We start from the raw sequence: 72,089 nt of genomic DNA on the forward strand, positions 1-72,089 counted from the left end.
TTCATTTTTACCATTTTTTTGTTGATTTTATTGTTCATCAGAGAGCATTTGAGCTCACGAGCCAAAAGTCTTTGCGCGTTGTTTGCAGGCGTCTGAACGTCCGCCACGACGCCCAGCTGAGTGATCTAACCCACCACCCTTGCCGCACGTTCCGCTCTAGAAGCCACACCACGTATTGAGTGCCGCTCAGGGGACGTGACCTGACAGACGGCGACTTGTATTCCTGCCGACCGATGTTACCGGACAGCTGACCCGGAGATGCTTCAATGCAGACACCGCGACCGTGAACCCTACTTCGACCGTTGTGGCCACATTAAAGCGGCATCAGTCTGCTTGCCCTGGTTATTTAAGCAGAAAGGCTGCACCTCCAAACCCTATTCCATCTCCTTCGCACACTGCCACTTCGCCTCTCCTATCCTCTCTATTGCACACTACCGAGATGGCCAAGTCCATGCCGACAGGAGGATCGGCGGGAAGTTCTAGCTCGTGGAGCCACCACCCACAGTCCTCGGGTCCACCACTCTGACGGGCCAGACGAAGTTGGTGCTCTCCTCGGAAGATGAGGAGCAGAAACAACCACCAAATGCCACCAAGGTTCTGCGGACATACAATGAGCATGCGTGGTAGTTCGAGCCGCTGCTTGATTGGAAGCTCTTTGACCACGGTCCGACACCACCTTCTGTTGGAGTTGTGTTGAATATAGTGTACGAGGTAGGTTACAGTTGGACTTGTAGTTGTACTATGTTTAGATAGGATATGGAGTCGTGTTCTAATAGGACACTTGTATCCTAGGCCTCTCATATATAGCGGGGCTAGACACACGATGTAACCTATGCCAACATAATAGCACAGGCGCGCAAGTGGGAGCCGGCGGCGTGTGCCGGCGCCCGGATGGCCGGTGTGCGGTATTGTGACGGTGTCACGGGGAGGAGCGCCCGTAGTCAGGCCCCGGGGATGTAGCCATATCGGTGAACCTCGTTAACAAATCTTGGTGTCGTGCTTGTGTGATTGCTTGGTCCTCGGATGATCGACGGTATGCCTCGGATTTATTCTAACACCTTCGCCGCCCAACCACGGCATACAAATTACCGCATTAAGGAGGAGTCGGTGTCGCACCACAACGTTGTGTTAATGCGGAATCGGCGTCCCCATCGCGTAGCCAGTACGGGCACATTGTCTAGTCGGTGTCCTCACCACACCGTTTGTTCCGGCGCAGTAGGGAGCAGGTGCCGCCATCCCCCGCCCCCCCCCCCCCATCAGCGTCTGGTCGCCGTGAAGATGAACGAGGAGGTGTCCGGCCCAGCGATAGCCAATGCGTGCAGACACCTCATCTAGTACGTCCGACGTGGCGGTTACGCCTCCTCACGTGCCATGATGGCGGCTGAGTAGGCACGCTAGGATCGGCACAACATGACGCACCAGGCGGCGTTCTCTACGTTCGACGTGGCGTCAGTCTGGGTGCACACCGACCTGGACCTCGCGTTGCCTGGGCCGAGGATCGGTCCACGACCACAACGCAGACATTCACCCGCCGCGGGTGTCAAGTCATCGACCAACTTCTGAAAGTTGGTCTGAGTAGTTTGAGTGCACCAACATCGCCCTTGCCCTCGCCATCAAGGGCAAGGATAAGGAAGAGGTCGTGGCCGCAAGGCTAAGGCAGCCGGGCAGCGGCCAATCAGGGTTGCCGCGACCCTAGGAGGCCTCCAGTCACTGGAATGACGAGATAACAAGGATGACAGCGGCGACAACGATGAAGGTGCCGGCGGCCTCGAATGCCATGCCTATGATGTCACCGTCCGGTACCTCGTTTAGTTTAGATTTAGGTTTAGTTTAAATTTCTTTCAGTCTAGTTAAACTTTGTTCAATTTCATCCTTTTGTTGTAAATGTATCAAAATTTTACTAATATAATCTGGTTTACATGAATTTCATCTGTTTTTTTTCTAAATGATGTCTACGAACACATTCGGACGTGGCAGTAGGTGTTTGATGTGTCCATTTAGATGCACATTGCCTTCACGTGCACCCAAAAAGAAGTACGAACCTGGAACCAGCAGTGTCGGCGAATGCGCATATATCCCTATTTTTAATTGTTTGGATTGTTTACCACTTGTGTCACAAGGTAAGATGCGCCTATTTTTTAGTTAGGCTTGCACATGCAAAAGGTACCGAAAAGGCGAGTAGGACAAGGATACAACAGCGACGGGCTCAACCACTAATCAGGTACTCTAGTCTAGCTACTTATATATACTGTATCTAATCTATGGTGTCAAAAAAGAACTATCTCTAATCTAAGCACGATTTTGTTAGTCTGCTCGTACGGAACGCGCGCGCAAGCTCCGATTCATGACCGACAGTCTATCATATATGATAGGCATCCGTCTCCACTGATTCCACGGCTTCACGATGTTTCCATTGTTACCCAAAAATTATTTCACCCTGCTTTCTAAATAAAGCAACTATGCAAGCACACAAAATCCAAACACAAAAGTCAAAATATGAAAAATATGTTTTGCTGAGGACATAACTTAACAAGCCAAAAAAAAAGGGCCAACAAAGACGCAAGCAGGGATACAACCCCCTAGTCTGGCTCGGCGGAGGCGGAGGGAGGGTTAGCGCCAGGAAAAAGGCCAATGAACGGAGGCTGGAGATGAGGTCATCAATGGCGCCATGCTCCTGGGACGGCTAAACGGCTTCCACGGCTGCAGAAACCACACCATTTAGAGATCGCATCAGTAGGTCGGCACATTGAAAACCGCCCGATCACAAGTCTATTAAGAATAGTCCAAAGCGTTCACACAACGACCCAATGCCGAGTCGCCTATTGTCGCGGGACCGAGCCGAGCAGGCTGCTTGGAATTCCTCATAGAGGTCCGGGAAGGTTTCCACCACTTCACTCGTTGAACTTCATATAAATATTACTCCCTCTGATCCATATTACTCCCTCTGTTCATTTTTATAAGACGCTGTAGCCATTTCAGACAGCAGTCAAAATAGTTCAATGTGTGTTGTCTGAAACGTCTTATAAAAATGAAGGGAGAGAGTACTTGTCGTTTAAACGGATATATCTCGAAGATAAGTAATATAGACGGGAGGGAGTATAAAGAACTTTTTGTGGGTCTTATAAAGATGTTTCGAGCCTTCGTTAAATTTAGTTGCCTATCGTTGTGCCAGAAAGCAGCTCACGATTTGTCCTTCGTCGAAGATGTTCCGATTAATGCGCGTCCTTTTCAGGTACGAACGTTTTTGGTGTGGTCCGGCAGCCCGCTGATGTTCGCTGCCTTGCTCACTTGTTGTTTTCTGAGAGTGTAGCACGGCGAAGAGCGGAGCGGCCGGAAGGGCAGGAAGCCCGTCACGCCCCCTCTCCGCTTCCTCTGACTCACGGAGGTTGGCCGGGAAGGTGGCCGTGATCACCGGCGCGGCGAGCGGCATCGGGAAGGTGACCGCCGCCGAGTTCGTCCGGAACGGCGCCAAGGTCGTGCTCGCCGACGTCCAGGACAGCCTGGGCCGCGCCGTGGCCGCCGAGCTCGGCGACCCGGACACGGCCTGTTACACCCGCTGCGACGTCACGGACGAGGGGCAGGTGGCGGCCGCCGTGGACCTCGCCGTGGCGCGGCACGGCCGGCTCGACGTCATGTTCAACAACGCCGGGATCACGGGCGGCAACTACGCGGGCTCCCCCATCGAGTCCCTGGACATGGCCGACTTCGACCGCGTCATGGCCGTCAACCTCCGCGGCGTGGCCGCCGGCATCAAGCACGCGGCGCGCGCCATGGTCCCGCGCGGCGCGGGGTGCATCCTCTGCACGTCCAGCACGGCGGGCGCGCTGGGCGGGTCGGGCCCCCACGCGTACAGCGTCTCCAAGATGGCCGTCGTCGGCATGGTGCGGTCCGCGGCGGCGGAGCTGGCGGCGCGCGGCGTGAGGGTGAACGCCATCTCGCCGTACGCCATCGCGACGCCCATGGGGGCGCGCTCCGCGAGGGAGATGCTAGGCCTCCCGCCGGGGGGCGCCGGCGACGAGGAGTTGATCAGGCGGCTGTTCGACGAGGACATCAACGAGATGGGCGGCGGCGTGGTGCTGCGCGCGGAGGACGTTGCGAGGGCGGCGGTGTTCCTGACGTCTGAGGATGCCAGGTACATCACCGGGCATAATCTCATGGTCGACGGCGGGTTCTCCGTCGTGAAGCCGCTCAACGTCCCGGCCTGTTGAGGACGGCGAGAATCGTGCCGGGTTACAGGAAATTAAACACAAAATAAATCTGAAGAAAAAGAAACGGAAAATAATCCTATATGACCGGATCGTATGGACGTAAACTGGAGACCCTTCCTGTGTGACAACTGGCAAACCGAATCTCAAAGCATCCCATCCGACATGTCCAGCCGCATGACATCTGAACAGTGTATTTGGGTCTCAGTTTTCAGAGCTCCGTGTACATTGGTTCATTTTTCAAGTAAAACGGAATTGAGCTGCTCTGAAAGGTTGGGATTATTTGACTGAAGATGTACCTTTCTATTTGGTGTTTGGTTGAGGAGGAACATGATAGAGTAAAATCTATTTTAAGAAAAAGTGTTTCGATCAAGATGTTTTGGTTACTTATCATCCCAACCAAATGGCATAGTCGACCTTAGATTATTGAATTATCATGTTCTACTAAATTTGGAATATTCCTCCTAACTTTGTTTCATCATCCCAACCAAATGGCATAGTCGACCTTAGATTATTGAATGATCATGTTTTACTGAACTTTATTCAAATTTAAGCACTTGGAATCTCATGGTTCTGGAACACATAGTTTACATGTCGTTAAACTGATGGAGGCGATCCACCATTAAGCATCTGAATTGTCAACTTTGAATTGGGTTGTTATTTCTTAACACGCACTTACCACTATATCTTAAGGACAATTGTAGAGCACATATGTGTCGTGACTGATTGTCAAACTTCAAAAAAACATAAAAGGTATATCGATGAAAAAAAGAGAGTAGATAAGAAATTACTTTTCTTATACTATGCAGAATTCTCCATTCTGCAACATCTGAGTTAGAAAATCATACTCGATAAACACTGACATAATATCCTACTCTAGAAATCTCTATGGTATTTGTTAAACTCCATATATTATAACACCCGGCCAAGTTAAATAAAATCACTAAAGAAGACACACAGACATGTAATCACACTGTATTGCATATGTGGTATAAGCAATAAATTGAGAAAGGTGAGATCGAAGCTGACCTGCTCCCTCCCACCTGCTCCTTCACGCCGGCGGCCACTCTCGCCCCGGCGTCCACTTTCCTCGGCGTCGGTCGCTCCGGCCGCGCCACCCAGCCCGCGGCCTCGGCCATGGCCTCGTCTCCCCCACCCTCCGCCGCCGTCGGGCGCTCCCGTGAGGACAGATGGCTCGAGTCAAGCCCTTCATCCGCCGGGTCGCCGCCCACCTACCGCCAGGTTCTCTGTCGTCCGTCATCGCCATCCCGGGCGCCCGCTCCCTCCCGTTCTCCATTCCCTGCGCCGTCGCCGACGGGCCGGGCTCCGCCGTCTGCCCCGCGCCCACCTCTCCGCTCCGAGATCTGCCGGATGCCCTTGGAGGAGGTGGACGCGCGCGTGCCTTGGCAGGTGATGGCGAATCGAAAGCGGCCCCGTCCGCGCGCGCAGGACAGCCGCCGATGTGGCCCGGGCGTGCGGCCCCGCCCTAACCCTCTCCGGTGTCTATATAAACCGGAGGGTTTTAGTCCGTAGGACAACATAGACAACAACAATCATACCATAGGCTAGCTTCTAGGGTTTAGCCTCTCTGATCTCGTGGTAGATCTACTCTTGTACTACCCATATCATCAATATTAATCAAGCAGGACATAGGGTTTTACCTCCATCGAGAGGGCCCGAACCTGGGTAAAACTTCATGTCCCTTGCCTCCTGTTACCATCTGGCCTAGACGCACAGTTCGGGACCCCCTACCCGAGATCCGCCGGTTTTTACACCGACATTGGTGCTTTCATTGAGAGTTCCTCTGTGTCGTCACCGTCAGGCTTGATGGCTCCTACGATCATCAATGGCGAGGCAGTCCAGGGTGAGACCTTCCTCCCCGGACAGATCTTCGTCTTCGGCGGCTTCGCACTGCGGGCCAATTCACTTGGCCATCTGGAGCAGATCGAAAGCTACGCCCCTGTCCGTCAGGTCAGATTTGGAAGTTTAAACTACATGGCTGACATCCGCGGGGACTTGATCTTCGACGGATTCGAGCCACTGCCGAGCGCGACGCACTGTCCTGACGAGCATGATCTAGCTCTGCCGCTGAACAGTGCCCTGGAGGCCACACCCGCATCGGCTTCGACCCTTAATTCGGAGCCAACTGCGCCGATCGAGGATGGGCGGTTGGACGCCACCTCGGGGGCTGCGATCCCAACGGCGATCGAGCCAAACACCAGCCCCGCACTCCACGAGACTCGTGACTCCGAGGAGCCGGACTCCTCTCCGGACTCCGAACCCCCCACGCCCCTGCCAATCGAATCCGATTGGGCGCCGATCATGGAGTTTACTACCGCGGACATCTTTCAGCACTCGCCTTTCGGCACTACGGTCAGCAAGGTTGGGATTCGGACGATGGAGAAATTCAAAGCCCACCCACCACCCACTTGGTAGCCACTGTCGACAATTTAACCGACATGCTTGACTTCGACTCCGACGACATTGACGGTATGGACGCCGGTGAAGGAGACGATAAAGAACCAGCACCTATTGAGCCTGGAGCGCCACCTCGTCATACGACGTATACATGGTGGACGCACCAAAAGATGACGACGAGGAACGGAGGGACACACTGAAGGATTGTTCCCTCGAAAAGCAGTCAAAGCGGCGACGCAAGCGCCGCCCCAAAACCTTCCTTGATAGAAATAGCGATCACACAGACCCAGCGCTGGAGCAGGGCGAACCGCTGCCGGACAACGGCAATCCGGATAATCAAACTGAACAAACAAATCCTATCAAGGATAATGGTCCGGACGACATAACGCCGGACAGGCACCCGGAGCAGCAGAATGCCCGTAAAAGGCTTGTTGCCACCGCGAGGAGTCTTAAAAAGCAGAAGCGAAGGCTCAAGGCCACGCAAAACACACTCCAATTCAGATGGAGCAAAATACTCAACACTGCAGCAAGGTACAGCGACAATCGCCCCTCCAAGAGCTACCCAAAGCGGAAGCTGCTACCCGAATTCGATGAGGAGGCCTCAGACCCCCCACAACCAAATATCAAAGTAGCCACCTGGTCGGATAGACGACCCCTCTACCAACACAGAACGACATTCAACGCCGCTCACTATACAACACGCGACCCATGCGAGGGCTCGCACCCAAAGGACGGTGCAACAAGATCCATCTATGGACCACGCAAGCGCGCCCCAGCATACAATGCAACACAACAAACATCCGAACAACGCGGCACACCCAGCTACAGGGGTGCCGCACACCCCCTATGTTTCACCGTTGAGGTGCTGGACCATGAATTTCCATAGGGATTCAGGCCCGTAAACATAGAGGCATACGACGGAACAACAGACCCTGGGGTCTGGATTGAGGACTACATCCTTCATATCCATATGGCTCGAGGAGATGATCTCCACGCCATCAAGTACTTACCCCTCAAGCTCAAAGGGCCAGCTCGTCACTGGCTCAAAGGCCTCCCCGAAAGCTCCATTGGAAGTTGGGAAGAGCTCGAAGATGCCTTTCGGGCAAATTTTCAAGGGACTTATGTCCGACCTCCGGATGCGGATGATCTGAGTCATATAACTCAACAGCCCGGAGAGTCAGCCCGAAAGCTTTGGAATAGGTTTCTTACTAAAAAGAACCATATTGTCGACTTTACGGACACCGAAGCCTTAGCGGCTTTCAAGCATAGCGTCCGTGACGAATAGCTCGCCAGACACCTCGGCCAAAATAAACCGAGAACGATGGCCGCATTAACAAACCTCATGACCCGCTTTTGCACGGGTGAGGACAGCTGGCTAGCCAGATGCAACACCAGCGACCCCAGTACATCTGAAGTTAGAGATGGAAACGGAAATCACGGCGCAACAGCAATAACAAACGCCGGAATAAAGAAGACAGCACGAAGGGCACGGCAGTAATTGCCAGATTCAAAGTCTCTCGGCCAGGTCAAAAGCCGCCCCCAAAGGCACCAGGGATGAACTATCCAGCCTCAACAAAATTCTGGACCAAGTATGTCAGATCCATAGTACCCCTGGCAAACCTGCTAATCATACCCACAGAGAATGTTGGGTCTTCAAGCAGTCCGGCAAGCTCAACACCGTACACAAGGGGGAGGATACACCAAGTGAAGACGAGGACAAACCTCCTCAGCTTGGTTTTCTCTAGGAACGCGTTGAAGTTGAGGGCAACATTAGCGTGGGCCATTTGATCTACAAGACATAGTGTAAAGATTTTAGACTAAGTTCATGATAATTAAGTTCATCTAATCAAATTATTCAATGAACTCCCACTCAGATAGACATCCCTCTAGTCATCTAAGTGAAACATGATCCGAGTCAACTAGGCCGTGTCCGATCATCACGTGAGACGGACTAGTCAACATCGGTGAACATCTTCATGTTGATCGTATCTTCTATACGACTCATGCTCGACCTTTCGGTCTTCCATGTTCCGAGGCCATGTCTGTACATGCTAGGCTCGTCAAGTCAACCTAAGTGTATTGCGTGTGTAAATCTGGCTTACACCCGTTGTATTCGAACGTTAGAATCTATCACACCCGATCATCACGTGGTGCTTCGAAACAACGAACCTTCGCAACGGTGCACAGTTAGGGGGAACACTTTCTTGAAATTATTACGAGGGATCATCTTATTTAAGCTACCGTCGTTCTAAGCAAATAAGATGCAAAACATGATAAACATCACATGCAATCAAATAGTGACATGATATGGCCAATATCATTTGCTCCTTTTGATCTCCATCTTCGGGCTCCATGATCATAGTTGTCACCGGCATGACACCATGATCTCCATCATCATGATCTCCATCATCGTGTCTTCTTGAAGTTGTCTCGTCATCTATTACTTCTACTACTAGGCTAACGCTTTAGCAATAAAGTAAAGTAATTACATGACGTTTATCTTGACACGCAGGTCATAAATAAATTAAGACAACTCCTATCGCTCCTGCCGGTTGTCATACTCATCGACATGCAAGTCGTGATTCCTATTATAAGAACATGATCAATCTCATACATCACATATATCATTCATCACATCCTTTTGGTCATATCACATCACACGGCACATGCTGCAAAAACAAGTTAGACGTCCTCTAATTGTTGTTGCAGGTTTTTACGTGGCTGCTATAGGTTTCTAGCAAGAACGTTTCTTACCTACGCCAAAACTGCAACGTGATATGCCAATTTCTATTTACCCTTCATAAGGACCCTTTTCATCGAATCCGATCCGACTAAAGTGGGAGAGACAGACACCTGCTAGCCACCTTATGCAACTAGTGCATGTCAGTCGGTGGAACCAGTCTCACGTAAGCGTACGTGTAAGGTCGGTCCGGGCCGCTTCATCCCACGATGCCGCCGAATCAAGATAAGACTAGTAACGGCAAGTAAATTGACAATATCGACGCCCACAACTGCTATGTGTTCTACTCGTGCATAGAAACTACGCATAGACCTAGCTAATGATGCCACTGTTGGGGAACGTAGCATAATTTTCAAATTTTCTACGCATCACCAAGATCAATCTATGGAGTCATCTAGGAACGAGGGAGAGGGGAGTGCATCTACATACCCTTGTAGATCACGAGCGGAAGCGTTCAAGAGAACGGGGTTGATGGAGTCGTACTCGTCGTGATCCAAATCACCGATGACCTAGCGCCGAACGGACGGCACCTCCGTGTTCAACACACGTACGGTTGGGAAGACGTCTCCTCCAACTTGATCCAGCAAGGGGGAAGGAGAGGTTGATGGAGATCCAGCAGCACGACGGCGTGGTGCTGGAAGCAACGGTGATCTCGGCAGGGCTTCGCCAAGCTCAGGGAGAGGGAGAAGTGTCACGGGAGGGAGAGGGAGGCGCCAGGGGCTAGGGTGCGGCTGCCCTCCCTTCCCCCCCACTATATATAGGACCCCTAGGGGGGCGCCGGCCCTAGGAAATGCAATCTCCAAGGGGGGGCGGCGGCCAAGGGGGTGGAGTGCCCCCCAAGGCAAGTGGGGCGCCCCCACCCCTAGGGTTTCCAACCCTAGGTGCAGGGGGAGGCCCATGGGGGGCGAACCAGCCCACTAGGGGCTGGTTCCCCTCCCACTTCAGCCCATGGGGCCCTCCGGGATAGGTGGCCCCACCCGGTGGACCCCCGGAACCCTTCCGGTGGTCCCGGTACAATACTGATTACCCCCAAAACTTTCCCGATGGCCGAAACTTGACTTCCTATATATAAATCTTCATCTCCGGACCATTCCGGAACTCCTCATGACGTCCGGGATCTCATCCGGGACTCCGAACAACTTTTTGGTTACCGTATACTAATATCTCAACAACCCTAGCATCACCGAACCTTAAGTGTGTAGACCCTATGGGTTCGGGAGACACACAGACATGACCGAGACGACTCTCTGATCAATAACCAACAGCGGGATCTGGATACCCATGTTGGCTCCCACATGCTCCTCGATTATCTCATCGGATGAACCACGATGTCGAGGATTCAATCAATCCCGTATACAATTCCCTTTGTCAATCGGTACGTTACTTGCCCGAGACTCGATCGTTGGTATCCCAATACCTCGTTCAATCTCGTTACCGGCAAGTCACTTTACTCGTACCGTAATGCATGATCCCGTGATCAACCACTTGGTCACATTGAGCTCATTATGATGATGCATTACCGAGTGGGCCCAGAGATACCTCTCCGTCATACGGAGTGACAAATCCCAGTCTTGATTCGTGCCAACCCAACAGACACTTTCGGAGATACCCGTAGTGTACCTTTATAGTCACCCAGTTACGTTGTGACGTTTGGCACACCCAAAGCAGTCCTACGGTATCCGGGAGTTGCACAATCTCATGGTCTAAGGAAATGATACTTGACATTCGGAAAAGCTATAGCAAACGAACTACACGATCTTTAAGCTATGCTTAGGATTGGGTCTTGTCCATCACATCATTCTCCTAATGATGTGATCCCGTTATCAATGACATCCAATGTCCATAGTTAGGAAACCATGACTATCTTTTGATCAACGAGCTAGTCAACTAGAGGCTCACTAGGGACGTGTTGTGGTCTATGTATTCACACATGTATTACGATTTCCGGATAACACAACTATAGCATGAACAATAGACAATTATCATGAACAAAGAAATATAATAATAACTACTTTATTATTGCCTCTAGGGCATATTTCCAACAAATGTGTTACTCTATTCTTCATGAACTTAGTACTCTAGATGCAGGCAGGAGTCGGTCAATGTGTCGAGTAATAGTAGTAGATGCAGAATCGTTTCGGTCTACTTGCCACGGACGTGATGCATATATTTCATAATCATTGCCTTAGATACCGTCATAACTTTGTGTTTTTCTATCAATTGCTCGACAGTAATTTGTTCACCCAACGTATTATTTGCTATCTTGAGAGAAGCCTCTAGTGAAACCTAAGGCCACCGGGTCTATTTTCCATCATATAAGTTTCCGATCTACTATTTTCCACCGTATTAGTTTCCGATCTACTATTTTGCAATCTTTTACTTTCCGGTCTATAAACCAAAAAACCCAAAAATATTTACTTTATCTTTTGTTTAGTTTCATCTACCTCTATCAGATCTCAGTTTTGCAAGTGACCGTGAAGGGATTGACAACCCCTTTATCGCGTTGGGTGCAAGTTGTTTGATTTTTTGTGCAAGTATTGGTGATTTGTGTGTTGTCTCCTACTAGATTGATATCTTGGTTCTCTAGCTGGGGGAAAGACTTATATCTACTTTGCTACATCACCCTTTCCTCTTCAAGAGAAAAACCAACACAAGCTCAAGAACTAGCAGGGCCCAGTTGTGAGTTGAGAGTGGACTTGTAACTTAGATAAAAAAAGTTGAGCCCTATTTCTGAGTCGAGGGTGCACTTGCAACTTGAACAAAAGAAAAGGTCTGGCCCTATTTGTGAGTCGAGAGTGGACTTGGAACTGTGACCAAAAAAAGGTTGGGCCCTAGATACGAATCGAGGGTGCACTTCCAACTGGGACAAAAAAAGGTTGGACCCCAGTTGCGAGTCGAGGTGTGGATTTGCAGTTAGGACAAAACATGTCGGGGCCCAATTGCGATTCAAGAGTGGAATTGCAACCGTGGGGAAATGGTCGGCCCTAGTTGTGACTCGAGGATGGACTTTCAACTGGGACAAAACAAAGGTCGAACCCCAGTTGCGAGTGTAGGGCTGGACCTGCAATTAGGACAAAAAAATGTTGAGACCAAGTTGCGAATCGAGAGTGGAATTGCAACCAGGAAATAAAGGTTGGGCCGAGTTGCGGCTCGAGCCCCAAAGAATTTAAATATAATTTTATTTTTCTGTATGGGTGAGTTTGTAACGACTTGCCCTGATATAGCTAATCCGGCCCTCAAACGTCTGCGGATGCTCCCGAGCGCGTCTGCGGACAGTGAGCAGTCACCTGTCAAATTTTCAATTTCACAACTGGACACCTTATTTAGCGAACCCCAAATCCATACAACCGTGCATGCATCGCACAAGCTCTACAATCATCCATGGCTACTATATCAATACATGCCATGAGACTACCAAAAATTGGCATGATAGACATGCTAATAAATTATGGACAAAGATCATTCATGGTTGTCCTTGCCCTCGCCCTTGCCAGCGCCCTTAGCGTCTTTTTCATGGAAGTAGAACTTCTCCGTAACGGAGATGGGGTGGTAGACTGACCTCAAGCTTCCGACAACGGCAAATCCGAGCACCCATTGCACTGACACGATGGATTTCCGTTGGATTAAATCGGAACTTGGTCAAGCGCATACACCATGGTTGATGGTTCAGGACTGGCTTAGAGTCGGATCTGATGCCCGCCTCGCCGGAGATCGCCGAAAGGGAGCTTGGGTACGGGGTGGAGTGAAGTAAAGTGGCTAGGACTAGGTCCGGGATGCGGATGCCGACGGATATATATGGGGTCAGGATGGGCCACCATGGGCCGTGTCCGACGTGGCGAACACGCCTGGACGCGCTCGGGCCTCCCATATCGATCTCAAATTAGGGATGGATATGAGGGGTGTTGATCAGCACAGACGCGTGGAGCCGATATGAGGAGCCGTTTGGGTCGGGTTTTCTTGACCGGTCAGTTACCAGACCGTCCATCCGGGCATAAACTTTCATTATGACCAGCCTAAGATCAACTCTAGCAGACCCCGTAAAAGCCGCAAACCCGCAAAATTACAGCGAGTATGTGGGCTCGGCCCAATATTCCGGCCAGAACAGAGCCCACATACTCGCCCGGCCCGTAAAAAAATTTACCGCGGCCCGCAAACCGCACGCCCCGACCACTATATCTACGGGTTCGTGGCACGTTTGCGGGTCGAAACCCTATCCCCCGCCGCCGCCGAGCTACGCAATTCCCCACCCCCCCTATCCACATTTCTCGCCGCCGGCGACCCCCTTCCGCCTCCAGCCGCCATGTGGGGCCACATGTGGAGCTTCGGACGCAGCTTCGACAGCAGATCTGGTGGCGGCAGCGACCCCGAGCGCGAGCAGCGCGTCCGGTCGAATGACACGAGGAAGCGCGGGGCGACGAATTGGATCAACCGCGGCCTCTCGCCGCCGTCGAGCTTCCAGGTCCGCGAGACGGACGGGTACGACTGTCGGCACGGCCGTACCCCGTCCTTTGCCGCGCCCTTCTCCTCCGTGGCGAGATCTTCCTACGCCGGGAGCTCCTCCTCTTCCGGCACGGGCCTTCTCCCCGTGAAGAGGGAGTGGTCGGAGGAGCCGGAGGACTTCGAGTTCGTCCCCGTCAAGGAGGAGCCCGAGGAGCTCGGCCGCCGCGGAGTCGTCGGGCCGGAGGACTTCATCGCCGATGTCAACGCGGTTGCGACTGCCATTGCCGAGCGGAGCTTACGCGAGGAGGCGGAGCGCCGGCGCCACCACGAGGAGCTCGAAGACCTCGAGTTCCAGCAGGCGATCGCAGCCAACCTCGCCGCCAAGGAGAAGGACGACGAGTGGCGGCACATCTGCGAGGAGCAGAGGGCGAAGTACATCGACCTCGGCAGCTCCGGCGAGGAGGATTGAGCTCCTCCACGGTATCGTCCATGGCGCGAGCTCGCCGCCGTGAGATCCCCACCCCTCTAGTACTAGTACCGATGTAGTATGTAGTATGAACTAGTGTTTGTAGTGTTTGATCATGTAAATATATGTAGTACGTGATGAACTACTCGCGTCCACGAGGTGCAATTTCTCCCGCGAAACTGTTTTTTCAAATTATGCAATTTTATCTACGGTTTCTGTTCGGGCGCACTCGTTCTCGACCCGTAAACGAGATCTTTGTCAAACTGCAAACATGTTTTGTGGGTCGAGATTTTGCGGGGTCTACTAGAGTTGCTCTAATATATCTGGCCTTAGGTCTTTTCTTAAAAAACCCAGGATAATCCATGTATACGACGAGCGTGTGGCCGCTGAGGCAAACTCCACCGCGCGACCCCAAACGGACGTTCGGATTGGCCGGATTTGTCCCTTTGGGGCGCCGATGAGTTCGCCCGTGTCCGGCTTTGTCAGATGGGGCGTGCATGGGCCCACCGCGCGGCCGCACCCCAAATCATGTCCGGGGTGGACGTGAATAAAAAAATGAAAACTGGAATGAAATAACTAAAAAAGTAAATAAACGCATTTAAAAAAACATAAAACATATATAGGGGTCGGCCACAAAACGGCCCAGTTTCCACGGCCACTTAAAAGGCCCAGTTTCATAATTAACATATGAAAACAAAATAAAAAAAAACTCCTCCCGCGCGCTCCTGCCGCGCCCGTCGGTTCCGTGGCCGTCGCCGTCTTCACTGGCCGCCGGTGTCGTCCTCGTCACTGACGAGGTCGACGTAGGCCGGCGGCGTCCACAAATGGGCCGGCGGTGCGTGGTACACGGGGGCTGGTTGGACGGCCGGAGGTGCCTGCTGTTGGAAATATGCCCTAGAGGCAATAATAAATTGGTTATTATTATATTTCCTTGTTCATGATAATCGTTTATTATCCATGCTATAATTGTATTGATAGGAAACTCAGATACATGTGTGGATACATAGACAACACCATGTCCCTAGTAAGCCTCTAGTTGACTAGCTCGTTGATCAATAGATGGTTACGGTTTCCTGACCATGGACATTGGATGTCATTGATAACGGGATCACGTCATTAGGAGAATGATGTGATGGACAAAGACCCAATCCTAAGCCTAGCACAAAGATCGTGTAGTTCGTATGCTAAAGCTTTTCTAATGTCAAGTATCATTTCCTTAGACCATGAGATTGTGCAACTCCCGGATACCGTAGGAATGCTTTGGGTGTATCAAACGTCACAACGTAACTGGGTGACTATAAAGGTGCACTACAGGTATCTCCGAAAGTGTCTGTTGGATTGGCACGAATCGAGACTGGGATTTGTCACTCCGTGTAAGCGGAGAGGTATCTCTGGGCCCACTCGGTAGGACATCATCATATGCGCAATGTGACCAAGGAGTTGATCACGGGATGATGTGTTACGGAACGAGTAAAGAGACTTGCCGGTAACGAGATTGAACAAGGTATCGGTATACCGACGATCGAATCTCGGGCAAGTACAATACCGCTAGACAAAGGGAATTGCATACGGGATTGATTAAGTCCTTGACATCGTGGTTCATCCGATGAGATCATCGTGGAACATGTGGGAGCCAACATGGGTATCCAGATCCCGCTGTTGGTTCTTGACCGGAGAGTCATCTCGGTCATGTCTGCATGTCTCCCGAACCCGTAGGGTCTACACACTTAAGGTTCGGTGACGCTAGGGTTGTAGAGATATTAGTATGCGGTAACCCGAAAGTTGTTCGGAGTCCCGGATGAGATCCCGGACGTCACGAGGAATTCCGGAATGGTCCGTAGGTAAAGAATTATATATAGGAAGTGCTATTTCGGCCATCGGGACAAGTTTCGGGGTCACCGGTATTGTACCGGGACCACTGGAAGGGTCCCGGGGGTCCACCGGGTGGGGCCACCTGCCCCGGGGGGACACATGGGCTGTAGGGGGTGTGCCTTGGCCTATATGGGCCAAAGGCACCAGCCCCAAGAGGCCCATGCGCCAAGAGAGAGAAAAAAGGGGAGAGTCCTAAAAGGGGAAGGCACCTCCGAGGTGCCTTGGGGAGGATGGACTCCTCCCCCCCTTGGCCGCACCCTTCCTTGGAGGAAGGGGCAAGGGCTGCGCCTCCTCCCTCTCCCTTGGCCCTATATATAGTGGGGAAAAGGAGGAGCAACGATACCTAAGGCCTGGCGCCTCCCTCTCCCTCCCGTGACACATCTCCCTCCTCCTGCAGCGCTTAGCGAAGCCCTGTTGGAATCCCGCTACTTCCACCACGCCGTCGTGCTGCTGGATCTCCATCAACCTCTCCCTCCTCCTTGCTAGATCAAGGCATGGGAGACGTCTCCGTTCCGTACGTGTGTTGAACGCGGAGGTGCCGTCCGTTCGGCACTAGGATCATCGGTGATTTGAATCACGACGAGTACGACTCCATCAACCCCGTTCTCTTGAACGCTTCCGCGCGCGATCTACAAGGGTATGTAGATCCACTCCTCCATCGTTGCTAGATGACTCCATAGATAGATCTTGGTGACACGTAGGAAAATTTTGAATTTATGCTACGTTCCCCAACAGTGGTATCAGAGCTAGGTCTATGCGTAGTTTCTATGCACGAGTAGAACACAAAGTAGTTGTGGGCGTTGATTTTGTTCAATATGCTTGCCGTTACTAGTATTATCTTGATTCGGCGGCATCGTGGGATGAAGCGGCCCGGACTGACCTTACACGTACTCTTACGTGAGACTGGTTCCACCGACTGACATGCACTAGTTGCATAAGGTGGCTAGCGGGTGTCTGTCTCTCCTACTTTAGTCGGATCGGATTCGATGAAAAGGGTCCTTATGAAGGGTAAATAGCAATTGGCATATCACGTTGTGGTCTTTGCGTAGGTAAGAACCGTTCTTGCTAGAAACCCATAGCAGCCACGTAAAACATGCAAACAACAATTAGAGGACGTCTAACTTGTTTTTGCAGGGTATGCTATGTGATGTGATATGGCCCAAAGGATGTGATGAATGATATATGTGATGTATGAGATTGATCATGTTCTTGTAATAGGAATCACGACTTGCATGTCGATGAGTATGACAACCGGCAGGAGCCATAGGAGTTGTCTTAATTTATTTATGACCTGCGTGTCAACATAAACGTCATGTAATTACTTTACTTTATTGCTAACCGTTAGCTGTAGTAGTAGAAGTAATAGATGACGTGACAACTTCAAGAAGGCACGATGATGGAGATCATGATGATGGAGATCATGGTGTCATGCCGGTGACAATGATGATCATGGAGCCCCGAAGATGGAGATCAAAAGGAGCAATATGATATTGGCCATATCATGTCACTATTTGATTGCATGTGATGTTTATCATGTTTATACATCTTATTTGCTTAGAACGACGGTAGTAAATAAGATGATCCCTCATTAAAATTTCAAGAAGTGTTCTCCCCTAAATGTGCACCGTTGCTACAGTTCATCGTTTCTAAGCACCACGTGTTAATCGGGTGTGATGGATCCTTACATTCACATACAACGGGTGTAAGACAGTTTTACACATGCAAAAACACTTAGGGTTAACTTGACGAGCCTAGCATGTACAAACATGGCCTCGGAACACAGAAGACCGAAAGGTCGAGCATGAGTCGTATAGAAGATACGATCAACATGAAGATGTTCACCGACGTTGACTAGTCCGTCTCACGTGTTGATCGGACACGGCCTAGTTGACTCGGATCATGTAATCACTTAGATGACTAGAGGGATGTCTATCTGAGTGGGAGTTCATAAGATGAACTTAATTATCCTGAACATAGTCAAAAAGGATTTTGCAAATTATGTCGTAGCTCACGCTATAGTTCTACTGTTTAGATATGTTCCTAGAGAAAAATTAGTTGAAAGTTGATAGTAGCAATTATGCGGACTAGGTCCGTAAACTGAGGATTGTCCTCATTGCTTCTTAGAAGGCTTATGTCCTTAATGCACCGCTCAGTGTGCTAAACCTCGAATGTTGTCTGTGGATGTTGCGAACATCTGACATACACGTTTTGATAACTACATGATAGTTCAGTTAAACGGTTTAGAGTTGAGGCACCAAAGACGTTTTGAAACGTCACGAAACATATGAGATGTTTTGAGGGCTGAAATTGGAATTTCAGGCTCGTGCCCACGTCAAGAGGTATAAGACCTCCGACGATTTTCTTAACCTGCAAACTAAGGAGAAAAGCTCAATTGTTGAGCTTGTGCTCGGATTGTCTGAATACAACAATCATTTGAATCAAGTGGGAGTTGATCTTCTAGATAAGATAGTGATGTTTCTCCGAAGTCATTACCACCAAGCTGCTAGAGCTTCATGATGAACTATAATATATCGGGGACATGTATGATGATCCTTGAGATGTTCGTGATGTTTGACACCACAAAAGTAGAAATCAAGAAGGAGCATCAATTGTTGATGGTTGGTGAAACCACTAGTTTCAAGAAGGGCAAGGGCACGAAGGGATACTTCATAAAACGGCAATTCAGCTGCTGCTCTAGTAAAGAAACCCAAGGTTGAACCCAAACCCGAGACTAAGTGCTTCTGTAATAAAGGGAATAGCCACTGGAGCAGAATTACCCTAGATACTTGGTAGATTAGAAGGCTGGCAAGGTCGATAGAAGTATATTGGATATACATTATGTTAATGTGTACTTTACTAGTACTCCTAGTAGCACCAGGGTATTAGATACCGGTTCGATTGCTAAGTGTTAGTAACTCGAAATAAAAGCTACGGAATAAACGGAGACTAGCTAAAGGTGAGCTGAAGATATGTGTTGGAAATGTTTCCAATCTTGATATGATCAAGCATCGCACGCTCCCTCTACCATCGAGATTTGTGTTTGCGTTGAGCACAGACATGATTGGATTATGTCTATCGCAATACAGTTATTCATTTAAGGAGAATAATTGTTACTCTGTTTATTTGAATAATACCTCCAATGGTCTTACACCTAAAATGAATGGTTTATTGAACCTCGATCGTAGTGATACACATGTTCATGCCAAAAGATAGTAATGATAGTACCACCTACTTGTGGCACAGCCACGTAAGTCATATCGGTATAAAACGCATGAAGAAGCTCCATGTTGATGGATCTTTGGGCTCACTCGTTTTGAAAAGTTTGAGGCATGTGAACCATGTCTATTGGTGTATATGCATGAAGAAACTCCATGCAAATGGACTATTTGGACTCACTTGATTTTGAATCACTTGAGACATGCAAATCATACCACATGGGCAAGATGACTGAAAGCCTCGGTTTCAGTAAAATGGAACTAGAAAGCAACCTGTTGGAAGTAATACATTTTGATGTGTGCAATCCAATGAGTGCTGAGGCATGTAGTGGATATCGTTATGTTTTTACTTCACAGATGATTTGAGTAGATGTTGAGTATATTTACTTGATGAATCACGAGTCTGAATTATTGAAAGGTTCAAGTAATTTCAGTGTGAAGTTGGAAGATCGTCGTGATAAGAGGATAAAAATATCTATGATATGATCATAGAGATGAATATCTGAATTACGAGTTTGGCGCAGAATTAAGACATTGTGGAAATTGTTTCAAAACTAATACAGCCTGGAACACCATAGTGTGATGGTGTGTCCGAACATCATAACTGCACCCTATTGGATATGATGCATACCATGATGTCTCTTATCGAATTACCACGATAGTTTATGGGTTAGGCATTAGAGACAACCACATTCACTTTAAATAGGGCACCACGTAATTCCGATGAGATGACACCGTATGAACTATGGTTTAGAGAAACCTAAGCTGTCATTTCTTAAAAGTTTGGGGCTGCGATGCTTATGTGAAAAAGTTTCAGGCTGATAAGCTCGAACCCAAAGCGGATAAATGCATCTTCATAGGACACCCAAAACAGTTGGGTATACCTCCTGTCTCAGATTCAAAAGCAATAAAGGATTGTTTCTAGAATCGGGTCCTTTCTCGAGGAAAAGTTTCTCTCGAAAGAATTGAGTGGGAGGATGGTGGAGACTTGATGAGGTTATTGAACCGTCTCTTCAACTAGTGTGTGGCAGGGCACAGGAAGTTCTTCCTGTGGCACCTACACCAATTGAAGTGGAAGCTTATGATAGTAATCATGAAACTTCAGATCAAGTCACTACCAAACCTCGTGGGATGACAAGGATGCGCACTACTTCAGAGTGGTACGTAATCCTGTCTTGGAAGTCACGTTGCTAGACAACAATGAACCTGCAAGCTATGGAGAAGCGATGGTGGGCCCGGATTCCGATAAATGGCTCGAGGCCATAAAATCCGAGAGAGGATCCATGTATGAAAACAAAGTGTAGACTTTGGCAGAACAGCTCGATGGTCGTAAGGCTGTTGAGTGCAGATGGATTTTAAAAGGAAGACGGACAATGATGGTAAATGTCACCATTAAGAAAGCTCGACTTGTCGTTAAGATGTTTTCCGACAAGTTCAAGGAGTTGACTATGATGAGACTTTCTCACTCGTAGCGATGCTAAGAGTCTGTTGGAATTATATTAGCGATTACTGCATTATTTATGAAATCTTGCAGATAGGATGTCAAAACATTGTTTCCTCGATGATTTTCTTGAGGAAAGGTTGTATGTGATACAACCAGAAGGTTTTGTCAATCCTGAAAGATGCTAATAAGTATGCAAAGCTCCAACAATCCTTCTAAGGACTGGAGTAAGCATCTCGGAGTTGGAATGTATGCTTTGATGAGATGATCAAAGATTTTGGGTTTATACAAAGTTTATGAGAAACTTGTATTTCCAAAGAAGTGAGTGGGAGCACTATAGAATTTCTGATAAGTATATGTTGACATATTGTTGATCAGAAATGATGTAGAATTTCTAGAAAGCATGTAGGGTTATTTGGAAAGTGTTTTTCAATGGAAAGCCTGGATTAAGCTACTTGAACATTGAGCATCAAGATCTATAAGGATAGATCAAAACGCTTAATGGTACTTTCAAATGAGCACATACCTTGACATGATCTTGAAGGTGTTCAAGATGGATCAGTCAAAGAAGGAGTTCTTGCTTGAGTTGTAAGGTATGAAGTTAAGACTTAAAGCTCGACCACGGCAGAATAGAGAGAAAGGACGAAGGTCGTCCCCTATGCTTAAGACATAGGCTCTACAGTATGCTATGCTGTGTACCGCACCTGAAGTGTGCCTTGCCATGAGTCAGTCAAGGGGTACAAGAGTGATCCAAGAATGGATTACAGGACAGCGGTCAAAGTTATCCTTAGTAACTAGTGGACTAAGGAATTTTCTCGATTATGGAGGTGGTAAAAGAGTTCGTCGTAAAGGGTTACGTCGATGCAAGCTTAACACCTATCCGGATAGCTCTGAGTAGAGATACCGGATACGTATAATGGAGCAACAATTTAGAATAGCTCCAAGTAGAACAGTTATTTGGGATAGCTCCAAATAGAACGTGGTAGCTACATCTAGGAGATGACATAGAGATTTGTAAAGCACACACGGATCTGGAAGGTTCAGACCCATTGACTAAAACCTCTCTCACAAGCAACATGATCAAACCCAGAACTCATTGAGTGTTAATCACATAGTGATGTGAACTAGATTATTGACTCTAGTAAACTCTTTGGATGTTGGTCACATGGCGATGCGACCAGTGAGTGTTAATCACATGGCGATGTGAACTAGATTATTGACTCTAGTGCAAGTGGGAGACTGTTGGAAATATGCCCTAGAGGCAATAATAAATTGGTTATTATTATATTTCCTTGTTCATGACAATCGTTTATTATCCATGCTATAATTGTATTGATAGGAAACTCAGATACATGTGTGGATACATAGACAACACCATGTCCCTAGTAAGCCTCTAGTTGACTAGCTCATTGATCAATAGATGGTTACGGTTTCCTGACCATGGACATTGGATGTCATTGATAACGGGATCACGTCATTAGGAGAATGATGTGATGGACAAAGACCCAATCCTAAGCCTAGCACAAAGATCGTGTAGTTCGTATGCTAAAGCTTTTCTAATGTCAAGTATCATTTCCTTAGACCATGAGATTGTGCAACTCCCGGATACCGTAGGAATGCTTTGGGTGTATCAAACGTCACAACGTAACTGGGTGACTATAAAGGTGCACTACAGGTATCTCCGAAAGTGTCTGTTGGGTTGGCACGAATCGAGACCGGGATTTGTCACTCCGTGTAAGCGGAGAGGTATCTCTGGGCCCACTCGGTAGGACATCATCATATGCGCAATGTGACCAAGGAGTTGATCACGGGATGATGTGTTACGGAACGAGTAAAGAGACTTGCCGGTAACGAGATTGAACAAGGTATCGGTATACCGACGATCGAATCTCGGGCAAGTACAATACCGCTAGACAAAGGGAATTGCATACGGGATTGATTAAGTCCTTGACATCGTGGTTCATCCGATGAGATCATCGTGGAACATGTGGGAGCCAACATGGGTATCCAGATCCCGCTGTTGGTTATTGACCGGAGAGTCATCTCGGTCATGTCTGCATGTCTCCCGAACCCGTAGGGTCTACACACTTAAGGTTCGGTGACGCTAGGGTTGTAGAGATATTAGTATGCGGTAACCCGAAAGTTGTTCGGAGTCCCGGATGAGATCCCGGACGTCACGAGGAATTCCGGAATGGTCCGGAGGTAAAGAATTATATATAGGAAGTGCTATTTTGGCCATCGGGACAAGTTTCGGGGTCACCGGTATTGTACCGGGACCACCGGAAGGGTCCCGGGGGTCCACCGGGTGGGGCCACCTGCCCCGGGGGGCCACATGGGCTGTAGGGGGTGTGCCTTGGCCTATATGGGCCAAAGGCACCAGCCCCAAGAGGCCCATGCGCCAAGAGAGAGAAAAAAGGGGAGAGTCCTAAAAGGGGAAGGCACCTCCGAGGTGCCTTGGGGAGGATGGACTCCTCCCCCCCTTGGCCGCACCCTTCCTTGGAGGAAGGGGCAAGGGCTGCGCCTCCCCCCTCTCCCTTGGCCCTATATATAGTGGGGAAAAGGAGGAGCAACGATACCTAAGGCCTGGCGCCTCCCTCTCCCTCCCGTGACACATCTCCCTCCTCCCGCAGCGCTTAGCGAAGCCCTGTTGGAATCCCGCTACTTCCACCACGCCGTCGTGCTGCTGGATCTCCATCAACCTCTCCCTCCTCCTTGCTGGATCAAGGCGTGGGAGACGTCTCCATTCCGTACGTGTGTTGAATGCGGAGGTGCCGTCCGTTCGGCACTAGGATCATCGGTGATTTGAATCACGACGAGTACGACTCCATCAACCCCGTTCTCTTGAACGCTTCCGCACGCGATCTACAAGGGTATGTAGATCCACTCCTCCCTCGTTGCTAGATGACTCCATAGATAGATCTTGGTGACACATAGGAAAATTTTGAATTTATGCTACGTTCCCCAACACCTGCACCACCTCCTCCCGGGGCGACGCCTCCCGCTCCGGTGACCGCGGCGGAGTGGGCACCAGTTCACGCCCACGCCGGCGGCCATCTCCGGAGCAGTGCAGGACCAGCCCCACCCCTGGCCCAGCAGCTGCTGGAACGCGGCCGGCAATGCCTCCTCCGTCGGCTCCTCCGTGACGGCCGCCATCTCCGGGAAGGCAACGTCCCCGGCGGCGGAGAGGGCCATGGTCTCCTCCAGGCCGTGCCACTGCCGCTCGTCGTGCGTGTTCATGGAGTCGTCCATGACACGCTGCAGGAGACGGGCCTCCTCCTCCGCTGTCATGCGAGGAGGGGGAGGTGGCGACGGTGACGGTGAAGGCGACGGCGTGGGCGTCAAGCCGCGCACCCGGGTACGCCCCCACTCCTGTCGTGGCCGCCGCGGCCCTGTCGAGGTGCCTGCGAAGAAGGACGCGCGCCTGGTGTCGTGCTCGTCACGAAACCAGGTGTCCCAGAGCCCGGAGTCGGGGGCATACCTGGGGTCGTAGAAGAGGTCGTCGGGGAGGAGGTGGCGGCGGCGCTCGATCTCCTGGTCGCACGCACGGCCGCTCGTCGGGACCGGCAGGATCGGGACCCGGTCGGCGGACGGATGCCAGTTATTGGGGAGATGGACGTCGCTCCAAGGGAGAGGCTGTTGGGTTTCGTAGTAATTTCAAAAAATTTCCTACGCACACGCAAGATCATGTGATGCATAGCAACGAGGGGGAGAGTGTTGTCTACGTACCCAACGCAGACCGACTGCGGAAGCGATGACACGACGTAGAGGAAGTAGTCGTACGTCTTCACGATCCAATCGATCAAGCACCGAATCTACGGCACCTCCGAGTTCGAGCACACGTTCAGCTCGATGACGATCCCCGGACTCCGATCCAGCAAAGTGTCGGGGAAGAGTTCCGTCAGCACGACGGCGTGGTGACAATCTTGATGTACTACAGCAGCAGGGCTTCGCCTAAACTCCGCTACAGTATTATCGAGGTATATGGTGGCAGGGGGCACCGCACACGGCTAAGGAATAGATCACGTGGATCAACTTGTGTGTCTAGAGGTGTCCCCTGCCTCCGTATATAAAGGAGTAGAGGGGGGGAGGCTGGCCGGCCAAGGAGGGAGGCGCAGGAGGAGTCCTACTCCTTCCGGGAGTAGGACTCCCCCCCCCAATCCTATTCCAAGTAGGATTCCCAAGGGGGGAAAGAGAGAGAGGGGGGCCGGCCACCTTCTCCTAGTCCTAATAGGACTAGGGGAGGGGGAACTGGCGCAGCCACCTTGGGCTGCCCCTTTCTCCTTTCCACTAAGGCCCATGTAGGCCCATATGGCTCCCGGGGGGTTCCGGTAACCTCCCGGTAACCCGGTAAAATCCCGATTTCACCCGAAACACTTCCAATGTCCAAACATAGGCTTCCAATATATCAATCTTTACGTCTCGACCATTTCGAGACTCCTCGTCATGTCCGTGATCACATCCGGGACTCCGAACAACCTTCGGTACATCAAAATGCATAAACTCATAATGTAACTGTCATCGTAACCTTAAGCGTGCGGACCCTACGGGTTCGAGAACAATGTAGACTTGACCGAGACACGTCTCTGGTCAATAACCAATAGTGGGACCTGGATGCCCATATTGGCTCCTACATATTCTACGAAGATCTTTATCGGTCAGACCGCATAACAACACGTTGTTCCCTTTGTCGTCGGTATGTTACTTGCCCGAGATTCGATCGTCGGTACCCAATACCTAGTTCAATCTCGTTATCGGCAAGTCTATTTACTCGTTCCGTAATACATCATATCACAACTAACATATTAGTTGTAATGCTTGCAAGGCTTATGTGATGTGTATTACCGAGAGGGCCCAGAGATACCTCTCCGACAATCGGAGTGACAAATCCTAATCTCGATATACGCCAACCCAACATCTACCTTCGGAGACACCTGTAATGCTCCTTTATAATCACCTAGTTACGTTGTGACGTTTGGTAGCACCCAAAGTGTTCCTCCAGCAAACGGGAGTTGCATAATCTCATAGTCATAGGAACATGTATAAGTCATGAAGAAAGCAATAGCAACATACTAAACGATCGTGTGCTAAGCTAATGGAATGGGTCATGTCAATCAGATCATTCAACTAATGATCTGACCTCGTTAATCAAATAACAACTCATTGTTCATGGTTAGGAAACATAACCATCTTTGATTAACGAGCTAGTCAAGTAGAGGCATACTAGTGACACTTTGTTTGTCTATGTATTCACACATGTATTATGTTTCCGGTTAATACAATTCTAGCATGAATAATAAACATTTATCATGATTATAAGGAAATAAATAATAACTTTATTATTGCCTCTAGGGCATATTTCCTTCAGTCTCCCACTTGCACTAGAGTCAATAATCTAGATTACACTGTAATGATTCTAACACCCATGGAGCCTTGGTGCTGATCATGTTTTGCTCGTGGAAGAGGCTTAGTCAATGGGTCTGCAACATTCAGATCCGTATGTATCTTGCAAATCTCTATGTCTCCCACCTGGACTAAATCCCAGATGGAGCTAAAGCGTCTCTTGATGTGTTTGGTCCTTTTGTGAAATCTGGATTCCTTTGCCAAGTCAATTGCACCAGTATTGTCACAAAAGATTTTCATTGGACCCGATGCATTAGGTATGACACCTAGATCGGATATGAACTCCTTCATCCAGACTCCTTCGTTCGCTGCTTCCGAAGCAGCTATGTACTCCGCTTCACATGTAGATCCCGCTACGACGCTTTGTTTAGAACTGCACCAACTGACAGCTCCACCGTTTAATGTAAACACGTATCCGGTTTGCGATTTAGAATCGTTCGGATCTGTGTCAAAGCTTGCATCAACGTAACCTTTTACGGTGAGCTCTTTGTCACCTCCATATACGATAAACATATCCTTAGTCCTTTTCAGGTATTTCAGGATGTTCTTGACCGCTGTCCAGTGATCCACTCCTGGATTACTTTGGTACCTCCCTGCTAAACTTATAGCAAGGCACACATCAGGTCTGGTACATAGCATTGCATACATGATAGATCCTATGGCTGATGCATAGGGAACATCTTTCATATTCTCTCTATCTTCTGCAGTGGTCGGGCATTGAGTCTTACTCAACTTCACACCTTGTAACACAGGCAAGAACCCTTTCTTTGCTTGATCCATTTTGAACTTCTTCAAAATTTTGTCAAGGTATGTGCTTTGTGAAAGTCCAATTAAGCGTCTTGATCTATCTCTATAGATCTTAATGCCTAATATGTAACCAGCTTCACCGAGGTCTTTCATTGAAAAACTTTTATTCAAGTATCCCTTTATGCTATCCAGAAATTCTATATCATTTCCAATCAGCAATATGTCATCCACATATAATATCAGAAATGCTACAGAGCTCCCACTCACTTTCTTGTAAATACAGGCTTCTCCGAAAGTCTGTATAAAACCAAATGCTTTGATCACACTATCAAAACGTTTATTCCAACTCCGAGAGGCTTGCACCAGTCCATAAATGGATCGCTGGAGCTTGCACACTTTGTTAGCTCCCTTTGGATTGACAAAACCTTCCGGTTGCATCATATACAACTCTTCTTCCAGAAATCCATTCAGGAATGCAGTTTTGACATCCATCTGCCAAATTTCATAATCATAAAATTCGGCAATCGCTAACATGATTCGGACGGACTTAAGCATCGCTACGGGTGAGAAGGTCTCATCGTAGTCAATCCCTTGAACTTGCCGAAAACCTTTTGCGACAAGTCGAGCTTTGTAGACAGTAACATTACCATCAGCGTCAGTCTTCTTCTTAAAGATCCATTTATTCTCAATTGCTTGCCGATCATCGGGCAAGTCAACCAAAGTCCATACTTTGTTCTCATACATGGATCCCATCTCAGATTTCATGGCTTCAAGCCACTTTGTGGAATCTGGGCTCACCATCGCTTCTTCATAGTTCGTAGGTTCATCATGATCTAGTAGCATGACTTCCAGAACAGGATACCGTACCACTCTGGTGCGGATCTTACTCTGGTTGATCTACGAGGTTCAGTAGTATCTTGATCTGAAGTTTCATGATCATTATCATTGGCTTCCTCACTAACTGGTGTAGGTGTCACTGAAACAGTTTTCTGTGATGAACTACTTTCCAGTAAGGGAGCAGGTACAGTTACCTCGTCAAGTTCTACTTTCCTCCCACTCACTTATTTCGAGAGAAACTCCTTCTCTAGAAAGGATCCATTCTTAGCAACGAATGTCTTGCCTTCGGATCTGTGATAGAAGGTGTACCCAACAGTTTCCTTTGGGTATCCTATGAAGACACATTTCTCCGATTTGGGTTCGAGCTTATCAGGTTGAAGCTTTTTCACATAAGCATCGCAGCCCCAAACTTTAAGAAACGACAACTTTGGTTTCTTGCCAAACCACAGTTCATAAGGCGTCGTCTCAACGGATTTTGATGGTGCCCTATTTAACGTGAATGCAGCCGTCTCTAGAGCATAACCCCAAAACGATAGCGGTAAATCAGTAAGAGACATCATAGATCGCACCATATCTAGTAAAGTACGATTACGACGTTCGGACACACCATTACGTTGTGGTGTTCTGGGTGGCGTGAGTTGCGAAACTATTCCACAGTTTTTCAAATGTACACCAAACTCGTAACTCAAATATTCTCCTCCACGATCAGATCGCAGAAACTTTATTTTCTTGTTACGATGATTTTCAACTTCACTCTGAAATTCTTTGAACCTTTCAAATGTTTCAGACTTATGTTTCATTAAGTAGATATACCCATATCTGCTTAAATCATCTGTGAAGGTGAGAAAATAACGATATCCGCCACGAGCCTCAATATTCATCGGACCACATACATCGGTATGTATGATTTCCAACAAATCAGTTGCTCTCTCCATAGTACCGGAGAACGGTGTTTTAGTCATCTTACCCATGAGGCACGGTTCGCAAGTACCAAGTGATTCATAATCAAGTGGTTCCAAAAGTCCATCAGTATGGAGTTTCTTCATGCGCTTTATACCGATATGACCTAAACGACAGTGCCACAAATAAGTTGCACTTTCATTATCAACTTTGCATCTTTTGGCTTCAACATTATGAATATGTGTATTACTACTATCGAGATTCAATAAGAATAAACCACTCTTCAAGGGTGCATGACCATAAAAGATATTACTCATATAAATAGAACAACCATTATTCTCTGATTTAAATGAATAACCGTCTCGCATTAAACAAGATCCAGATATAATGTTCATGCTCAACGCTGGCACCAAATAACAATTATTTAGGTCTAATATTAATCCCGAAGGTAGATGTAGAGGTAGCGTGCCGACCGCGATCACATCGACTTTGGAACCGTTTCCCACGCGCATCGTCACCTCGTCCTTAGCCAATCTTCGCTTAATCCGTAGCCCCTGTTTCGAGTTGCAAATATTAGCAACAGAACCAGTATCAAATACCCAGGTGCTACTGCGAACATTAGTAAGGTACACATCAATAACATGTATATCACATATACCTTTGTTCACTTTGCCATCCTTCTTATCCGCCAAATACTTGGGGCAGTTCCGCTTCCAGTGACCAGTCTGCTTGCAGTAGAAGCACTCAGTTTCAGGCTTAGGTCCAGACTTGGGTTTCTTCTCTTGAGCAGCAACTTGTTTGCTGTTCTTCTTGAAGTTCCCCTTCTTCTTTCCTTTGCCCTTTTTCTTGAAACTAGTGGTCTTGTTGACCATCAACACTTGATGCTCTTTCTTGATTTCTACCTCCGCAGCTTTCAGTATCGCGAAGAGCTCGGGAATAGTCTTGTTCATCCCTTGCATATTATAGTTCATCACGAAGCTCTTGTAGCTTGGTGGCAGTGATTGGAGAATTCTGTCAATGACGCAATCATCTGGAAGATTAACTCCCAATTGAATCAAGTGATTATTATACCCAGACATTTTGAGTATATGCTCACTGACAGAACTGTTCTCCTCCATCTTGCAGCTATAGAATTTATTGGAGACTCCATATCTCTCAATCCGGGCATTTGCTTGAAATATTAACTTCAACTCCTGGAACATCTCATATGCTCCATGACGTTCAAAACGTCGTTGAAGTCCCGATTCTAAGCCGTAAAGCATGGCACACTGAACTATCGAGTAGTCATCAGCTTTGCTCTGCCAGACGTTCATAACATCTGGCGTTGCTCCAGCAGCAGGCCTGGCACCCAGCGGTGCTTCCAGGACGTAATTCTTCTGTGCAGCAATGAGGATAATCCTCAAGTTACGGACCCAGTCCGTGTAATTGCTACCATCATCTTTCAACTTTGCTTTCTCAAGGAACGCATTAAAATTCAACGGAACAACAGCACGAGCCATCTATCTACAATCAACATAAACAAGCAAGATACTATCAGGTACTAAGTTCATGATAAATTTAAGTTCAATTAATCATATTACTTAAAGAACTCCCACTTAGATAGACATCCCTCTAATCCTCTAAGTGATCACGTGATCCAAATCAACTAAACCATGTCCGATCATCACGTGAGATGGAGTAGTTTCATCGGTGAACATCATTATGTTGATCATATCTACTATATGATTCACGCTCGACCTTTCGGTCTCCGTGTTCCGAGGCCATATCTGTATATGCTTGGCTCGTCAAGTATAACCTGAGTATTCTGCGTGCGCAACTGTTTTGCACCCGTTGTATTTGAATGTAGAGCCTATCACACCCAATCATCACGTGGTGTCTCAGCACGAAGAACTTTCGCAACAGTGCATACTCAGGGAGAACACTTCTTGATAATTTAGTGAGAGATCATCTTATAATGCTACCGTCAATCAAAGCAAGATAAGATGCATAAAAGATAAACATCACATGCAATCAATATAAGTGATATGATATGGCCATCATCATCTTGTGCCTGTGATCTCCATCTCCGAAGCACCGTCATGATCACCATCGTCACCGGCGCGACACCTTGATCTCCATCGTAGCATCGTTGTCGTCTCGCCAATCTTATGCTTCCACGACTATCACTACCGTTTAGTAATAAGGTAAAGCATTACATCGCGATTGCATTGCATACAATAAAGCGACAACCATATGGCTCCTGCCAGTTGCCGATAACTCGGTTACAAAACATGATCATCTCATACAATAAAATTCAGCATCATGCCTTGACCATATCATATCACAACATGCCCTGCAAAAACAAGTTAGACGTCCTCTACTTTGTTGTTGCATGTTTTACGTGGCTGCTACGGGCTTAAGTAAGAACCAATCTCACCTACGCATCAAAACCACAACGATAGTTTGTCAAATAGACTCCGTTTTAACCTTCGCAAGGACCGGGCGTAGCCACACTCGGTTCAACTAAAGTTGGAGAGACAGTCGCCCGCAAGCCATCTATGTGCAAAGCACGTCGAGGGAACCGGTCTCGCGTAAGCGTACGCGTAAGGTTGGTCCGGGTCGTCTCGTCCAACAATACCGCCGAACCAAAGTATGACATGCTGGTAGGCAGTATGACTTGTATCGTCCACAACTCACTTGTGTTCTACTCGTGCATATAACATCAACATCAATAACCTAGGCTCTGATACCACTGTTGGGTTTCGTAGTAATTTCAAAAAATTTCCTACGCACACGCAAGATCATGTGATGCATAGCAACGAGGGGGAGAGTGTTGTCTACGTACCCAACGCAGACCGACTGCGGAAGCGATGACACGACGTAGAGGAAGTAGTCGTACGTCTTCACGATCCAATCGATCAAGCACCGAATCTACGGCACCTCCGAGTTCGAGCACACGTTCAGCTCGATGACGATCCCCGGACTCCGATCCAGCAAAGTGTCGGGGAAGAGTTCCGTCAGCACGACGGCGTGGTGACGATCTTGATGTACTACAGCAGCAGGGCTTCGCCTAAACTCCGCTACAGTATTATCGAGGTATATGGTGGCAGGGGGCACCGCACACGGCTAAGGAATAGATCACGTGGATCAACTTGTGTGTCTAGAGGTGTCCCCTGCCTCCGTATATAAAGGAGTAGAGGGGGGAGGCTGGCCGGCCAAGGAGGGAGGCGCAGGAGGAGTCCTACTCCTTCCGGGAGTAGGACTCCCCCCCCCCAATCCTATTCCAAGTAGGATTCCCAAGGGGGGAAAGAGAGAGAGGGGGGCCGGCCACCTTCTCCTAATCCTAATAGGACTAGGGGAGGGGGAAGTGGCGCAGCCACCTTGGGCTGCCCCTTTCTCCTTTCCACTAAGGCCCATGTAGGCCCATATGGCTCCCGGGGGGTTCCGGTAACCTCCCGGTAACCCGGTAAAATCCCGATTTCACCCGAAACACTTCCGATGTCCAAACATAGGCTTCCAATATATCAATCTTTACGTCTCGACCATTTCGAGACTCCTCGTCATGTCCGTGATCACATCCGGGACTCCGAACAACCTTCGGTACATCAAAATGCATAAACTCATAATGTAACTGTCATCGTAACCTTAAGCGTGCGGACCCTACGGGTTCGAGAACAATGTAGACATGACCGAGACACGTCTCTGGTCAATAACCAATAGCGGGACCTGGATGCCCATATTGGCTCCTACATATTCTACGAAGATCTTTATCGATCAGACCGCATAACAACATACGTTGTTCCCTTTGTCATCGGTATGTTACTTGCCCGAGATTCGATCGTCGGTATCCAATACCTAGTTCAATCTCGTTATCGGCAAGTCTATTTACTCGTTCCGTAATACATCATCTCACAACTAACATATTAGTTGTAATGCTTGCAAGGCTTATGTGATGTGTATTACCGAGAGGGCCCAGAGATACCTCTCCGACAATCGGAGTGACAAATCCTAATCTCGATATACGCCAACCCAACATCTACCTTCGGAGACACCTGTAATGCTCCTTTATAATCACCCAGTTACGTTGTGACGTTTGGTAGCACCCAAAGTGTTCCTCCGGCAAACGGGAGTTGCATAATCTCATAGTCATAGGAACATGTATAAGTCATGAAGAAAGCAATAGCAACATACTAAACGATCGTGTGCTAAGCTAATGGAATGGGTCATGTCAATCAGATCATTCAACTAATGATCTGACCTCGTTAATCAAATAACAACTCATTGTTCATGGTTAGGAAACATAACCATCTTTGATTAATGAGCTAGTCAAGTAGAGGCATACTAGTGACATTTTGTTTGTCTATGTATTCACACATGTATTATGTTTCCGGTTAATACAATTCTAGCATGAATAATAAACATTTATCATGATTATAAGGAAATAAATAATAACTTTATTATTGCCTCTAGGGCATATTTCCTTCAGCGGCGTCCTCATCTCCCAATAACGGCGGTAGACCGACGACCGGACGTAATGCCGGTCGCGCTCGCCGGCGGACCTGGGCGCGATGGAGAAGGCGGGCGGCGCGGGGGCCCGGCGTGGTGGTGATGGCGAGCCGCGGCGGCGTCCCGACGAGGAACCAGCCTCGCGGTCGTGCTTGCCTTTGCGGCCCATGGCAGCGGGCGGCCGGCCGGCGAGGTGTTGGCTAGGGTTTGGGACTGGGGCTATCGGGTTTCGAGGAGGCCGCGGGATGGCGTGGGGCAGTGTGGACGACGACCCGTCCACGCTTCCCACTTAAAGAAGGACGACGACCCTTCGACGTGCGGATGACAGGTGGGGCCGCCCGTTCGTAAGCATTTATGTGGGCGGATGGGAGGTAGGTGGCGGTCTGCCACGCGGCCCCGACGCGGACGAGGCGCATGTCCGTTTGGTGTCCGTCGCGACCCAAACCCGACGCAAGTTTGCGCTCAAAATGGGTTGACCCAGACACAAAACGGACAAGATGAATCCAGGCCGCCGCGCGTTGGGCCGCCTTCTTTGTCCGTTTTACCCTAAACGGATGGGGCCAGACAGGATAGGATCGCACGGTAAAGTTGGCCTGACGCCTTGTCTATCCGATAGACCTGCCCCGCACATCCCGCCTACGTGCCAGTGTGCTGCTGGCCGGGCATGCAGTGACACCTGCATGGCCCGGGTGGTCGTCCAGATACACTGCCGCGTACATCCTCGGCTACAAGCCAGCCAACTGCGCGCGGGGAACTGGGTCGGGTGCATGCACCATGCATGGTGCCATGCGAGTGAAGGCGGGCGTGCGCGTTCACAACGATCAGGCTCGAGCAGCGGATGGGCAGCAAACGGCAAACGAACCGCATCCGAATAGACTTCCTTTCTCCCCTGCCGGGCAGATTTTTTTTTGGGGAATTCCGATTACCATTAAACAACTGTCGGATTACAATGGATGGATAAATCAAGAGAGGACACACGGCAAGGAACAATTGCAAAAAAACGACTCCACAAAAAGAAAGTTACAATGAAAACCCTTATATATCATTTTCCCCATAGTGTGGTCACGTACTTCGCCTTCAAATCCGCTGATCTCACAGGTGTCGCCCCAACGCCACTCCAAGCCCCAGTCCCAAACGTAGTGATAGCGGAGGCTGATGGAAGGAGAGGGCACCTACACCGCCTGATACTATGTGGTGGATCTCGCCGGAGCCTGCGGGAAGGTGGTTTGCTCCGGGGTGGGGCGGTGGGGTGCAGGGTATTGCCAGAGCAGCGTGTGATACAACTCGGAGCTCTACATGACGTCTTGGTGTAGGTATATATTTGCCGATAATGAGTTAATGATACCCGGATTAGCAGTGGCGAATCTTGGAAGAAAATGAAGGGAGTGCTCAAAGTTAATTGTGTGTAGAAAAAGTAAAAAGCTCTTAATTCGCTAGTCCAAATAAAAGGTCAAAAATTTGATACGAATACTAGTAATTTTTCTTTCCCAATTTTTGGAGGGGGGGCTCGAGCTGTCGAAGCCCCCCTGCTAGATTCGCCACTGCGGATTAGGCCAGGTGGATAAGACACATGAAGCAAAGTTGCACAATGCTCCGGTGTGCAGAGAATTTATAATGTAATAAAAGCAATTATGATCCACATTTCAGTCATGTTGAACAAATAATCCTGGATTCAGGTTACCTCCTTTGAAATGAAAGATCCAAGCCATGCTCCAAGTAAAAAAAAGTATTTATATTATATACAACAATCGAGTGACACATAATTACTTACAAGTAACAAGGAAAATGGATGAATCCTCCATTCCTCACACATCACAAGAAAGAAAGCACACATGTATCTCACAGATTAAAGTATGGTGACCCTCTCAAACATCACTCTTCACCGAAGAGCTATAGCCATCCTGGTCATCATAGTATTTGGACCACAACATGATCCCTCCATATTTTCCTGTGCTCTTGATCAATGGGAGAACATCTGACTTCAGATCATCGGCCGGGATGAACCCGCTGCCGGCAGCCTGAGGTGACGCTGGGAGGCCGAGGAAGATCTGCTTTGTTGGAACTGTCAACCACTGCTTCCACGCATCGGCTAGATTGGTAGTGCTACCTGAGGTATACTGGCAGGGTGCATTGTTGTAGAACTGCACCCACACATAGTCAAAGAGGCCGGTGTTGAGGGCGCCACCCACCCATGCATCAGGGAAAGGGCATTGTGGCGCGGCAGTCAGGTATACTCTCCTGCCGGAGTTGCTGTAACCTTTGAGGAACCTCGCAAGATCATCCCAGTGTAGGGGTGTGCCACCCTCAATGTCGAAGTCGATGCCGTCGAGGACTGCATCGCCGAGAGGCCGCGAAGATGACTTACCTCCCAAGTAGTTGTTCCACAAGTACGTCGCGACATTTTTGGCGTCCTGGGCCGAGGAAAGGTAGTAGCTGCCGGCCCCGCCACCGATGGAGAGAATCACCTTGACACCACGGCTCTGACAAGACTTGATGTCGGAGCTTAGGTTCGTGCAGCCGCCGTTGGTCGGGTCGCAGTGGCCTGCCAGGTTGAGGACTGGTGGCTGGCCATTGCCAAAGGCAGCAAGGAAGGCGATGTTGACAAATTTGTAGTTGTCGGTGGCACAGGTCTCCGCAAGCGTTCCCTCGCCACCATTCTGACCCCAGTAGATGGAAATACCGCCGGCTTCCAAACCGAGGAACTGCGCCGCCACTACTACCACGACCAGCAATTGCAGCAGGGATGATGATCTGTTAGCCATTTGTGGCCCTATTGGTTCTATTGAACTAGGAGTGTGTCTTCTGTTTTGTTGATGAATTTGAGATCGGAGGGTTGGCTTTATATAAGAGGGAACTCGTAGTGTGAAATTAATTCGTCATTCCCTGCATTGTTTATGCTCATGCCTGGCTTGTTGGGCACATAGATGAACGCATGTGAACGCATTCTGCTCGGAGCTTCGAATCAACGGCGACGGTGTTCGTGATTTTGAACCACAGCTTCAGTTATTATCTTGTTCTACTTGAACATAACGACGTGCAAGGCACCTGCATATACCGTAGTAAAATAAGAAAAGGTAACCGGGTTGTTTGATCAAGTTGCATGCAGCTAGAAGCCATTTCAACACAAAAGGCCAAATGGAGAGGCGATCGCGATTGCCCGAATCCGACGCCGGGCCGGACGGCGACCCACCGGGGGCGACTGTGCTCGCGGGCGGAGCAGAGCAGGTAAACCACCCGGAAAACTACAACCCACCCACCCGCGCAGCCTGACGACGTGTTAATTGTTTTTTTAGAATGAAGACGCCGGATGCGTCCGGCTTTAAATTAATAAAACCCCAACGGCAGCGTACCACAAACCAAGTCTTAATACAACACCAAAAGCCCTGCCGGCTTGAGCATCAAAGTTCAGATGAGACTAAAAACAAGCCGCCAAACGAGATTACAGGGCAGAGCCCGTACAGAGCACGCAGGCTCGTCAAGCAACAAAAGAACCGAAGTCATGACTCCCTAGCCATCGCATACATTTGCACCAGTCATTGTTGGGCGGTCTTGATTAGCTCAGCATGCTTGCGCCTCCCCAACGGACTCCACTGCTGCAATAGAAGGTTGCATTTGAAGATGATATTAGCCGGATGATTTGGGAAGCACCCTTCTATAGTAAACTTGTTCCTAGTTAGCCATAAGGCCCCGAGAAGTGCCCCAACACAACTCCACATAACCCGATACGCTGGGCCCTTAATCGCATCAAGGAGGTTGAAAAGCTCAGTAGCCGAGCGCGGGTCCCAAAGGACACCTGCCGCGGTGCGGACAGCACTCCACGCAAACCTTGCTAACGGGCACCGGAAAAACACATGATTGGCATCCTCCGGTTCCCACATAACGCACACGGACCCGTGGCCGGCCCATTACGTTTGGCTACGTTCAAGGAGGTGGGAAGCCTATCGCGAAACAGTTGCCATATGAAAAGTTTAATCTTCAAAGGCATCCGCGCTTTCCATAATCCTGCAATCACGGGCTGTGTCGGCCCTCGACACAACTTGCGGTATAAGGAGTTCACCGAGAATTTCCCCGAGTTAGTGAGCGCCCAACTCACCGTGTCAGGTTGATCCGAAAGACCCACCGGTTCGATTAATTGCCTCAAGGCCGCGAGGCTTGCCTGCTCGGTCCGTTGAGTTCCCGTTTGAACTGAATCTCAGGTGGCGTCGCGGCAAGCGCATCCGCCACCGATAACGCAGTGTCAACGGCAATATCGTACAACTCCCGGAATTCTATCCAAAGGGGTTGAGTACCTATCCAAAGGTCAGTCCAGAAACGCGCGGATCTGCCGTTCCCAACCGCAAATTTTGCCCCCATGGCAAAAGCTGGTTTGATCAACTGAAGATCATTCCAAAACGGTGAGCCCCTTGCCCTTCCTTCAAAAAAATTCCCGTTAAGAAAATATTTAGCCCGTAGGAGATCGACCCACAACCTCGAGGCCCCCTGGGTGATTTTCCAAATCCATTTGCACATCAGCGCGATGTTAAGCCATCTGGAATTGGTGATCCCGAGACCGCCCAAGTCCTTGGGCCGGCACACCCAGGCCCATTTAACCATGTGGTATTTGTGGTGCGGGCCAGTTCCTTCCCAAAAGAACTTGGCTCGCGGCGTGTCAAACTTGGCATGGACCCCTTCTGCAAGCAAAAACAGCCCCATGGCAAACATCGGCAAAGAAGACAGGCTGGAATTTGTGAGCACTAGCCTTGCCGCTTTCGACAAAAATTTGCCCCGCCAAGGACAGACCCTAGTCCTCACTTTGGCGCATAGAGGCTCCCAATCCTCTATCGTGGGTCGTTTGGTGTCTACCGGGAGGCCCAAATAAGTGAACGGGAATTTGCCCACTTTGCAGTTGAGCAAATCTGCAATGCGCCCTCCCTCCTCGGCCTCGATCCCCATCGAGAGCACCTCACATTTGTGGAAGTTAATTTTGAGGCCCGACATGAGCTCAAAACTGAGAAGAATCGCCTTGACCGCACCAATGCTATGTAGGTCCAGACAAAACAGCAGTAGTGTGTCATCCGCATACTGCAAGTGGGTCACTCCCCCTGGAATGAGATGTCCTACCAACCCTTTGATATGACCAGCCTCCGCCGCTTTCCTCAGCATTGAGGACAGCGCATCGACTACAAAGTTGAACAGGAGGGGGGAAAACGGATCCCCTTGCCTGAGGCCTCGCTTGTTCCGGAAGAAGTGCCCTACTTCTCCGTTCACCGAAATAGCAGTTTGTCCTCCCGAGACCAACTGCATGACGCGGTGCACCCAAACAGTGGAGAAACCCCGGCGGAGTAGCACCTGGCGGAGGAAATTCCAATTAACCCGATCGTAAGCCTTTTCGAAGTCTAGCTTTAACAGCACTGTCGGTTCCTTGGTGCGTTTGAGTTCGTGTATAATCTCCTGAAGGGCCAGAGGGCCCTCAAGAATATTGCGACCACGGATGAACGCGGATTGGTTGCAATGGATCACACGATGAGCTACCAGAACTAACCTAGTCGCACACGCTTTGGCACAAATTTTAAACGGAACGTTGATGAGCGCAACGGGGCGGAATTGCCTAATATCATCGGCCCCTTGAACCTTTGGTATGAGCGATAACACTCCAAAGTTAAGGCGCGATATATCTACCAACCCGTGCATAAACCCGTTGCAGATCTCGAAAATCGGGCCCCTAAGTAAGGGCCAGAACCATTTAAACATTGCCACCGGCCACCCGTCCGGGCCGGGGGCCGTGTCCGCCTTCATACCCAATAGCGCGGCATCGATTTCTTCGGGAAGGAATGCTAGCCCCAGCCCCTCGTTCTCGCAGTCCAGCACCCGTTGCCCTACTTCCCACACATCCGCATTCAGACCCGCCCTCTGGTCCTCACACGTCCCCATCAACTTAATGTAGAACTCGTAAATATGCCGAGAGATGTCCTCTTGTCGCAACAGAAGCCCCTGCTCCGATTGCAACCTTAGGATAGAACATTTACGACGTCGGCCATTAGCGTAGGCTTGGAAATACTTGGTATTAGCATCCCCTTTGAGGATCCATTTCAAGCCACTACGGCGACGCCAATATTCTTCCTCTACTCGCAACGACGCTTCGACCTGACTTTCCAGGTCGTATCGATGGGCCCATTCTGTCTCCGAAAGGTCCCGCATATCATCCTGGGAATCAATCGTTGCGATCTCCGCTAGGATGGCGGCTCTGTGTGCTTTGTCGGACCTCCCAAGGTTAGCGCCCCATCCCTTGAGACTTGCCCTGAGTCGTCCTCCGACAGCATTCCAGAACTCCATCGGGCCACGCTGGGACCCCACTTGACTCACGCACACCCTCCACTTCTCCCTGAAGAGCTCCTCGAAGCCTGGCACCTCTAACCTGGCCGTTTCAAAGAAAAAACGAGGGCTACGTCGCACTCTATCCTCCCCCGAGGAGTACACCAGAGGTACATGGTCTGACCCAATCCGAGTCTCCGCGACTAGAGTGCAGAGGGGAAAACCCATTTCCCAATCCAGAGACATGAACACACGATCCAGCACAGAGCGTACCGGGTCTAATTGCTTGTTTGTCCATGTGAATCGAGCGCCCGTTCTAGCCACCTCCCTGAGGGCCATCGAAGTGATCGCATCATTAAACATAGCCACCCGAGGCCAGTTTATGTTACTGTTACTCTTGTCCGCACCTGACCTAATCAGGTTGAAATCGCCTCCCACCAGGACAGGAAGCGTTGCCTCAGTCACGGAGTTAACTTTGGCTTGGAGTTCTCCCAAGAACTCCGCCGATCTCGAGTGATCGGCCGGCCCATAGACCTGAATGACAACCAACTCGCGTCGCGTGGACCTAACTCTAAAATGAGCTGAGATGAAAAACGAACCAACGTCCCAGGAAATAATCTCATATAGAGCACGATTAAGACCAAGCAACAAACCACCGGAGTGACCAACAGCGGGGACGTGTTGCCACTCAAAGCGCTCCAACGGATCAATAGCAAGCAGGTCATGGAAACGAAAATCCCCCTTGATAGTTTCCTGCAGCCCCACGATATCGACGTCCTCTCTACGCATGTACTCCTTATGTTGCATCCGACGCCCCGCGTGGCCAAAGCCACGGATGTTCCAAAAGATGGCCCGCATCTAGATGACTCGGTTGCGGAGCCGGACACCTCGCGAGGTGACCGCCTTAGCCACGTGCCTCACCCTGCCACGGCAAGCCGAGGGAGGGGGGCAACCCCTGTTTCCTGATCCCCCTCTTCTGGCACGGAGAGAGCCGCGGTGGCCCCACCCTCGGGCTCACCGGGCCTCTGGACAGCACGCGCTGCCGCAGCAGCCGCGAGCGCTGCCTACGCCGTCTCCTTGGCGCGAACGAGCGAAATAAGCTGCCTGACTCCCCCCTCACCAGAAGAAACCACACCGCTCGCTTCCAACACCTCATGCAAGTGATCGTACGAAAAGGAATCAAGAACCGTGAAGCGAGGCGGAGGATTACCTGAGATCTCCATGTTCTTCTGCGCCTGGAGGAGTTGCGCCCGCTGCAGCGACAACATGTTACCCTTGGCCCCCTTGGAGCGCGAGCTTGTGCGGACCGGAGCCGCCGGCACCGTCTTGGTACGCTTGGCCTTGGCGATCGTCACCGTCTTGGCCGCCTCTTGCCTCAGCGGATCAGCGACGGATGGCAAGGTTGGGGCTGCCAGTGCCATGACCGACTGTCGAGGCGTGGGAGGCGCCCCCAGCGATTCCATCGCGCGCACCACCTCCGCGCTGACCTTGCGCACCGCCATCTTCTTCATCGGCTTGACCGAGCCGCTTAGGGTGGAGCCACGTCCACCGGACCCCGGAGTACCCACCGAATGGAGCCGCGAGGGGTTGGGGGAGAGCGCGAACGGCGAGATGCCTCCGCCCAAACCCTCCACCGAAGCCGGGGCCGCGCCCAAGGGGGGTGAGGAAACCGGCCCCATGTTTGAGCCGTACTGGTTGGGGATCGAGATGGACATCCCCTCCAGGCCCGACCCCAGCGCAGCCCCGCGAACCCCTCCACCGGCGCGGCAGGGCCCGCCGCAGAGATCCCGAGCTTGTCCCAGGCCGCGGTATCGATGGAGTCATCCTCCTCCATGCTGGCTTCTTGTTCCGGATCCTTGTCCTTGCGCTTGTCCTTGTCTTGATCCCCCGGGCCCCGACCCGCGGGTGGTGGCGGTGGGGGCGGGAGAGCAGGGGCCGCCGTGCGCGGTTGGTCCACCTCCGGCTCGAGCTTGATGGAGTAGCCCTCTCCATTGAACCAGATTTGCACAGATCCGCACAACTTGGCCGGCGCCCAACACGCAAACTCCATACGCACTGGGCCCGAACGGATTAGGGACAGTTCATCCACCACCAACGGCCGGCCGATCATAGTCGTGGCCGCCATCAGCCGCTCCACCCGCCGCTGCTTCGGAGGCACCCCCCATAGCTTCACCCAAACCTCCGGCATAGACAGCGCCTTGGGCTCGGCGAGGACCGCGTCATGGATGTCGGCGGTGATGTTGTTGATGGAGAGGAAAAGCTTCCCGCTGCGCGTCGCCATCCGTAGCATGACAGGGTCCGGGAACGCCACGGAGAAGCAGTCCGTGTCGAACGGCGCCACCTGCCAGTCCCACTCGCCCTCGAAGAGATGGGGGAGCTCGGCCTCGAGGATCTCCTTGGACAGGACGCCGGGCGCCGCCGACACCAGGGCCGCATTGGCCCCCAGCATTCCCTCCGCCGCCACATCCGCCTCCTCCGGGTATTGTAGGCAGAAGAAACCGCCACCCGCAAAGGCGTGGCCCATGGTCTGGAGCACGAGCTGCTTGCCACGCGTGGGGCAGTAGGCCGAGGCATGCCCCTCGTTGCTGCAGAGCACGCAGAGCTGCTTGAAACCGCACTCGCTCTGGTAGTGACCCGTGCGCCCGCAGCGGAAGCACTCTGGCCCACCCGCGTCCTCGGCGGGAATGGGCTCCGCCGCCGTGCCCTTGGAAGCGGATGGCTTGGAGAGCTTGGAAGGAGCCGACATCGCCGTCTTGTGCTTCTTCATCTTCGGCTTGGAGTAGGTGTCGCCGACACGGTCACCACCGTAGGGGAGGAGAGATTCCTTGCGCTTGAGCTCCGGCCCCTTCATCTTCGGCTTGGAGTAGGTGTCGCCGACGCGGTCACCACCGTAGGGGGGGAGAGATTCCTTGCGCTTGAGCTCGAGCCCCTTCTTCTTGTAGGCCTCCTTCTTCTTCTGCTTCCTCTCTTGTTCCTTGAGCCACCAAGCTGGGGGAGGCCCCCAGCCTCCCTCCTCGCCGGCATGCTCTGCCGCGCGCGACTTCGATTGGGCGCGCAAATCTCGCTCGCGACGCCTCTCTGCCTCCAAATCCGGCTCCGCCCTCTTGTCAGCACACCGCTCCGCCTTGGAGCCCATGGCAACCACCTCGGCGAAGGACCGGAGAAGGGGTGGGGGAGAAGGTGGTGGGGAAAGGGATCGGGCGGATCCACCGAAGCGCCGCACCTCAGATGGAGTGGCTGGAAACCCTAGTGAACTGTCGGAGGCCCCACGGCGGATCCAAAGCCACTTAAGTACTGCCCGCTCAGAGGACGGGCCAGACTTGGGCTTTTCCGCGCCGCCCCGCGACTCTGAGACCGTCTCCGCGGAACTAACGCCCTGGACCGCGCAAGGCCCAAGTAGGCCCCCTTGGCTCACTTCCTGGGCATGGCCCACCGGCCCAGTCCGACCAGCCTCCCCAACCCTAGGCCTGGGATCGGCCGCCTCCTCCGACGCCGCCGCCGCCCCTGCGCCCACCGGCGCCACCGCCCCAGGCTCCACCAGCCTCGCCGGCGCAGGCCCCGATCTCCGCGGAGGGGAGGCAGCCCGCGTGCTGCCCAAGGCCGCCCGCACGCCCCCCATCAACGCCGCGCCCACCAAGGGCGCTCGACCAGACACCCCTCGTCGGCGAGCACCGCAGCCGCCGGGCGCAAAGGCCCGCCTCCTCCCGACCATGAGCGAGCTCCCTGGCTCCTCAGCCCGAGCCACGAACGCGCCCAACGACGGCCGACTCGCCTCGACACGCCGAAACTCGCCATTGCTCGTCTCCGCCTCCGAATCCTCATCGTCGCTTCCCGCGGCCAGGGCCCAGAAGCGGCTCCCCGTCCAGCGCGGCGCCGCCTCCGCATCCGAGATCGCCTCCGGGGACGCCCGCGCCGACCGGCCCAGCGTCCGCACCACCGACCAGGGCGACGGCTCGTCGGGACCAACGAGCAGAGCCGCATCGCCCGCCGCGTCACCACCCGAGTTGCCAGTCCGTACCAGAGCCGTTGGACTCATCTTGATCTCATGACGTGTTAATTGTCACACGCAAAAAAATGACGTGTTAATTGCAACAGTTTTCAGAGCTAGCGTAGGTGTGCTCTCTGCGTGAAAATACCCTTCTTGTCGCGAACTCAAATGGACCTATCGTTACCAAAAGAAAAAGAAAAACACTAAACATCAAAATAAATAATAAACAAATCTGAATTTTTTGGCAGTAAATATTGTTGAATGTTTTACATACGTGCAAAATTTCATGAGGAAAAACATTCCAATTTCTCCGGACGAAAAAACATATCATTGCTCAAAAATAGTCATTTTGAGTATTGATTTTGTTTTTCTCGGCTAGAGCATTTATGAATGTCTTTCCTCACGATGGTATGTAAAAAAATCATCAATATTTGTTGCCAAAAAATTCAGAATTTTTTGATTCATTTTTACCATTTTTTTGTTGATTTTATTGTTCATCAGAGAGCATTTGAGCTCGCGAGCCAAAAGTCTCTGCGCGTTGTTTGCAGGCATCTGAACGTCCGCCACGACGCCCAGCTGAGTGATCTAACCCACCACCCTTGCCGCACGTTCCGCTCTAGAAGCCACACCACGTATTGAGTGCCGCTCAGGGGGACGTGACCTGACGGACGGCGACTTGTATTCATGCCGACCGATGTTACCGGACAGCTGACCCGGAGATGCTTCAATGCAGACACCGCGACCGTGAACCCTACTTCGACCGTTGTGGCCACACTAAAGCGGCATCAGTCTGCTTGCCCTGGTTATTTAAGCAAAAAGGCTGCACCTCCAAACCCTATTCCATCTCCTTCGCACACTGCCACTTCGCCTCTCCTATCCTCTCTATTGCACACTACCGAGATGGCCAAGTCCATGCCGACAGGAGGATCGGCGGGGAGTTCTAGCTCGTGGAGCCACCACCCACAGTCCTCGGGTCCACCACTCTGACGGGCCAGACGAAGGTGGTGCTCTCCTCGAACGATGAGGAGCAGAAACAACCACCAAATCCCACCAAGGTTCTGCGGACATACGATGAGCATGCGTGGTAGTTCGAGCCGCTGCTTGATTGGAAGCTCTTTGACCACGGTCTGACACCACCTTCTGTTGGAGTTGTGTTGAATATAGTGTACAAGGTAGGTTACAGTTGGACTTGTAGTTGTACTATGTTTAGATAGGATATGGAGTCGTGTCCTAATAGGACACTTGTATCTTAGGCCTCTCATATATAGCGGGGCTAGACACACGATGTAACCTATGCCAACATAATAGCACATGCGCGCAAGGGGGAGCCGGCGGCGTGTGCCGGCGCCCGGATGGCCGGTGTGCGGTATTGTGACAGTGTCACGGGGAGGAGTGCCCGTAGTCAGGCCCCGGGGATGTAGCCATATCGGTGAACCTCGTTAACAAATCTCGGTGTCGTGCTTGTGTGATTGCTTGGTCCTCGGATGATCGACGGTATGCCTCGGATTTATTCTAACACCTTCGCCGCCCAACCACGGCATACAAAATACCGCATTAAGGAGGAGTCGGTGTCGCACCACAACGTTGTGTTAAGGCGGAATCGGCGTCCCCATCGCGTAGCCAATACGGGCACATTGTCTAGTCGGTGTCCTCGCCACACCGTTTGTTCCGGCGCAGTAGGGAGCAGGTGCCGCCATCCCCCCGCCCCCCATCAGCGTCTGGTCGCCGTGAAGATGAACGAGGAGGTGTCCGGCCCAGCGATAGCCAATGCGTGCAGACACCTCATCTACTACGTCCGACGTGGCGGTTACGCCTCCTCGTGCGCCATGATGGCGGCTGAGTAGGCACGCTAGGATCGGCACAACATGACGCACCAGGTGGCGTTCTCTACGTTAGACGTGGCGTCAGTCTGGGTGCACACCGACCTGGACCTCGCGTTGCCTGGGCCGAGGATCGGTCCACGACCACAACGCAGACATTCACCCGCCGCGGGTGTCAAGTCATCGACCAACTTCTGAAAGTTGGTCTGAGTAGTTTGAGTGCACCAACATCGCCCTTGCCCTCGCCATCAAGGGCAAGGATAAGGAAGAGGTCGTGGCCGCAAGGCTAAGGCAGCCGGGCAGCGGCCAATCAGGGTTGCCGCGACCCTAGGAGGCCTCCAGTCACTGGAATGACGAGATAACAAGGATGACAGCGCGACAACGATGAAGGTGCCGGCGGCCTCGAATGCCATGCCTATGATGTCACCGTCCGGTACCTCGTTTAGTTTAGTTTTAGGTTTAGTTTAAATTTCTTTCAGTCTAGTTAAACTTTGTTCAATTTCATCCTTTTGTTGTAAATGTATCAGAATTTTACTAATATAATCTGGTTTACATGAATTTCATCTGTTTTTTTCCCTGAATGATGTCTACGAACACATTCGGACGTGGCAGTAGGTGTTTGATGTGTCCATTTAGATGCACATTGCCTTCACGTGCACCCAAAAAGAAGTACGAACCTGGAACCAGCAGTGTCGGCGAATGCGCATATATCCCTATTTTTAATTGTTTGGATTGCTTACCACTTATGTCACAAGGTAAAATGCGCCTATTTTTTAGTTAGGCTTGCACATGCAAAAGGTACCGAAAAGGCGAGTAGGACAAGGATACAACAGCGACGGGCTCAACCACTAATCAGGTACTCTAGTCTAGCTACTTATATATACTGTATCTAATCTATGGTGTCAAAAAAGAACTATCTCTAATCTAAGCACGATTTTGTTAGTCTGCTCGTACGGAACGCGCGCGCAAGCTCCGATTCATGACCGACAGTCTATCATATATGATAGGCATCCGTCTCCACTGATTCCACGGCTTCACGATGTTTCCATTGTTACCCAAAAATTATTTCACCCTGCTTTCTAAATAAAGCAACTATGCAAGCACACAAAATCCAAACACAAAAGTCAAAATATGAAAAATATGTTTTGCTGAGGACATAACTTAACAAGCCAAAAAAAAAAAGGGCCAACAAAGACGCAAGCAGGGATACAACCCCCTAGTCTGGCTCGGCGGAGGCGGAGGGAGGGTTAGCGCCAGGAAAAAGGCCAATGAACGGAGGCTGGAGATGAGGTCATCAATGGCGCCATGCTCCTGGGACGGCTAAACGGCTTCCACGGCTGCAGAAACCACACCATTTAGAGATCGCATCAGTAGGTCGGCACATTGAAAACCGCCCGATCACAAGTCTATTAAGAATAGTCCAAAGCGTTCACACAACGACCCAATGCCGAGTCGCCTATTGTCGCGGGACCGAGCCGAGCAGGCTGCTTGGAATTCCTCATAGAGGTCCGGGAAGGTTTCCACCACTTCACTCGTTGAACTTCATATAAATATTACTCCCTCTGATCCATATTACTCCCTCTGTTCATTTTTATAAGACGCTGTAGCCATTTCAGACAGCAGTCAAAATAGTTCAATGTGTATTGTCTGAAACGTCTTATAAAAATGAAGGGAGAGAGTACTTGTCGTTTAAACGGATATATCTCGAAGATAAGTAATATAGACGGGAGGGAGTATAAAGAACTTTTTGTGGGTCTTATAAAGATGTTTCGAGCCTTCGTTAAATTTAGTTGCCTATCGTTGTGCCAGAAAGCAGCTCACGATTTGTCCTTCGTCGAAGATGTTCCGATTAATGCGCGTCCTTTTCAGGTACGAACGTTTTTGGTGTGGTCCGGCAGCCCGCTGATGTTCGCTGCCTTGCTCACTTGTTGTTTTCTGAGAGTGTAGCACGGCGAAGAGCGGAGCGGCCGGAAGGGCAGGAAGCCCGTCACGCCCCCTCTCCGCTTCCTCTGACTCACGGAGGTTGGCCGGGAAGGTGGCCGTGATCACCGGCGCGGCGAGCGGCATCGGGAAGGTGACCGCCGCCGAGTTCGTCCGGAACGGCGCCAAGGTCGTGCTCGCCGACGTCCAGGACAGCCTGGGCCGCGCCGTGGCCGCCGAGCTCGGCGACCCGGACACGGCCTGTTACACCCGCTGCGACGTCACGGACGAGGGGCAGGTGGCGGCCGCCGTGGACCTCGCCGTGGCGCGGCACGGCCGGCTCGACGTCATGTTCAACAACGCCGGGATCACGGGCGGCAACTACGCGGGCTCCCCCATCGAGTCCCTGGACATGGCCGACTTCGACCGCGTCATGGCCGTCAACCTCCGCGGCGTGGCCGCCGGCATCAAGCACGCGGCGCGCGCCATGGTCCCGCGCGGCGCGGGGTGCATCCTCTGCACGTCCAGCACGGCGGGCGCGCTGGGCGGGTCGGGCCCCCACGCGTACAGCGTCTCCAAGATGGCCGTCGTCGGCATGGTGCGGTCCGCGGCGGCGGAGCTGGCGGCGCGCGGCGTGAGGGTGAACGCCATCTCGCCGTACGCCATCGCGACGCCCATGGGGGCGCGCTCCGCGAGGGAGATGCTAGGCCTCCCGCCGGGGGGCGCCGGCGACGAGGAGTTGATCAGGCGGCTGTTCGACGAGGACATCAACGAGATGGGCGGCGGCGTGGTGCTGCGCGCGGAGGACGTTGCGAGGGCGGCGGTGTTCCTGACGTCTGAGGATGCCAGGTACATCACCGGGCATAATCTCATGGTCGACGGCGGGTTCTCCGTCGTGAAGCCGCTCAACGTCCCGGCCTGTTGAGGACGGCGAGAATCGTGCCGGGTTACAGGAAATTAAACACAAAATAAATCTGAAGAAAAAGAAACGGAAAATAATCCTATATGACCGGATCGTATGGACGTAAACTGGAAACCCTTCCTGTGTGACAACTGGCAAACCGAATCTCAAAGCATCCCATCCGACATGTCCAGCCGCATGACATCTGAACAGTGTATTTGGGTCTCAGTTTTCAGAGCTCCGTGTACATTGGTTCATTTTTCAAGTAAAACGGAATTGAGCTGCTCTGAAAGGTTGGGATTATTTGACTGAAGATGTACCTTTCTATTTGGTGTTTGGTTGAGGAGGAACATGATAGAGTAAAATCTATTTTAAGAAAAAGTGTTTCGATCAAGATGTTTTGGTTACTTATCATCCCAACCAAATGGCATAGTCGACCTTAGATTATTGAATTATCATGTTCTACTAAATTTGGAATATTCCTCCTAACTTTGTTTCATCATCCCAACCAAATGGCATAGTCGACCTTAGATTATTGAATGATCATGTTTTACTGAACTTTATTCAAATTTAAGCACTTGGAATCTCATGGTTCTGGAACACATAGTTTACATGTCGTTAAACTGATGGAGGCGATCCACCATTAAGCATCTGAATTGTCAACTTTGAATTGGGTTGTTATTTCTTAACACGCACTTACCACTATATCTTAAGGACAATTGTAGAGCACATATGTGTCGTGACTGATTGTCAAACTTCAAAAAAACATAAAAGGTATATCGATGAAAAAAAGAGAGTAGATAAGAAATTACTTTTCTTATACTATGCAGAATTCTCCATTCTGCAACATCTGAGTTAGAAAATCATACTCGATAAACACTGACATAATATCCTACTCTAGAAATCTCTATGGTATTTGTTAAACTCCATATATTATAACACCCGGCCAAGTTAAATAAAATCACTAAAGAAGACACACAGACATGTAATCACACTGTATTGCATATGTGGTATAAGCAATAAATTGAGAAAGGTGAGATCGAAGCTGACCTGCTCCCTCCCACCTGCTCCTTCACGCCGGCGGCCACTCTCGCCCCGGCGTCCACTTTCCTCGGCGTCGGTCGCTCCGGCCGCGCCACCCAGCCCGCGGCCTCGGCCATGGCCTCGTCTCCCCCACCCTCCGCCGCCGTCGGGCGCTCCCGTGAGGACAGATGGCTCGAGTCAAGCCCTTCATCCGCCAGGTCGCCGCCCACCTACCGCCAGGTTCTCTGTCGTCCGTCATCGCCATCCCGGGCGCCCGCTCCCTCCCGTTCTCCATTCCCTGCGCCGTCGCCGACGGGCCGGGCTCCGCCGTCTGCCCCGCGCCCACCTCTCCGCTCCGAGATCTGCCGGATGCCCTTGGAGGAGGTGGACGCGCGCGTGCCTTGGCAGGTGATGGCGAATCGAAAGCGGCCCCGTCCGCGCGCGCAGGACAGCCGCCGATGTGGCCCGGGCGTGCGGCCCCGCCCTAACCCTCTCCGGTGTCTATATAAACCGGAGGGTTTTAGTCCGTAGGACAACATAGACAACAACAATCATACCATAGGCTAGCTTCTAGGGTTTAGCCTCTCTGATCTCGTGGTAGATCTACTCTTGTACTACCCATATCATCAATATTAATCAAGCAGGACATAGGGTTTTACCTCCATCGAGAGGGCCCGAACCTGGGTAAAACTTCATGTCCCTTGCCTCCTGTTACCATCTGGCCTAGACGCACAGTTCGGGACCCCCTACCCGAGATCCGCCGGTTTTTACACCGACATTGGTGCTTTCATTGAGAGTTCCTCTGTGTCGTCACCGTCAGGCTTGATGGCTCCTACGATCATCAATGGCGAGGCAGTCCAGGGTGAGACCTTCCTCCCCGAACAGATCTTCGTCTTCGGCGGCTTCGCACTGCGGGCCAATTCACTTGGCCATCTGGAGCAGATCGAAAGCTACGCCCCTGTCCGTCAGGTCAGATTTGGAAGTTTAAACTACATGGCTGACATCCGCGGGGACTTGATCTTCGACGGATTCGAGCCACTGCCGAGCGCGACGCACTGTCCTGACGAGCATGATCTAGCTCTGCCGCTGAACAGTGCCCTGGAGGCCACACCCGCATCGGCTTCGACCCTTAATTCGGAGCCAACTGCGCCGATCGAGGATGGGCGGTTGGACGCCACCTCGGGGGCTGCGATCCCAACGGCGATCGAGCCAAACACCAGCCCCGCACTCCACGAGACTCGTGACTCCGAGGAGCCGGACTCCTCTCCGGACTCCGAACCCCCCGCGCCCCTGCCAATCGAATCCGATTGGGCGCCGATCATGGAGTTTACTACCGCGGACATCTTTCAGCACTCGCCTTTCGGCACTACGGTCAGCAAGGTTGGGATTCGGACGATGGAGAAATTCAAAGCCCACCCACCACCCACTTGGTAGCCACTGTCGACGATTTAACCGACATGCTCGACTTCGACTCCGACGACATTGACGGTATGGACGCCGGTGAAGGAGACGATAAAGAACCAGCACCTATTGAGCCTGGAGCGCCACCTCGTCATACGACGTATACATGGTGGACGCACCAAAAGATGACGACGAGGAACGGAGGGACACACTGAAGGATTGTTCCCTCGAAAAGCAGTCAAAGCGGCGACGCAAGCGCCGCCCCAAAACCTTCCTTGATAGAAATAGCGATCACACAGACCCAGCGCTGGAGCAGGGCGAACCGCTGCCGGACAACGGCAATCCGGATAATCAAACTGAACAAACAAATCCTATCAAGGATAATGGTCCGGACGACATAACGCCGGACAGGCACCCGGAGCAGCAGAATGCCCGTAAAAGGCTTGTTGCCACCGCGAGGAGTCTTAAAAAGCAGAAGCGAAGGCTCAAGGCCACGCAAAACACACTCCAATTCAGATGGAGCAAAATACTCAACACTGCAGCAAGGTACGGCGACAATCGCCCCTCCAAGAGCTACCCAAAGCGGAAGCTGCTACCCGAATTCGATGAGGAGGCCTCAGACCCCCCACAACCAAATATCAAAGCAGCCACCTGGTCGGATAGACGACCCCTCTACCAACATAGAACAACATTCAACGTCGCTCACTATACAACACGCGACCCATGCGAGGGCTCGCACCCAAAGGACGGTGCAACAAGATCCATCTATGGACCACGCAAGCGCGCCCCAGCATACAATGCAACACAACAAACATCCGAACAACGCGGCACACCCAGCTACAGGGGTGCCGCACACCCCCTATGTTTCACCGATGAGGTGCTGGATCATGAATTTCCAGAGGGATTCAGGCCCGTAAACATAGAGGCATACGACGGAATAACAGACCCTGGGGTCTGGATTGAGGACTACATCCTTCATATCCATATGGCTCGAGGAGATGATCTCCACGCCATCAAGTACTTACCCCTCAAGCTCAAAGGGCCAGCTCGTCACTGGCTCAAAGGCCTCCCCGAAAGCTCCATTGGAAGTTGGGAAGAGCTCGAAGATGCCTTTCGGGCAAATTTTCAAGGGACTTATGTCCGACCTCCGGATGCGGACGATCTGAGTCATATAACTAAACAGCCCGGAGAGTCAACCCGAAAGCTTTGGAATAGGTTTCTTACTAAAAAGAACCAGATTGTCGACTTTACGGACACCGAAGCCTTAGCGGCTTTCAAGCATAGCGTCCGTGACGAATGGCTCGCCAAACACCTCGGCCAAAATAAGCCGAGAATGATGGCCGCATTAACAAACCTCATGACCCGCTTTTGCACGGGTGAGGACAGCTGGCTAGCCAGATGCAGCACCAGCGACCCCAGTACATCTGAAGTTAGAGATGGAAACGGGAAATCACGGCGCAACAGCAATAACAAATGCCGGAATAAACAAGACAACACGAAGGGCACGGCAGTAAATGCCGGATTCAAAGTTTCTCGGCCAGGTCAAAAGCCGCCCCCCCAAAGGCACCAGGGATGAACTGTCCAGCCTCAACAAAATTCTGGACCAAGTATGTCAGATCCATAGTACCCCTGGCAAACCTGCTAATCATACCCACAGAGAATGTTGGGTCTTCAAGCAGTCCGGCAAGCTCAACGCCGTACACAAGGGGGAGGATACACCAAGTGAAGACGAGGACGAACCTCCCAAGCAAGACAAGGGGGAACAAAAGAAATTTCCACCCGAAGTCAAAACAGTAAACGTGTTACACGTGATCAAGGGAAAAAACAATGCGGCACTCCCAGAAAAATATACCCAAGCGCCTATCACCACGAAGTCCTGCCACTGGTCATTTCAACCGATCACTTTCGACCATCGCGATTACTCAGCAAGTATCCGACATACAAGATGGGCTGCCCTGGTATTAGACCCAGTAATTGGCGGACATCACTTCACACGAGTCTTGATGGACGGCGGCAGCAGCCTAAACCTAATATATCAGGATACAATTCGTGGGATGGGGTTAGACCCAACACAAATTCTCCATAGCAATACTACCTTTAAAGGAGTAACGCCGGGCCCAGGGGCTCGTTGCACGAGCTCCCTCCTACTACAAGTTATATTCGGCTCCCCCGATAACTTCCGTCGCGAGCATTTAACTTTCCACATCGCTCCGTTTCAAAGTGGCTATCAAGCACTGCTCGGACGCGAAGCTTTTGCTCGCTTTAATGCAATACCACACTACGCCTCCCTCGCACTCAAGATGCCCGGTCCACGTGGCATCATTTCAGTGCACGGAAATATCAAGCGATCTCTGCGCGCCGAAGAGAGTGAGGCTGCCTTGGCAGCTGCACACTAAAGGCGCCCGGACAAGCATCCAATAGGTTGTCAAGACCTCAGACACAACTAATCAAGTCCGGCGCCACTACTTATACCGAATAAACAGTCACACCCCTATTTTTCAATACAAGGGGCTCAACGCGCGCAGACAAGTGGCAATTTCTTCTCATCTTGAATTACACATGGTTTCTTTAGAAAACTATCTTTTTGCATGACAACCTTTTCACCTAAATTCCTCTCTTTTACAGATGATCATCGTGCTACACCCGTCCAGGATACGGCACAACGGAGACACAGGCGCAGACGTGCAGCAGGGACCCGCCCCAAGGATTCTTTTTAGATTAAGACCCTGCTTAAACCTTTTTTACTGTCTCTTGTTGATACATATCCACCGTTGAGAAGGATACTGACGTCTTGGTATGTGGCCACGCCAGAACAATGCACATACCTGGACACAAGGGGCTTCTTACAAAGGCCATTCTTTAGGCCCGGTTTATACCACAAAGACCGAATACCTTAGGGAGTGTTTGGCGTCGCGAGTTTGGCCCTATATGCATCAGCTCTGAATCATTGTCTTTGGTCAAATGTTGGGTTTGCCCGGCTCCTGTGTTTTGGTGCCTTACGTTCCGCTTTACCGGCTAAGGTAGCACCAGGAGAACTATTGCGATTGTGCACTGGTTCATCCGGACAAGCACCTCAGTAGAGAAAGCCGAAAACTGACTGTCATGATATAGCGTGAGACTGGTCAACCACTCGATGACCTATGGGAATGTTAGAATTCCTCCGCCTTAACGAAGGGCCGTTTCCCGGCCAGGCATGTACGCACCCCGGGATCGGGAGAGTGCGGAGCCACCAGGGGCTATCTAGTAGCCCCACTGTCAAACTCCTATGGCTAAGTGAAAGTGTTAAAGCGTTATAGTCCGGTTGCCTCGCTCGCTCCGCTATCACCTCCTTTATAGGACCAAGACGTTGGGTCAAGTGTGAACGTGTGTTTTTGCGAGCACCTCCGCATTATATGCGTGGGGGTTCAAGCCGACGACTGCAATCTTTCAGGTTATACACATGTATACATAAACGGCCGCCCAGGAGGCATCATATCACTTTCAGGCAAAAGTATAAAAATAGCCTTATGAATATTTATAAAAGCATTTCGCTTACAAAGATATTACATATCACTCAAACATAATATTTTTTGAGCACTGGGTCTCTATCAAACGAGCACCCTCAAGAACTTCCTCAAAGTAGTGCTCAGCAGCCCTTCGACCTATGGCCGAATCCCGCGCTGCAACAGTGGTAGCATCCATCTCCGCCCAGTATGCTTTAACACGGGTAAAGGCCATTCGTGCGCCCTCTATGCACGCCGACCTCTTCATCGCATTAATGCGCGGCACCACGTCAAGGAACTGCTGCACCAAGCTGAAATAGCTGTTCGGTTTTGACCTTTCCAGCCATAGCTGATCCACAACAGACCTCATGGAGAGTCCGGATAACCTATTTAGTTCGGCCCATTCAGCTAATTGATCAGTCAATGAAAGCGGACGCTCGGGAGAATGGAATTGTTTCCAAAACAGCTGGTCTACTTCACGGTTCGTCTGACTCTGGAAGTACTTGGCCGCATCGGCAGCGCTCGCTGCCAAATCCCTATACACATCCTCCGAACTCCACAGCCGATCCAGAGGGGCATACCGTGGATCTCCGAACTTCCTCTGCAACATAAAGGATTTCCCAGCCACAATATCCCCGGCTTCCCGCAGCTCCTCCTTCTTTGCCCTCATAGCAGAGCAGAGGTCTTTTTTCGTCGCAGCAGCCTTCTCAAGGTCCGATGACTTCGCTTGGTTTTCCTTTTCAAGGACCCAACAACGGTCGGCGGCGGCTTTCAATTCTATGGCCATCTTGGCCATCTTGTCTCGGCTCTCGCCATGCGCGGCCTTCTCGGCTCGCAACTCTTCGGCCGCCTTCAAAGCAGCCGCGTTACCCAACCTCGCTTGTTCCTTGGCTCGGGCAAGTTCCGCCCGCAAGGCTTCAACAGTGGCAGCTCCATCTGCAGTCATAACATATTAACGATATTGGCTTCATGCTGCTCTTACTATGCGGCGTTTACCAGATAATGACACTTACCCTGTGCCTCGCCAAGCCTTTTGTTAACAAGCTCGATGTCGGCGTCTGCCGCATCCAACTGCCGTTTTAAATGGGCAAACTCGCCAGTCCCGCCAGCCACCGGAGTTTCCATCACCTGCACATAAAGGCAGTACGGTTATTAACTGGGAATACGATCCTCTGTTCGTCATCATTTCTGACGACAACCAGAGTCTCAGGGGCTACTATCTACACAGGGCACACCTAGCATGTGCAGGACTATCATACATTATTTTACATACCTCAAAGCCTGTCAGTAGACTCATAAAAGCTTCATGCAATCCGCTTTCGGCGGACGCGATTCTCTCCACCACCGTATCCATCAGCATACAGTGTTCATCTGAGATGGCCGCTCGCCCCACCAACTCCCTCAGAACATCCGATTGCGCACTAGACGGTGTCGGACTCTTTTGTCTGCTCTCTTCGGGAGCCGGACACTGGGAGCTTCGGGGGTCGATGGGATTATCTTCTGGCCTCACCGGATTCGGAGAGGCCCTCCGCGATGACACTTCAGGGTCGCCCGCTTCTGGAGCGGAGGAGTCTGGAGGAGGCGTTTCGCTCTCCATCATCTCTGGAAGAAGATCCCCCAAAGACGAGCTCATTTGAGAGGGGATAAGGCCCGAACTGCAAAAATATAGGCGGTGGTTATTTTCTCAGAAGAAAAAGATGGCATATCTGTACTGTTAAAGTATTTTGGGTCACTTACGACTCGCGGGAGAATTGATCCCCCCGCGGACTTTGTGCGGCAACAGCACCCCCCAAGGTAGGACCCCCTGTGGGAGATTTCTTCTCCCGTTTGGGAGTCTCGGCTTCCGAATCCCTGGGCGCAGTCCTTTTCCTCTTCTGGTTGTCTTCCTTAATGGAGATGCTCGCTCCCTCGGTTAGAATGGGCAGCGTTGGGGGCCCGCGTCCGCCCGTATTACCCTCCATAGTATCTTCCTTTAAGGGCTCCGGGCAAGGTGCGGTCTGGAGCATCTTTTCCAATACCGGATTTTCCAAACCCTCAGGGAGGGGGGCCGAACACCGAATCAACTTCGCCTTTGTTAGCCAGTCCTGGTCAAAAAGCAAACTCTCAGAAATAACTTCATAGCAAAGGAGAGGTAGTATGTTCGGCTGGAAGATGCCTTACCTATTCGGCGGCGCGGTTACAGCTCAGGCCCACGTCCTTGGTGATTTCCGGACACTCCACTTGAGGTCCGAAGAATGACTTGTACATCTCCTCGTGCGTCAGGCCGAGGAAATTTTGAATGACACGCGGTCCCTCGGGATTGAACTCCCACAAGCAAAGGGGCCGGCGTTTGCAAGGCTGGACTTGACGAACCAGCATGACTTGTATCACCGCAATCAAACTGAGATCTCCATTAAAGAGGTCTCGAATGAGGCTTTGCAGTATAGGCACGTCCTTGGCTGGACCCCAGCTCAGTCCTCTGCTAATCCACGACATCAGTTGTGGTGGAGGGCCCGAACGGAAAATGGGGGCGGCCGCCCACTTGGCACTTCTAGGAGCCGTGATGTAGAACCACTCCTGTTGCCACAATTCAGATACCTCTGGGATGGAACCTTTGGGCCATGAAGCACCCTTCATCTTGCATATTGAGACACCTCCACACGCCGCATGTTGCCCCTCGATCATCTTCGGCTTTACTTCAAAGGTCTTGAGCCATAGGCCAAAGTGAGGGGTAACCCGGAGGAAGGCCTCGCACACGACAATAAATGTCGTGATATGAAGAAAGGAGTCCGGAGCTAGATCATGGAAATCTAGCCCGTGCTAAAACATCAAGCCCCTGACGAAAGGATCCAAAGCAAGGCCTAGACCTCGGAGGAAGTGGGAGACGAACACGACGCTCTCGTTGGGTTCAGGGGAAGGGACGGCCTGCCCCTGGGGAGGCAGCCGATGCAAAATCTCAGCGGTCAGATATCTGGCCTCCCTCAACTTTTTGATGTCTTCTTCCGTGACGGAGGAAGGCACCCATCGGCCTTGAAGGCTAGATCCGGACATGACTGAAGGTTCGGAGCACCTGACCTGGACTTTGGGCGTTTGAGCTTGAGGCGGGGGAAGGATTCGATTGAGCACGGGAGGGAAAAATAAAAGCCTTGTCCCTTTATAAAGAGGGTGAATATCAAGCATCCTCTCCGTGTCCGTTTGGACTTGCCTATAATCTAGGAGTCCCAGAAGCGGTTGGGTTACCCACGCCCGTATTGATGAGAATCCCGGAATAAGGGGACACGATCTCTGCTTTAACAAGACGTGCCAAGGGAACCGCCTCGCATAACACGCTGAGGTGGGGTAATAAAACGATTCGGAGAAAGGCTTGGCCGCGGTGCGATATCACACTACGGAATACGTCAGCAGATTAGATTTGTGTAAATATTATTCTCTCTTTGGCAATATGTGGAAACTTATTTTGCAGAGCCGTACACTGTCTTTGTGTTCAAAATCTTCTATGAAGTACTTGGAGGAGGAACCCGCCTTGCAATGCCGAAGACAATCTGCGCGCCGGACTCGTCATCATTGAAGCCTGGTTCAGGGGCTACTGAGGGAGTCCTGGATTAGGGGGTGTTCGGATAGCGGGACTATACCTTCAGCCGGACTCCTAGACTATGAAGATACAAGATTGAAGACTTCGTCCCGTGTCCGGAAGGGACTTTCCTTGGCGTGGAAGGCAAGCTTGGCGATACGGATATTCAGATCTCCTACCATTGTAACCGACTTTGTGTAACCCTAACCCTCTCCGGTGTCTATATAAACCGGAGGGTTTTAGTCCGTAGGACAACATAGACAACAACAATCATACCATAGGCTAGCTTCTAGGGTTTAGCCTCTCTGATCTCGTGGTAGATCTACTCTTGTACTACCCATATCATCAATATTAATCAAGCAGGGCGTAGGGTTTTACCTCCATCGAGAGGGCCCGAACCTGGGTAAAACTTCGTGTCCCTTGCCTCCTGTTACCATCCGGCCTAGACGCACAGTTCGGGACCCCCTACCCGAGATCCGCCGGTTTTGACACCAACACCCCCCCCCTCCGCTTCGGCGCCGCGTCCCTGCTCCGGCCACCACGGATGGCCACCCCTCGTCCTCAGGATCCATGGCTGCCACGCGCACCTCCTCGGGCTTGCTCACGCCCATGTCGAGTGCTTCTGGGGCCGGTGCACCCGTGCTCTTCGGGACTGCCCAGGGCGCCAGATCGCCCTCGGACCATGCGTCCCCCGAGTCCTCCGGGTGGACTGCGGCGGCTTCGTCTCGGGCCGCCCTGCCGTCTCCTTCCACCTTTGCCCCTGCGACTTCCTCGCGGACCTCCTCGCCGGCCTCAGTCGCCTCCTCCGTCGCCACGCCGCTCTCCGGGCACCCAGCATTTCGGCCTGCGGCCGCTGTGTGCTACCACCTGCGCTCCCAGGAGATCATCGAGGCAGAGCGTGCACTGGAGCGCGCGCTGCTCATCATCATCGCGGGTTGCTGCACGGGCGTGTCGCGGGAGGAGGTTGCCGACGCCATTTGCTCTCAGTGCGACCTTGCAGCTAACGAGTTCACCATTCACAAGCATGCTCAAGAAGACTTCCTCCTCCGCTTCTCCAACATGGAGTCCCGTGCCCGCGTCGCCCTGAGCCGTGTTCGCACTTCCCGGTTCAGGCTGATCTTCCATCCATGGGGCCGCGAGGCCGGCTCTGAGCCCGTTAAGGCACTCTTCCTCGTGTCCCTCGAGCCCTATGGCATCCCTGATCACGCTTGGCACCGGGCGGCCGCCGAGACCCTGCTTGCCCCCTTCTGGAAGTTCGAGCACCTCGCCCCCGAGACCCGCAACCTCGCCGACATGTCCGTCTTCCGTTTAAGTGCATGGACCATCAACCCGGACGCGATCCTGCGCTCCTCCGAGCTCCTCTTGCCGGGCGACGACGCCGTGGAGCTTGACACCGACCCGGACCGCGCTGAGCGCCTCGCGCTTGGGCTCGCGCGCTTTCCCGTCCGGATTCATGTGGCCTCCTGCGTCGACTACCGCCGGCCACCCCCGCCCCCTCCGCCTGCTTCCGACAATGGAGCTGCGCAGGACTCCCCCCTGTTGCCTCCACGCTGGCCGCAACACCATCAGTTCCCTCCTGCCCGTTCCGGTGGCTCTCGGCGGCACCCTGGTCGGGGCGGCCACCGGCGCGGCCGTCGCCATGTGCACGTGCCTCCTCCGTGCCGTGGATGGGAAGGAATCTTGGGGGCCTGCCTAGATGCTTTTCCCTCCGCTGACCGAGTCTCCGCACGGCTCCGATTGGGCGACCTTCCTCTGCTGACCGAGGCTGGGCCACGTGATGCGCCGGACGCGCCATCCCCCGCGTTGGAGGCCAGCCCATCCGACCCTGTGCAGACCCTGGGGTCCCAGGTGTCTCGAGATGCGTGCATTTCAAACCAGCCAACTAGCGCCGCGCCTTCCTCCCCAAGCCACGTTGGGCCATCCCTGGCGATGCTAATCAGCCAACCAGGAGTCGACACCACCCCTCCTCGTGACGATGGGCCTACGTCATGCCTGCTGCTGGGAGACATTGGGGGCCCATCTGGATCCTCCCACCTGCTGCTGATACGACTGACGCAGGAGATTCGTCTGCGGCCAATCCCACGCCTCCCCACCCCCTGTCCCCATGCAGCCCGGATCCTGAGCCGACCGAGGCCCCACCCCGCCTGGTCGCTGCCTCTCTTGACGCACCCTTGGATTGCTTGGACCGCGCCGTTCCCGAGCCTATGGCGGGCCCGTCCTGCTTGGGCGTGGTGCTGCATGTTGCACCCACCGGCTCGGTCGATGACAGGTCGGCCCCATCGCCCATGCAGCCCATGCATACCACGAACGTTCCCGCACCCGACGTGGATCTCTCCTCTTTCGTCGATGCCATCTCTGTCGGGGCGTCCTCTCTGCTTCCAGCGCCGAAGCCTCGGCGACGTAGAAAGGAGCTGCCGGCCAACTTCACCCCTCGCCGCAGTTTCCGCATTGCGCGCGCGGACCAAGGGCTCAACTCCAAAATGAAAGCCAAGCGGGTGTTGCTTCTCTGTCTCGGTCTGATCTCAAGCGACGATGCACCAATCTCCGATGAGGTGCTTGGCAAATATGCCCTCCTCTTTGAGCAGCCATTGGCGTTAGACGTGCTGCAAGCATTCGCCAATTTCTTTGGGTGGCAACTCCCCAGCTCGCTGCCCCCTACTCCGGGGCAGCTCATTGAAGCCTAATTGGCTGCCTATGTGACGTCTCTAACGTGCCCCCTCCCCTATGGATTGTAACCTCAAAAAAAAATTTTGGAATGTCCAAGGTCTTAACTCCGGTGCTAAGCGCACCGCCGTCCGCAGCGTGATCTCCGTTGTCGTGCCTACCATAGTGTGTCTCCAAGAGACAAAGCTCGCTAATGTCTCTGACGCCATTGTCTTGGACACGCTCGGTTCGTCCTTTGAGGACTATTTTTTCCTCCCCGCAGATGGCACACGCGGTGGCATCCTCCTTGCTTGGCAACGTTCTACCATCTCCCTCTCCAATCCCCTCATCGGCGAGCACCACGTTACGACCTTGGTCTCTTCCTTGGCCGGCGAGGGCCATTGGTGGCTCACCGGGGTGTATGGGCCTCAAGATGATGACGCCAAACTTGAATTCCTTGCTGAGTTACATGACATGCGCGAGTCCCGCATCGGCGCATGGCTTATTGGTGGAGATTTCAACATGATCACCTCGGCCTCGGAGAAGAACAACTCGAACATCAATCGTCGCACCATGAACAGATTTAGGCGCTTCATCACTGACGAGGAGCTTCGCAATATCTATATGCATGGCCGGAACAACGAGCGCGACGCCCCATGATATACTTGGTCCAACGAGCCCTGGCCGAACTCGAACATCAATCGTTGCACCATGATATACTTGGTCCAACGAGCGCGACGCCCCTACGCTTGTTCATAACGACCGCATTCTTTGCACCTCCGGTTGGGAGATCGCCCACCCGCACTTCCTACTCCGCTGCCTCTCCTCCGCGGCCTCCGATCACTGCCCGCTCCTTGTTGACTGCATGGCCCGCCCTCCGGGAGCACGACGTTTCCACTTTGAGAGATTCTGGCCAAAGTTGGATGGGTTTCACCATGTGGTTGCTGAGGCCCGGGTCTCTACTACGCCGGACGCCGATCCCTTTAGATGGATCGTGACACGTCTCAAGGCGACTGCCAGGAAGCTGCAAAGCTGGAGTGCACGCACGATCGGCAACGTGTCCTTTCAGCTTAAGGTGTCCCGTGAACTCATTGCGAGACTGGACGCTACTCAAGATTTACGGCCGTTATCCCCCTCGAGACCTGGTTTCATCGGAAGCTTAAGGCGTCCTACCTTGGCCTTGCCTCTCTCGAGCGATCCATCGCCAGAGAGCGTGTGCGTCTCTCCTGGCTCCGGAGTGACGACGCAGCGGTATCCTACCTCAAAGTGCACGCTGCCCATCGCAAGCAAAGAAACCTTATGAGAAGTTTGCGCGTCGGCCCCCAAACCGTCACTAACCATGATGACATGACCGTGGCTGCCTTTGTCCACTTCTCAAATGCCCTTGGCAGCACTTCCGATCGCGACATCACACTCGATCTTCATGCCCTTTGGGTGCCGCAGTTTGATCTTCTTGCGCTTGACGCGCCATTCACCGAGGAGGAGATTTGGAACACCGTCAAGAGCATGCCGACGGGGAAGGCGCCTGGCCCCGATGGATTCACCGCCGAGTTCTTGGTTGCCTGTTGGGAGACGATCAAGCCCAACTTTCTTGCGGCTTTCGACAAGTTCCACGCCATGAATGGTCATGGCCTGCAGAAGCTCAATGAGGCCCTTCTTATGCTGCTACCCAAGCATGCAAATGCGCACTCCCTCTTTGACTATAGACCCATCAGTCTCATACACATCTTCGCCAAGCTGGTCGTGAAGCTTCTCTCCCTCCGTCTCGCTCCACGGCTGAACACCATGGTCTCCACCAACCAGAGTGCGTTTATTGCGGGGCGATGTATCCACGACAACTACCTCCTCATGCAGCGACGGCTCGTCTCTTGCACAACCTGAAGGCGCCGCGCATGCTTCTCAAGTTGGATATTGCTCGTGCGTTCGACAACATCTCTTGTCCCTTCCTTCTACAACTTCTGCAGCACCTTGGGTTCGGCCCACGTTGGCATGAGTAGATTTCCATGCTCCTCTCCATGACCTCTACGAGAGTTCTCATCAACGGCCACCCAGGGACTCCGATCGACCACGCTCACGGCCTTTGTCAAGGCAACCCCGTCTCACCCATGCTCTTCACCTTGGTCATCGACGTGCTGAACTCCATGCTGCTTCGCGCGGTTGAACTAGGCCTCCTTCATTGCTTGACCACCCGTCACGCAGCTTCGAGCATATCCCTTTATGCCGACGATGTGGTCATCTTCTGCCATCCGGACTCTCACGACCTCGACACGGTTCGCAGGCTCCTCCACGTCTTTGGCCTCGCTTCTGGGCTGCAAACCAACTTTGACAAGTGTTCGGCCACTCCTATACAATGCACTGAGGATTGCATTGCTGCTATAGCCACGGAGATGCAGTGCCCCGTCACTCACTTTCCTATCACCTATCTCGGGCTGCCCCTCTCAGTCTGCAAGGCCTCTTCGACGAGCTTGCAACCAATCATCGACAGGCTTGGGCGCAAGCTCTCCACATGGCGGGCATCTATGCTATCCAAGGGAGACCGCCTATCCCTTGTGCGCCATGTCCTAAGTGCCATCCCCACACACTTCCTCACGGCCATCGCCTTCAACAGCACTGCCATCAGGAAGGTCAACCGGATCATCCACGAATTTTTATGGGCAGGATCGGATAAGGCCAACGGTGGTCAATGCCTCGTCAACTGGCAGCGTGTTTGCCGGCCTATCTCCCTCGGTGGCCTCGGCGTCCGAGACATTCAGCGTACGGGCATCTCTCTCCGTGTTCGTTGGCTATGGCTGCAATATACCGACGCTACTCGCCCGTGGAGCCACCTTCACATCCCCCACGACACGGACACGAGTGCCATTTTCAGGACCTCCACGACTTGGCAGCTTGGAGCTGGAGATTCTTGCAGATTCTGGACCGACCACTGGATTGCTTGCAGGTCTATGGCCGAGATCGCCCCTCTCGTTATCGCTCTCGTCCCAAGGCGCCTTCGGAAGGAGCGCTACGTGCACGATGGTCTACACCAGCGCTCTTGCGTGCAGGATATCCGAGGCGCGCTTGGGCCAGCGACCATGGTGCAGTATGTTGAGCTATGGTGTTTGGTGCGACACACTAATCTCTCCAGCGAGCCGGACATGCTACGCTGGCGTTGGACCTCTTCTGCTACATACACTGCATGCTCCTGCTACAAGGCCTTATTCTTCGGAGCTTGTGAAGACCCTTTCTGGCGGCTCACCTAGCGACCTTGGGCTCCTCTCCGCATCAAGTTCTTCCTTTGGCTGGCCATGCAAAACCGCTGCTGGATCGCGGAACGCCTGGCTCGCCGCGGATTGCCCCACGATGATGCTTGCGCCTTGTGTGACCAGGAGGAGGAGACCATGCACCACCTTCTTGTCGGATGCTCTTTCTCTCGCCAAATTTGGCACGAGATCCTTGGCTGGGCGCGTGTGCCCATCAACCTCCCTGACCCGGACACACCATTCCAATTATGGTGGCAATCCTCTCTCGACCTCGCACCCGCTTCCATGCGCAAGGGTCTATCCTCCCTCATCATCTTCTCAGCCTGGTGCATTTGGAAGCAATGCAACGCTTGCATTTTTGACAGAGCGATACCATCGATCAACTTCACCTCCGACACCATCAAGGACGAGGCGTGCCTATGGGCCAAGGCGGGCGCCACCGGACTGCAAAACATTATCCCCGGTGCTTAGTCTCTAGTTTCCGGTCGGGGGGCTGAGCATACCCCCATCTGTTGTGCTCCTTCACTTGTACACCATGCCTAGTGCGCACATGGCCTTGTAAGTGTTGTAATCCCATGCTTGTACTCTTCTTCTATCAATACAAAGATACGCGTCTTGCGTATTCGCGGAGAAAGGTGAGATTGGGGCAGCCCATCCACAACAACTCAACAAAATTTGATTTTCCTTGAGTTTCACAATAAATATTTTGTACTATTACATCTATGCTCATGTACGAAGTAGACTTTTTTCATCGTTATTTTCCCTCACATGTCACATTTCACAAACTGGAATACATTAGGTTTAGTTTATACTGACCCCCTCGCTTTCGTAGATGTAACATCACAAAAATTACCAACTTTAGTGTTAAATAAAAGTTAGCAATCAAATGAATATTGTTATTTTCCTTATTGGTGGTTGGATTCTCTAAATAAATTAAATTTCTCGAGGATTAATTTGAATTCGTCCCAAGCCTTATTTAAGACCATAATAAAAAGAGGGGATTCACTTGACTATCCAAAACATAAAAATTGGTTGGGAAAATTTTACACAATTTTAACTATTTATATTCCATTTCACTTTGAGTATTTTTATATTTTCCTACAAAATGTATTAATTTTCCCAAGGGGTTGGGGCTAATATGAATTTGGCAAAATTGGTTTAGGGATTTATTACATGTTGGAATCATATGATGGAATATTTCATATTTGCGTCAATGGCATCTCAAAATTATTATTTGAATTTTTTGGCTTTGATAACCCCTAAAATTGGTTTTAGGGTTTTTTAAGTCCAAATTAAATTGATTCTAAACAAAATGAACTAACACAACTAAATTTTCCTACACAATGACTTTGGCAAAATTGGTTTTAGGGATTTATTAAGTCTTTGGATCATTTTTCATATATTGGAATATTTCATCTTTTCATTATCTGCATTTCAATATTATTATTTGGATTTTATGGGCATTGCTAACCCCTTAAATTGGTTTCAGGTATGTTTGTTTAAGTCCTAATTAAATTAGTTCCAAATAAAATGAACGCGCATGATTTAATTGGGTACAAATTATATTTCCTAAGCCCAAAATAAGTATTTTGATTCAATAGAATTTTCTTGGTTGTTTAGGAAGTGACTTGGCAATTATAAAAGCCAAAACAACCTGCCATAATTATTTATGTATAAGAAATAGATTTTAGAAACTATTTTCCATTTTGCCACAAATATAATTGATGCTTGTTAGTGAATAGTGCTGAATCATCATCGAAACGGTACACAATACCTACATGGACACACCTTGTCGACCAATGGGTCCTTAGGTCTCCGGGCTTGCTCAAAGGAAACAAAGGTGGATGTGTTAACTTCATGATGCCATCCTAAATAGAAATTTTAACTAGTATATGCTCATGGTTTCATGCCCTTGACACATTTATAATATTTTCATTTCCTATGTTAGCAGTATGTTCCACAAAGTCCCTATGTTAGGAGTAGAGCAGAAGAAGGTGAGCAAATCTCACTGTCGGTGTCAAAACCGGCGGATCTCGGGTAGGGGGTCCCGAACTGTGTGTCTAGGCCGGATGGTAACAGGAGGCAGGGGACATAATGTTTTACCCAGGTTCGGGCCCTCTTGATGGAGGTAAAACCCTACGTCCTACTTGATTAATATTGATGATATGGGTAGTACAAGAGTAGATCTACCACGAGATCAGAGAGGCTAAACCCTAGAAGCTAGCCTATGGTATGATTGTATGTTGTCCTACGGACTAAAACCCTCCGGTTTATATAGACACCGGAGAGGTTAGGGTTACACAAGGTCGGTTACAAAGGAGGAGATATACATATCTGTATTGCCTAGCTTGCCTTCCACGCCAAGTAGAGTCCCATCCGGACACGAGACGAAGTCTTCAATCTTGTATCTTCATAGTCTAACAGTCCAGCCAATAGATATAGTCTGGCTGTCCAGAGACCCCCTAATCCAGGACTCCCTCGGTAGCCCCTGAACCAGGCTTTCAATGACGATGAGTCCGGCGCGCAGTATTGTCTTCGACATTGCAAGGCGGGTTCCTCCTCCGAATACACCACGGAAGAATCTAAATTCAAGGATGGTGTCCGACCCTGCAAAATAAGTTCCACATACCACCGTAGAGAGAATAGTATTTCCAAAAATCTAATTTGCTGACTTGTTTTGGCAACACGACATAATGTCACGGCCCGATGATTATTCGAACCGTTTCCTTTAACTAGCCCCGCACATAACGCGAGGCAGTTTTTTGACACGTCTTGTCAAAGCAGAGATCGTGTCCCCTTATCATAGGATTCTCATCAATACGGGTGTGGGTAACCCAACCGCGCCATCGATTACGACGCTTGGGGGACGAGCGAGTTTTACCAGGCTAGTGGGGACGCATAGTTTCGTCCGCCCATATAAAGGGATAAGGATTTACCTTTTCATCCACGCCTTCTTCCTCCTTTGCTCATCCACCTTCGCACACTCGAGCTCCAGCGCCCAAGTTCGCATTTCCCACCTCGACCTTCTCCAACCATGTCCGGAGCGGGAGGCGGGTGGATGGTCTCCTCCATCACGGAGGGACACATCAAGAAGCTGAGGAGAGCCGGATACTTGCCCGACGACATCGCGCACCGGCTCCCAGAGGAGGGGCAGCTCATCCCCACCCCCAGGACCCATGAGAGGGTGGTGTTCCTCACCCATTTCCTCAGCGGACTGGGATTTCCTCTCCACCCATTTGTCCGGGGGCTCATGTTCTACTACGGCCTAGATTTCCACGATCTGGCCCCGAACTTCATCCTCAACATCTCGGCGTTTATCGTCGTGTGCGAGGCCTTCCTCCGCATCAAGCCCCACTTCGGCTTATGGCTGAAGACTTTCAACGTCAAGCCAAAGGTAGTAAGCGGCCGCCAGGCGGAGTGCGGAGGTGCCATGGTGGGCAAGATGCCCAACATCACATGGCTTGAGGGCTCCTTCGTGGAGACAATAAAGGGGTGGCAGTCGGGGTGGTTCTACATCACCGAGCCGCGTGACCCTACATGGGTAGCGGCCCTCGAGTTTCGATCTGGCTTCCCCACATGGCTCACCTCCTGGCAAGAGAAGGGCATGTCCTGGGGTAGTTCGGGAGAGCTGACCGGACTCCAAACATGTATTCAAAATATGGTCAACAAGAAGCTCAAGCTCGTCAACGTAGTCCAGGTCATGCTCAACCGCCGGATCCTCCCGTGCCAACAACGGGCCTTCAACTTGTGGGAGTTCGACCCGGCGCAGCACCGAACTCTGATCAGGCTCTTCGACACAACTCACGAAGATGCCTGGAGGTTGCTGTTCAAGAGCGCCGAGGTCCCCCTCCCACTACTGAGGATCGCGGATTCAGCGCAAAGCGCCAAGCCAGAGCGGTAAGCTGCTTTACCTCTTATAGGATACTTGTTTTTCATAGCTTGACTCCATGCGGGATCTAAACTCCCATACCTTTGACATGACTGGCAGGAGACGGCCGGACAGATCGATTGTCCGGCTCCTTTGCCCGAAGGCCCAGCAAACGCTCTTCTGACGAAGATGCTGACCCTGGCTCCTTATACAGTGCCGGATAAGACCAAGAAGGCCAAGGGAACCCGAAAGAGTTCCCGGCGCCAGGCGTCATCGGACTCACCGTCCGAGGACTCTACGGCGCAATCCTCCCCCGAAGACAAGGAGGCAGAAGAAGATGCTCCCCCTCCATACGGGCGAGACAAGAAAAGGAAGGCCGCCCCAACTGGGGAGGCCGAAGGGTCCAAGAAGGGAAGGACTCTCCTTCTCGACAGTTCCACCACCGCCGCCGATGGCGAAGACGAGTGGCTACCCAAGGCCAAGTGTTGGAAATATGCCCTAGAGGCAATAATAAAATGGTTATTATTGTATCTCCTTGTTCATGATAATTTTCTATTGTTCATGCTATAATTGTATTAACTGGAAACCGTAATACATGTGTGAATACATAGACCACAACATGTCCCTAGTGAGCCTCTAGTTGACTAGCTCGTTGATCAATAGATGGTTATGGTTTCCTGACCATGGACATTAGATGTCATTGATAACGGGATCACATCATTAGGAGAATGATGGGATGGACAAGACCCAATCCTAAGCATAGCACAAGATCGTGTAGTTCGTTTGCTAAAAGCTTTTCTGATGTCAAGTATCATTTCCTTAGACCATGAGATTGTGCAACTCCCGGATACTGTAGGAATGCTTTGGGTGTACCAAACGTCACAACGTAACTGGGTGGCTATAAAGGTGCACTACAGGTATCTCCGAAAGTGTCTGTTGGGTTGGTACGAATCGAGATTGGGATTTGTCACTCGGTATGGTGGAGAGGTATCTCTAGGCCCACTCGGTAATGCATCATCATAATGAGCTCAATGTGACTAAGCAGTTAGTCATGGGATCATGCAGTACGGAACGAGTAAAGTGACTTGCCGGTAACGAGATTGAACAAGGTATTGGGATACCGACGATCGAATCTCGGGCAAGTAACATACCGATTGACAAAGGGAATTGAATACGGGATTGATCGAATCCCCGACATCGTGGTTCATCCGATGAGATCATCGTGGAACATGTGGGAGCCAATATGGGTATCCAGATCCCGCTATTGGTTATTGGCCAGAGAAGTGTCTCGGTCATGTCTGCATGGTTCCCGAACCCGTAGGGTCTACACACTTAAGGTTTGATGAGGCTAGAGTTGTTATGGGAAATAGTATGTGGTTACCGAAGGTAGTTCGGAGTCCTGAATGAGATCCTGGACGTCATGAGGAGTTCTAGAATGGTCCGGCGATGAAGATTGATATATTGGACGAAGGGTATTGGAGTCTGGAAGTGTTCTGGAGGTACCAGGCTATGGCCAGCATGACCGAAAGGTGTTTCGGGAGCCCCGGCAAGTGTTGGAGGGCCTCATGGGCCAAAGGGGAAGGGCAAACCAGCCCACTAAGGGGTGGTGCGCCCCCCACATCCTTTCCCACGTTACTTGGGGAGGTGGGGCGCCTCCACCAGGCTTGGGAGGCAAGCCTCCACCTGCTTGGCTTGGGGGGGCAAGTCTCCCTAGGATTTTCCCTAGGGAGATCCAATCTGCTTGGCCGCCGCCCCCTAGGGGAAACCCTAGGGCACCTCCCCCTCTCCCCTTGCCCCTATATATAGTGGAGGGGTGGGAGGGCAGCCACACCTCTTCCCTGGCGCAGCCCTCCCTCCTACACCTCCTCCTTCTCCATAGTGCTTGGCGAAGCCCTGCTGGAGAACCACGAGCTCCATCTCCACCATGCCGTCGTGTTGCTGGAGTTCTCCCTCAACTTCTCCTCTCCCCTCGATGGATCAATAAGGAGGAGACGTACCCGGGCTGTATGTGTGTTGAACGCGGAGGCGCCGTCCGTTCGGCGCTAGATCGGATCTTCTGCGATTTGAATCGCCGCGAGTACGACTCCATCAACCGCGTTCTTGTAACACTTCCGTTTAGCAATCTTCAAGGGTATGAAGATGCACTCTCTCTCTCTCGTTGCTAGTATCTCCTATATTGATCTTGGTGACACGTAGGAAAATTTTGAATTATTGCTACGTTCCCCAACAGTGGTATCAGAGCTAGGTCTATTCGTAGATTCTGTGCACGAGTAGAACACAAAGTAGCTGTGGGCGACGATTTATTCAATTTGCTTGTCGTTACTAGTCTCATCTTGATTCGGCGGCATTGTGGGATGAAGCGGTCCGGACCGACCTTACACGTACACTTACGTGAGACAGGTTCCACCGACTGACATGCACTTGATGCATAAGGTGGCTTGCGGGTGTCTATCTCTCCCACTTTAGTCGGATCGGATTGGATGAAGAGGGTCCTTATGAAGGGTAAATAGCAATTGGCATATCACCGTTGTGGCTTTTGCGTAGGTAAGAAACGTTCTTGCTAGAAACCCATAGCAGCCACGTAAAACATGCAACAACAATCAGAGGATGTCTAACTTGTTTTTGCAGGGTATGCTATGTGATGTGATATGGCCAAAAGGATGTGATGAATTATATATATGTGATGTATGAGATTGATCATGTTCTTGTAATAGGAATCACGACTTGCATGTCGATGAGTATGACAACCGGCAGGAGCCATAAGAGTTGTCTTAATTTATTGTATGACTTGCGTGTCAATGAAAAACGCCATGTAATTACTTTACCTTATTGCTAACCATTAGCCATAGTAGTAGAAGTAATATTTGGCGATACAACTTCATGAAGACACGATGATGGAGATCATGATGATGGAGATCATGGTGTCATGCCGGTGACGAACGTGATCATGCCGTGCCTCGAAGATGGAGATCAAAAGGCGCAAGATGATATTGGCCATATCATGTCACTTTATGATTTGCATGTGATGTTTGTCATGTTTACATCTTATTTGCTTAGAACGACGGTAGCATAAATAAGATGATCCCTCACAATAATTTCAAGAAAGTGTTCCCCCTAACTGTGCACCGTTGCGAAGGTTCGTTGTTTCGAAGCACCACGTGATGATCGGGTGTGATAGATTCTAATGTTCGCATACAACGGGTGTAAGCCAGATTTACACATGCGAAACACTTAGGTTGACTTGACGAGCCTAGCATGTACAGACATGGCCTCGGAACACGAGAGACCGGAAGTTCGAACATGAGTCGTATGGTAGATGCGATCAACATGAAGATGTTCACCGATGATGACTAGTCCGTCTCACGTGATGATCGGACACGACCTAGTTGACTCGGATCATGGATCACTTAGATGACTAGAGGGATGTCTATCTAAGTGGGAGTTCATTAAATAATTTGATTAGATGAACTTAATTATCATGAACATAGTCAAAAGGTCTTTGCAAATTATGTCGTAGCTCACGCTTTGGTTCTACTATTTTAGATATGTTCCTAGAGAAAATTTAGTTGAAAGTTGATAGTAGCGATTATGCGGACTGGGTCCGTAAACTGAGGATTGTCCTCATTGCTGCGTAGAAGGATTATGTCCTTAATGCACCGCTCAGTGTGCTGAACCTCGAGCGTCGGTTGTGGATGTTGCGAACATCTGACATACACATTTTGATGACTACATGATAGTTCAGTGGGTAATGCTAAATGGCTTAGAATTGAGGCACCAAAGACGTTTTTGAAACATCACAGAACATATGAGATGTTCCAAGGACTGAAATTGGGATTTCAGGCTAGTGCCCACGTCAAGAGGTATGAGACCTCTGACAAGTTTCTTAAGCCTGCAAACTAAGGAGAAAAGCTCAATCGTTGAGCATGTGCTCAGATTGTATGAGTACTACAATCGCTTGAATCGAGTGGGAGTTAATCTTCCAGATGAGATAATGATGGTTCTCCAAAGTCACTGCCACCTAGCTACTAGAGCTTCGTAATGAACTATAGCATATCAGGGATAGATATGATGATCCTTGAGCTATTCGCGACACCGCGAAAGTAGAAATCAAATAGGAGCATCAATTGTTGATGGTTAGTAAAACCACTAGTTTCAAGAAGGGCAAGGGCTAGAAAGGGATACTTCATGAAACGGCAAATCAGTTGCTGCTCTAGTGAAGAAACCCAAGGTTGAACCCAAACCCGAGACTAAGTGCTTCTGTAATAAGGGGAACGGTCACTGAAGCAGAACTATCCTAGATACTTGGTAGATGAGAAGGCTGGCAAGGTCGACAGAAGTATGTTGGATATACATTATATTAATGTGCACTTTACTAGTACTCCTAGTAGCACCAGGGTATTAGATACCGGTTCGGTTGCTAAGTGTTAGTAACTCGAAATAAAAGGCTACAGAAGAAACGGAGACTAGCCAAAGGTGAGACGACGATATGTGTTCAAACATCATACGCTCCCTCTACCATCGGGATTGTAAACCTAAATAATTGTTATTTGGTGTTTGCGTTGAGCATAGACATGATTGGATTATGTTTATCTCAATACGGTTATTCATTTAAGGAGAATAATGGTTGCTCTGTTTATTTGAATAATACCTTCAATGGTCTTGCACCTAAAATGAATGGTTTATTGAATCTCGATCGTAGTGTTACACATGTTCATGCCAAAAGATACAAGATAGTAATGATAGTACCACATACTTGTGGCACTACAATTTGAGTCATATTGGTATAAAATGCATGAA

General features: G+C 51.1%; 3 protein-coding genes and 1 pseudogene across 3 annotated transcripts; 2 read left to right on the forward strand and 2 right to left on the reverse strand.

The window, feature by feature from the left end:
• The first annotated feature begins 3,080 nt into the window (after positions 1-3,080).
• Positions 3,081-4,594, forward strand: LOC147958100 (momilactone A synthase-like). Its single transcript, XM_087536081.1, has 2 exons — positions 3,081-3,232; positions 3,311-4,594. The coding sequence occupies exons 1-2, from the start codon at positions 3,204-3,206 to the stop codon at positions 4,206-4,208; spliced, it is 927 nt and encodes a 308-aa protein (XP_087392207.1). The 5' UTR covers positions 3,081-3,203; the 3' UTR covers positions 4,209-4,594.
• An 8,945-nt stretch (positions 4,595-13,539) lies between these two features.
• On the reverse strand, positions 13,540-14,241 carry LOC147958101 (uncharacterized; annotated as a pseudogene).
• A 20,727-nt stretch (positions 14,242-34,968) lies between these two features.
• On the reverse strand, positions 34,969-35,928 carry LOC125525637 (acidic endochitinase-like). Its single transcript, XM_087534355.1, has one exon. The coding sequence runs from the start codon at positions 35,926-35,928 to the stop codon at positions 35,032-35,034; it is 897 nt and encodes a 298-aa protein (XP_087390481.1). The 3' UTR covers positions 34,969-35,031.
• An 11,054-nt stretch (positions 35,929-46,982) lies between these two features.
• On the forward strand, positions 46,983-48,496 carry LOC125521101 (momilactone A synthase-like). The gene is made up of 2 exons (XM_048686150.2): positions 46,983-47,134; positions 47,213-48,496. The coding sequence occupies exons 1-2, from the start codon at positions 47,106-47,108 to the stop codon at positions 48,108-48,110; spliced, it is 927 nt and encodes a 308-aa protein (XP_048542107.2). The 5' UTR covers positions 46,983-47,105; the 3' UTR covers positions 48,111-48,496.
• Positions 48,497-72,089: the final 23,593 nt, after the last annotated feature.

This window comes from Triticum urartu, chromosome 7A (genome assembly GCF_056163025.1).
Source record: "Triticum urartu cultivar PI428250 chromosome 7A, HENAU_Tu73, whole genome shotgun sequence".
NCBI lineage: Eukaryota > Viridiplantae > Streptophyta > Magnoliopsida > Poales > Poaceae > Triticum > Triticum urartu.

Coding starts and splice junctions, on each gene's coding strand:
- LOC125525637 (XM_087534355.1), bottom strand. CDS start 35,928: ATGGCTAACAGATCATCATCCCTGCTGCAATTGCTGGTCGTGGTAGTA.
- LOC125521101 (XM_048686150.2), top strand. CDS start 47,106: ATGTTCCGATTAATGCGCGTCCTTTTCAG. Junction 47,135..47,212: donor TTAATGCGCGTCCTTTTCAG/GTACGAACGTTT, acceptor CTGAGAGTGTAG/CACGGCGAAGAGCGGAGCGG.
- LOC147958100 (XM_087536081.1), top strand. CDS start 3,204: ATGTTCCGATTAATGCGCGTCCTTTTCAG. Junction 3,233..3,310: donor TTAATGCGCGTCCTTTTCAG/GTACGAACGTTT, acceptor CTGAGAGTGTAG/CACGGCGAAGAGCGGAGCGG.